The sequence below is a fragment of the Ascidiella aspersa genome, chromosome 2 (assembly GCF_963924565.1).
Source record: "Ascidiella aspersa chromosome 2, kaAscAspe10.2, whole genome shotgun sequence".
NCBI classification, from domain to species: Eukaryota; Metazoa; Chordata; class Ascidiacea; order Phlebobranchia; family Ascidiidae; genus Ascidiella; species Ascidiella aspersa.
Genome location: NC_139448.1, coordinates 37,808,571 through 37,880,659, shown reverse-complemented (window position 1 = coordinate 37,880,659; position 72,089 = coordinate 37,808,571). Strand labels below are relative to the sequence as shown.

Here is a 72,089-nt window from a genome sequence, read left to right as displayed (position 1 = left end):
TGTTAATCAAAAGTTGTTCAATTGTTGGAAATCTTTTATAATTTCAACGCGGTGGTTTTGCTGTTCACAATTGCAAGAAATGCCTGGATTCCTTATTGTCACCAGAATAGATGGGAAGGATAGCTGTCTGGCCCCTGTTTGGGTTAAATTTTAAAGACGCTGTAACCCAAGGATTGGATTGACTGCCCAGATTATGAATGTATTGTTAGGGTAAATTGAATGGGAGTTTAAGGCATGACAGCTCCTATTTGGGTGAGTTCTGTTGCCATAATATTTAGAAGTGTATCAAATTTGTCTGTCGCTTAGCCATGTGTCTTTTGACAACAATTTCATAATCATTTAGATCGATGATAAAACTGGGTTGTTATTTGACACTACAACGACTTCCCCAGCAAATAACAGTATGTGGGAATTACAATTGTGGTCCATTATTGTTTTGTTCCTCGGCAATTGCTAGTAAATAATGCAAAAAATCTAGATAATAAAATTTGTTTTGTGGACTTGCCTTTGAGATTTCAATTCCTGCCTTGCTCTTCCAATGCTGTTGTCAAAACATTTAACAAACGGGTTTGTTGACATGGTGGCCATTTTGTCAAGTTAAAGTTTGCTCTCTTCCGAATCTCCTTTCAGAAAGATGCTGATTTCGCTCAAATTGCACTTTTAGCCATGTCCAGCTTATTTTTACTTGAAAAGTCATTTTTGTGATAAATAAGATAACCGTGGAATATAGAACGTTGTTTATTAAAGATCCCGCGCACATCAATAACCCATCGCATACTTCTTATGACGGATGACGCATAGATATTTCATATGCAGCGATTAGAATGAAAGCGAACCTGCCGTACATGTCGCATCATAAGTTCGTTGCTTTCGGTATAAAAAAAATAAATCCGTTAATGTGAAAGTTGTTTGCAAAAATACTTACCGCAGTGGTGGGAACAACTTTAAGTATTGACATGATAAAAAGCTTTTAGAAAAGCACTTAGTCGCTGGCTTTCTCGCTGCCATGGTTTTTCACTCTCCGCCCTTTCTTTTAACATTTTTCAGTATAACATATTTGCAGAGCTACCTTCATCGCGGGAAAACCAAATTCCAAACATCGACGAAACGGGTGTGCTTCCTCGTAACATACTTGCCGAAAAAACTATCACAGGCGAAGCACCATTTTGTTTGATGTGAACAACACCAACCTCCTTGGTCGCCTTGTGACACACTTTTTCTCAACTAAGCTCCTGGTGACTCTGTCCTCAATAATCTGTAAAATAAATACGGAGAGCACTCAAGGAAATATGTAGTTTGTTGAACCACTTTCCGTTATCATAAGGGACTTCCAACCCGAGGAACTCCGCCCCTTCAAATGTTCAGTTGCACAGCAACCCTTTGATAGTCAACTGGGGCAGAACACTGTGTGCTTTGTTGCCAGGCCATCATCGGAGAGGTGAATTTCGCCATACCAAATTTTTCTCTCCGTTTCTGGCGGAGGAGAACCTCATATCAATAACATTTCTAATTTAAAATGATCCTTATTATTGCAGTAAGCAAAACAAAACGAGATTTACCCTGACACTCGAATACAATTCTTTGATCGTTTTAATTAGTTTTCCAATCTGGAGGTAAATTGTTTTGGCCAGTCGCTTGGGGTCCTTCATTTGGTTACTGTTATTCAAAACGTCGTTGGTTCCTAGACCCAGGACGACCACGTCAACACCGAAAGAGTGTGATGGTCTGTAAGCTCCACAATCGCATGTGAGATGGTTCCACCAGAAACGCTGACGACCGCAAAATCCGGTGGAAAGTTGGAAGGTTGGATTGACAACGGCCGCACAAACCAGATCTCTTCTATTGCTGTCGGGCACGAACAGCACACAACCTTTTTACGGGCTGTGGGAATAATCCCTGACCTGCTTCTTTGAAATACCAGTAGGGTATCTTTCGGCAGATCGTTGGGACCCACAAGGCTTTGGCACTCCGACCTAAATAGTGAAAACACACAAACATTATTTAGCATTCACTTCGTAAATTTTTGAATTTTTTCTTAAGCAATGCACATTCTTTTGCCTTTCGTTTACAAAACAAATGAAAAGTTAATATTTATGATATTTGATATTGTCCAATTAGTTAGCTGTCTTGGGGTTTGTATACGATGTTTTCCAATTTTTTCTGCAGACTTCCCAGAGCAGCCAATTTACTTTTTTCTTTTTCTTTTTTCGATATAACATTGCAGCCATGTCTTCTTTTTGGTCAGCAAGCAAAGTTGAAAAATACGGCCGGCCGAACAAGCAAGCCGTCCCATTGGTTGAACAATACTAAACTTGGAACAGGTCCTGGAATGAAGGTAAAACATTAATACTAAACTTTGGTATCGTTTTCTATTCTGGTGTTTTGGTATACCACATCCATTGGAACTGTCTTCACACACATTTTCTAATCTTCCATTTTGGCAAGTAAATTCGCTCAATCAGGAGTATTAACGAATGAATTTCAATCGCAAAAGATCAGCATCTAAGGTGCTGATCCAGGTTCACCCTGACACCGGCATATCGAGCAAGGCGATGAGCATCATGAACTCGCTCGTAAACACTTTTTTTGATCGCATCAATCATTCAAAACGCCCTCTGGTAATTTTTTATACCTCGATGCACAGCTTCCATAATGCTCGCTTTCAGTTGTGTCAAATATTTGTTTCTTAAAGTTCGCATCTCCTTAAATTGCATTAAGTTAAAAAGCCCCCTCTCCGAGTTTATAATGTATGGTACAATGTACATCAACACAGCTGCAAGGTCCGTTATGTACTGAATATCCATATTGGCATTTCAAGCTCGGAGCAGCTCAGAGTTGTATGCGTTGACTCAACATTCGTCTGGTCAAACCATTCATGACATTAAGAAAATCACAAAATGCGGCGCCTACCTTCTGTAGAAGTATGTAAACAAAAATTAGCTATTTTAATAACCTAAACAAAGTAAATCATTTACGTTACATAACATTTTTGAGTATTCCCACCCTTTCTGCAAGAAGCGGAATGCAGCTTGCTATGCATTTGCAAGGATGCCGCCATTTCGTGCAGCTCTGGGTCCTTCGCTGTGTGGAATAGGCAGGTTACGTAGTTGTCAATAAAGTTGCTGACAACTTCATCATCTAGGCTCAACTTTATGGTTTGGATCAAATTCCACCCTAAGTAAACAATGAGTATGGGGCAGAATAGTTTAGACAAAGCGTTCGCAACATGAAAATGAAATGTTGGGAAACGCCGTATACCTCATTTGAAATTCCGTGAAATAGAAAAAATCCAATTTTTTCGATGAGTTCTGATTGTGATTTTAGAATATTATTAAAAAGTGCGTAAACCGTTGGTCAAACATCCTCGCTGCGGTTACGGGATGCTTGCAACTAGCTTACAAATACGATCGCCAGTTCAAATCTTTAGGGACTTCTTTTCCTGGCTGCTTGCAAATAGCCTCAAACTGGGGCCATCGACGGTCTGCTGCAGAAAAGCTAGCAAACAAAGTCGGTAGTCCTAGTTGTCTAAAAGGTTTTCTCCCAATTGGAAGGGCTTTACGTTTTGGGGTGACCTGTAGGCCTCGTTTCGCAATGCAAGATTTTTTTTTTTTTCATTTTTATAAATTTCTCATTAATCACCAATTCCCTCGTACTTGAGTTATGAGACCCCCATGTTTTCGCATAATGATGGAAACCGATAATGCTACAAAAATTTAGCCAAAATTTCCTTTGCGCATTGAGTCCAGACGACGTATTACGGTGTGGAAGCAAACAAGAGGTTCAGCGGACAGCAGACAGTTAATACCTATCTTTTTAAAATGTGTTGCTACCATCTGGAGAGAGTTGGAAAGCACTCCCTCCTCAGTTTCAACTGTTTTTCTCGGGGGATAACGCCAAACATAAAATTTGGTCGTCCGTGTCAAACAAATGCTGAACATCTGCTTTTTTGAACCTTATCAAGCAAGGCAATGAGCATCATGAACTTGTTCGTGAATAAGTTTGACCGGGTCAATCGATTCTAAATCGCTCCTCTTAAGTCTAGGGGAAATTTGGCCGGATAGTTTGACAACGGATGGACAAACTAGATCTCTTCCATTTCCGTCGGACACGAACAGCACACAACCACATTTTCAGGCTGTAGGAATAAACCGCCTGACCTGTTTGTTTGAAACAACAGTTGGATATTTTTCTGAAGATCTTTGGACCCACAAGGCCTTGCAAACTTTAACCTTAGAACGAAGAAACTGCAACAAATATTCCACTGTTTATACAGCTCTGTGATGCCGTTGTTCTACCGGAAACAAAAGTTTTTTTTGCATATGTTTAGCTTAATCAATATTAAACCTTTTCAACAAATTAAATCTACAAGCATCTATCATCCAATCGTTTTTTCTCCCCAACTAAATGCGATGCATTTTAAAGTTACACACAAAGTTATTTTGTAGATATTAATAGTAGGATAAATGAAACCCATTTGTAAAGTTCGCTACAGTTCCGAAACGGTTGACCCATTGCTGTTCCGAATATCGGTTTGTATGTTTTATAAATTTAAGTTTCAGCTCCATTTTGTGGATGGCAACAGCTATTGCACGAGCACTCTGATCATCAACTTGTTTTATTTTGTTTAATTACAGCAGTTTTTATCCCGGTCATTTGCGAAGACATTTGAAGATATTTGCAAAACTAAAACTCTTGTGCTTAGACAGGTGTAAGGTAATACCACAACCCCTTAATGCCTTTTAACACTACTCTGATCATCAACTTGTTTTATTTTGTTTAATTACAGCAGTTTTTATCCCGGTCATTTGCGAAGACATTTGAAGATATTTGCAAAACTAAAACTCTTGTGCTTAGACAGGTGTAAGGTAATACCACAACCCCTTAATGCCTTTTAACACTAGAGGAATAAGGTTGGCTTACCTCCTATTTGTTTTTAGCCTAGTTTCTTTCTGTGTGGGTATGGAATGAATTCGGGGCGCTTTGCTTGATTCTGCATTACCAAGTTCGCCACATTTACCGAAACCCATTGCCCCGTTGCTGTTTGAAAATATCTTTGGAAAAATTTAAGGTTATGATTTTGTGCTCAACAAAGCACAGTTTTAGCTACTTAATTTTGTGGATGGCAGCAGCCATTGCACGAGCACTCTCATTATCAACTTTGGTATTTCAGTTTTTAGCTGGTAGACGTCTTCTTTTTCAGACCTTTATCGCCCAATTTTTAGGTGGGTTATTCCTACAAACATAACAATATAACAAATGTAGGATTTCGGGTTTATGTATCTTGTTCAAGCAGTAGAGATATATTACCACCACAGCTTTAGGAAGGTTCTATTCGTAATGTTCATCTTATTTTGTTTAGTCATTGTATTGTCACCTCGTTAAATCAACAATCTTGTATTACTATTTAGAAAAGTTCATTTTTTAGTTTTCAAGGAATGTTTTACTCAATTTTGTCGCTCATTTTAATTTTCTTTATGGCAACTTGATTGCTGTTGTTGCGAACCAAGTCCTGGCGTGCTCGCCAATTTGTTACCATACTGCAGGATCTCTACTCGGCCTATGGGGCTGCCGAGCGCCACACAGCGTGTCTTTCAACTGTATTAAAAAGAGCGAAATTTTTTAAAGCCCAAAAGCGTGGCAGAAACGTCAATTACCAAGGTCAAGCTCGCACAAAACACTACTGCCACATTGGTTTTCGTTTTCCCGAATCACCACAACGAAGAGAAAAAATGGTATTTGTGCCAAACATAAATAATTATTAGGTGCCAACAGAAAACGCGATAAGATAAGAAATAAAGTGGCGTACAGACGATTAAGCAAAGAAACAATACTACAAGCAACCAATAATATAATCGTTGCAACATTTGCAAACAGTGATTCAGGGCACAGTGCGAAACTGGGCGCTCCATTGCTCTTCAATATCAACTTTGTATTATTTCGTCTAGAAGAGTTGTTATCCCGGTAGTTCCGTTGGTAAGGACTGCCCATATACAAAGAAGGGGTCCGTTGTCTGAGTGTCAGTTATCTAGTTTAGAATTTGTGTTCAGCTTTTGATTTTCTCTTTTAATCTGTACTTTTTTCATTTTTTTTTGAGGTTTTTGATGGTTGATGCGAAAAACGGGGTCCGTTGTCTGAGTGTCAGTTATCTAGTTTAGAATTTGTGTTCAGCTTTTGATTTTCTCTTTTAATCTGTACTTTTTTCATTTTTTTTTTGAGGTTTTTGATGGTTGATGCGAAAAACTTAAGTCTTTATTTTAAACAAACCACCACAAGGTCCCCCCCAAAAAAAGGTAAAAGCGAGAATCTACAGTTGGATATTCAGCAATCGATAAAAGAGTTTCAATGGTAAATAAACACGTAACATATTCACCCCCTAAACAAATTCGTGTTGTACTTGGCATTTCACGTAAACATGCGGTATCGTTCCTAGCACGAAAGTGTCTCCACAAACAACAACCACACTACAGAACCAGAATGGTTGCTGCCGCGGCTACTGCAAAAAATAGCAAGCACCAGTTTTTTGTACAATTCAAAGACTTTGTGGCAACCTTGAAAAAGCAATTAATCGTTAACCCGTGGCCTTCTTTCAAATAAGTCCTGTTGCATCATCCATGGTGGATGAACTACTGTTTGAAAACTGGGACAGCAATGGGTCCTCGAAACACCAGAGGAATCATCGTGAAGTTCGTTGCAACGCTGATGTTTTCCAGAGCTAAGATGTTGTGATTAAGCCGAAGAACGCTGTACGAGTATTGTAGTCGTCCTCAGGACTTATGTTCATCGATTGAAAGACATGCTCGTATGGTATGTGTTTGTGCAATGGAGGAACACAAGGTAGCGCCGATGGCAGCTTAATGCCCAACTTTTCGCATTTCGAAATGAATTACGGCTTTGGAAAACAAGCTATTAAAGCAACAACAAAAAACGTTTCTGTCGAAAATAAGTGGGAAAAATTGTACAGGGGCTACAGGGATATTACGTTGGTTATTGAAAGGCGCATGGGGTACTTCCCCCCCCCCCCCCTATTACATCGATCAACTTCTAATGAACCTGTTGTGTTGAAGAGGTCCAGACAGAACAGGCGGTATACCTGCAAGATTTAATGAATAGCTTTCATAAAAATTATATATTTGATAAGGACAGATACATAATTATTACAAGAAATTTTCTTTCTTTGAAAATCTATCACTAAATCATGAACAGGTGGGCCATTACCATCAGCGAAAATGGTATCATTAGGAAACCAATTAATTGGATGAGACGCAAATAATATAGAAAATTTGTCGCCGAGCCGATTATATGTTAATTGGACAATCATTGAAAGGTGAGTTACTCTAGGGTTGAAGTAAAATATGTTCATTATGATGACCACGAATGTTTGCATCACAAGCGGATCTTTATCGTAAATTCTAGGATTCCCCACGGTTATAGAAACAGCCATTTATTACCCAAGCAACCCAAACCCGAAGTGTTACCATTTGTCGCTGTCTTTCACATGTGCATTCCTTAGCATTTTCATGCGGCGTGGCATTATACTTTTCTTTTGAATAATGATACTCAGTCCCAACTCTTCGCTGTAGACCCAACATTTGCCAAAAGTGGGTGAGAAAAATGCCCTCGACCCATTGGAGCTGAATTTACCTGCAGCTGGTGAAGCGGTATAGATTTTTGAGGGGCATCGAGCTTTAGATGAACCTTTGCTTTCAATTTAAATGCGTCCAAATTTTACGCATCAGTCACCGCCACATCATTCAAAGTGATGTGGCGGTGAACCAATCCAATTAAAAAAAATCCATTCCATTACTAGACGTGCAACAACGCAAGAAACAATTATTGTTGACCGTAAATTTCCTATTATTTTCTAATTATATTCAAATGAATTTTAGATGTAATACATCATACACAAACGCCAAGCTTTTTTGGGAAGACTAAAAACTTGTGGTTGCCCCAGTAATGTCGGACACTAACATAGAGTTTTTTTTAATATAGGACTTGTGATAGTTCGTTCGGTGAGCCGACTCTTCACGAACGTTGTTTGTATAATGTTCTTTGTTTTCAACGAGAGTTGTTGCGGACTGGAAAGCTGCGTTTACTTTCATCTCTTTTTCATACCTAGTGATACTGCATCTTCCGGAGAGCACTTGTTATTGAAAGGTTCGTGAAGTTGCTAAGCGCCGCGCCAACTCTCCTTCCTCGGCGGCCAACTTCCTGGTGACTCTTGTTTCAATTTGTAAAAAAAAAATGCGGAGAGCACTCAAGGAAATATGGATGTTGTCGGACCACGTCCCGTTTACAAACGGGGCCTCCAACCTGGAACTCCGCCCCATCTTCCGGTTTGGCGATGAGCATCATGAACTTGTTTGTGAACGTCAGCTTTTAAGTTTTTGAACACGCTGGCATTTAACAAACCTAAATATAGTGAGTTTAATTAAATGTGACAAAGTTCCACCTGGGACACTGACGTCCGCAAAGTCCAGTGGAAAGTTTGGAGGATGGTTTGACGCATTAAACTGACTTTTGACAAACTTCTCGATCACTCGAAGCTATCCCACATTTCACCTCCCCTTTTAACCCGTCCGTGATGCGTTGAACCGTAGCACGCTGGTCTCACCAGAACGTAGAGCTCAAGCACTCCCCTTTGGCGGCCACCCCACCCCCTTTACTGGTATGCTTGTCTTGTTGGGGTTGCCGCGCTCACGGTTGGTGGTAGCACGGTTGTATCGAGGCGCGGGGAAGAGTGGGCGTTGATTACGTGTGCGCCAGGCGAGCTCTCAGATCGTTAAAAGTAAGGTCGGGCGTGGCAGGGGCCGTTGCCGTTACGGTTACTCTAGCGTTGGATTTGAAAGTGCGGAATACTGATTTCGGTCAGCGTCAACGATTGTCGCGGGGACCGCCCAGGCACGAGTGGTTCGCCTGAAAATGGAGCCTTGTGATCGAACCGTCACAGTCGACCATTTCGGCAGCTTTCCACTCCACTCGCTTTCGGTAGCTTCAGACCCGGCGAGACCTCCGTGGCGACGATTGCCCTCGAACGATGGTGTTTTAATTGTACATTCGTGCAAAAACATTGCTGCCCTAGCTGCAATGTATCCGCATGCGTTCGCCGATTGTAAGTATTGGTGAATGTTGCATTCCACTTCAAACCCTTGTTTGAGCAGGAAGTTCTTTAATAAGAGGTTGTTTTAGCAGATTCAATGTATGTTGGGTACTGCGTTTAATTAATTATTTAGCATATGGTATTCTATTTGATGAAATATCACATTACAGTTATTCAAAAAGCGTTGATACCTTTCTGCGTACAGTTTTCCTCACGTACTTGATTATGGTAAATGTAGAAAGAAGAAACAGGATACCACACCACTGTGTAACCCTACAATTTTGTAGGTGTAAATGTGGTTCAAGCAAGCTGCAATTGTTGGTGTTGGTCAATTTATGTGTTGCTTGAATCCATAAATCAATAAATAATTTATATAAATCGACGTGAATCTGATTCAGACAGACGATTTTAATTTATGTCGCCCAAAACTAATAGTACAAACGATGTAAGATTTAACCCTAATACAAACCACTTCCATATCTGGATCCATAACTGTAAAAAAATCTTTCACGTACATAGTTACTCCGCCGCCTCTGGTCGGCCTTGATACTGAATGCCGTCGATAGCCTAATAAAAAGTTGTTGCTTTTCGGCATCCCTGTTTCTGCCAAACAGATTACATTCTAAATGCCTCCAGTGTTTTACCAAGTGATTGTGTGTTGTCATGGATCACCTTTAAATGCTTACCCTTATCATCACTGAAAGGGTTTTCAATTCCTTGGCAAGGCATTAGAGATATTCCATCAAGTTTCATTGCTTGTGTAAAAGTCCCGGTAAGTTTACAGTCCAGTCCTTGCCGCAAGTTTACCTTCCAACAATCCACATGGCGTGCGGCATCCACATGAAAAACCTCCTCACTCAGGAAATACTATTCCGGTCGTGGCCTGCTAGGGTTCGAAGAAAAGTCCAATGGCAGTTGCATACAAATGTTTGGGTAAACGCTGAGAGCGATTTCTAATTAAATTACTTTTCTATACGAACATAATTGGTGCACGTCCTGCTTCTTTCAACTTAGCTTCTTTAGGTGTATCTGTTGAATGATTCAGAGCGCATTCGATGTCCTCCATTACCAAGTTCCCCACAGTTACTGAAACCAGTGGTCCCATCGCTGTTGTAATTATCTTTTTAAATTTAATATAGAGTTTGCACTTAAGCTAGGTTTCGGATCCTCAATATTGTGGATCGCAGCTATTGCACGAGCACTCTCATCATTAATTTTGTGATATTTTATCTTATACAGAGGAGTTTTTATCCCGGTCGTTTGCGAAGAGATTTGAAGATATTTGCAAAACTAAAACTAATTTGTACTTTTGACTTGTAGTCACAGTCTGGCGAGATATGTTTAGACACCTAATATAATTTGTTAGTACTTAATGCAGACGTTTATTGTTTATTGGCGTATAGCTATATAGCTAGGTTCCCAGGTTTTTTTTGATTTCGTGTATTTAGAGACTTGTTGTGAAACAGGTGGTGTTCCACAGTAAATTAATTAATAGCCCTAAGCGGGTTTAAGCACGAGAACATTTTTTTTCGTTCGTTGTTCTTCACCTTCTCTTTTCCGCCTTGTAAAACGTTTTTAGAGAATGACATCTGGCTTTGCACGATTGAATACAACCGGCTTCTTACAGAGCACCTTTATTTTGAATATTCCTTGTACTAATTCCGTTTTAGGACTGAAATTGAAAAACCTTCGTACAGATGGTAAAACAATATAGACTAAATTATATTTATCAACTTTTGTTAGCATCTGTGTAGTTGCTGTTTTTAGCAGTAATGTCATGTGAAATAGTTTTTGCATGTTTAGGTTGACCGTCTAATGTTGATTTTTAGTTGAATATAGTAACGGAATATTTGTAACAGCTTTTATGTCTTGAGGCAAAATCTCTGCGATAATAATCTACAAATATATACAATATACATTATGCTAAGCTGCGAAAGCTTGTTGGTTGCTGTACCAATGAGGGCGTTTCAAATAACTGGGGTCGCATGAGTGAAGATATTTTGGGTTTTTTTTAAATGTTGAGGATTGGCCAATAAAGAGAAATTCCATCTTGGTCTTCTTCTAGGATGTCAAACCTTGTTCATTGGATGATAATGTCCTCCTTGTTGATTGGCGCTTTGTTGTAAGTTGCTCTTTGTAGTGCTGCGTAGTTGACCACGTAGAAGAAGCTCGCTTCGCACAAAGAACTGAAGCTTAACTGCTCTTAGCGTTGGAGAATCCCTCTGTTATCGAGCTGGTTCGTTGTTGCTGAACGATCTGTGTAAAAAGTTCTTACACCGCCGATCAACAACATGCGAATGCACATTGTAGCCGACAATGCAGAAATAGAACCGTGAAAAACGAATTTTTGATGTAGGTAGGCAAAGCCCCGTCGGTCGAATTCGTGGAATCTATCGTTCTAAAATACCTAAATCAATGAAATTAAGGTGCCAATCTCTGAAACTCGAACAAACTTAGCACACCTTGTCCATAGTTAAGTAATTCCCTAAAATGATCATTTTAACCTTGGTGTGGAGGTTAAACTGAAATATCAAGTTAATATGGCGTTTGTATTCTTTCTCGAACGAGTAGATCATCGACATATGCAAAACAAAAACCTTCATATTCGCGTATTACCTTATTAATGAATCTTTGGAATGTTTGAGAAGCGTTACATAAACCAAAATTCATGCTACGGTATTAAAAAGCGCCAATAGGAGTAGTAATTGAAGTTTTACCAGTAGAGTCTGGATGAATTGGTACTTAGACGGTACGCAGGATCTTTCTAGATCGTCGCAGCTTGGCCGGCGAACTGCGTCTGCTTTTCTTTTTTTACTTGGTCGTTTGGTGAAACTGCCCTTCTTCCTATGAGTAAAGTAGCTAAGTCTTTGTGGGCAGCCTTTGATTACAAGGAGATGTCCTTTTCTTTTCCTGAAATGATTACCTACCTTAGCAATGGCCGCTTCCTTCTACATCAGTCCCATATCATCTTCAATGCGTTTCCAATTTTCCACGATTTCTTCGTTCGTAACTATTTTTAGAAATGTTTATTTTTTTTTCATATTTTTAAAATCAATAAAGATTTATTGATTTTCAACGAAAAGTATAATGTCCGAGCTACTTCGATAAAAAAAACTTGAGTGGCGCTTAGCTAATCTTGTGGCAAAAAACCTAAATACATTTTGACACTTTAATATTTTCATGAAATATAGGTTTTTCGGTTTAGCCAATCGGGGAAAAATGTTTAATTGTTACTTCATGTGTGTCTTCGACGATAATTTAAAGAAAATTGCAAAATTAGAATTGTTTTTCAACTGTTAATAATCGTTTTTGCTTTCGTTTCTGGATTAGTAAATTTCCTACTGCTCCGGAATTATTAGCTTCTATTTTATTAAGGTTTTTAACTCTGTCTTTATTTTTGGTCCATATTTTTAAAGAAAATATCTTCCCACAGGATTCGGCTAGCAGTTTAGAATTATGGACTAGCCTTAAAATAAAAAGGGGCCGCGGTGTTTATATCAGTTGTGCAGTTACAAGTTACGTCTCAAATGACGGACACGAAGGAGACACATTTCCGCTCGAGGCGAATGTAAAGCTTTTCTAACATGGATAGTTTCAATTTTCTTTGAAAGGGCCTTTGCTGCTTTTCCTCCTGTGAGATGGCGGGTAGTGCAACGTTAAGAGAGCGCACTGAAGTTCTCTTCTCTTTTCAACAAAACCTAACCTCAAGTTTCCAACTAGAATATCCTCTATTTATTTTTGTTATTTCTTTCAAAAACCGAAACTGCGGTTTTTGTATTGCCGTAATTGCCAAACTCCTAATGTTTCGCATCTTGCTACCGGCGACGCAACCTGCATGGATGGTGTCTTGAGGCAAAATCTCGGCGATCTGCAAATATGAATTACTGTTAGGCTTCAAAAAAGCTTGTTAGTTGCTGCAACAAAGAGGCAATTTTCTTAGGGATCAAAACAGTAGTAAACAATACAATACGCCACTTAAATAGATGGTAAAAGATTCATTCTTTTATTTGCATATGTTTCGGCAAGTGTTTATGCCATCTTCAGTGCGGTAAAATAAGATGAGATAAACGCGAATGTTTCCTGATTATGAACAAATCCGTGTTTAGTGTTCTTTCTTGTTTTGGTTTTATAATTTTTTTTATGTTACATATCCACCTGATTTTTATTAACCATAATATGCTCTTAGATCCTAGTTAGTAAATCTATCCGGGTTGTCATATTCAGGTTGTTTTATTAGTCCCGTTTTTATAGACTTTTAAGTTGGTGTAAAATTGTGATTTGGTAATGAACTCCATCGCCAGTGGAATGCATTTCCAGACTGCTTTGTCAACCATCATTTCTGCCGTAATTGGATGTAATTCTGTTCTTGTCAGTAATTATCTTGTTTTCTTAGCGTTCACAGAGCAACGTCATGCATCATGATGGCTGACACATGCACGGATTGTAAATTAAAAGGCTAGATTAAGCACACTTTACAAATATAATTATTAAGTTTATCTAGACCGAAGCATTTCAATATTATTTCTAGTATAGCTAAGCTGTGCTTTAGAAGAAATCCATATCAAATTTATAGGTTTGTAAAGCGAGGTATTTTGGCTTTTTTGCTTTTCAAAAAAACGCTTGAAAGGCAATTTAGGCATCTTGTTTCAACCGCATTATGACATGCCGAAAATATTGAAAAAACATTAAAAATGAATAGTCGCGTTATAAAATACTTTGTTTCATTTTAATGTCATTGTGTGTTAAAGCCCTAAAGTGAATAAATCAGTTGGCACGACAGATCTAACTTTGCACATAAACACGATTACGTTGTTTTGGGGATTGCGTCGCGTTTGCAAAAACTTATACAACCACAGCAGCTTTATCCAGTATTCTGCTATTGGACAGCTCGGTTATTTCGAGTATTACCAACAGGGTTACTCCAATGTCGTTTATTAAAATAGGTAATTTAGGGTTGCAAATCATTCAAGAATTTAGCACCAACACTGAACCATCAACACCAACATCAAAGTTAAAATTTAAATATTTAAAGCTTGCTTGACCATTACCTTCGTATGCCGTCGATAAAGAGCATTTCTTAGATTTCTGCTTAAAATAGCGCCTTTTTGTTGCCTTGTTGCATTTTATTTTACTACTTGGATTGTTGTGAAGGTATTTAAGAACTGAGATTAATAGATCTCCAGTTAAACGTTAAAATCCTATTAATTAAAGTTTATGGGGTGGATATTTTAATCTTTTTATATCTGTTTTGTTTCTCCTAGAAACACTGCAATCCTAAATTATCCCACATCAATTTAGTGTTAATAACTTTTCGAACTTTTGCAGTACGACAAAACTCATTCTGGAAATCAAATACATTGACCCATAGCCTTAAGAGCAACAGCTGGTTTATTTTAACTAAAATGAAACTGCATCACATAGTTGATTTTCTTTGCATGGAACAATAGGAAATGTTGCAACCATAACTTAATTGTTGCCGGAGAACCGTGTCCTATACAAACACAGCAGAGTCTTATATAACTATCAACACCTCCCTGTGCTATATGTAGTATCTTTAAAGCTTAAAAAATGTCGACTCCAACATTGATTTCCGTTGTGGGAAAACTTGTTAAACTAAAACTTACGAGCTTCGCCTTTTCAAACGCCGCATTTTATTTATAATGATCATATTGTTTATTGAATATTTCGCCATATTTTTGCTTTGCTGTTCCGTCAAACACTTTATTTTACATAATTGTAGGTTTACTGTGTGATTTTTCTTTTTGCCATGCGCCGAGTATATATTCGGTTTTTAGGACTGTTGCTGGCAGGATTAAAACAATAGGAAATAACCATCGTGTGTGTTGTAACATTTAGACGTCCTGTTCAGAGATCCCCTTTAACTGTATGACACAAGTTAATTACATAACTTTTTGTATTTCTCCTCTCTCAAACTGCTTGTATTTACCGTTTTTTTTAATGTTTACAATATTTGTTCTCGTTCTTTCGTTTTGTTTCGTTTAAATTAGTTTCATAAGAATATTTGATCATGTCGCCTCTGTCCAATACACACAGTATACTACGCACCTGTCATAGCTGATAATACATTGTTTTTAATGTTGCAGCTTACAGGTGTTCAAAATAGGCGTTACTCTTGTAATATTTTCATGTTCTTTTATCTTCATTCTTTGCGATGGCGATTTAAATAAAAAAACTGCCTCTTTAAGTTTCATGTTGTGCTGAATGGCCGTAAATAATAATCAGCGGAAGAATATGGTTTTATTGCATGCTTAGAACAGCAGAACAGCATTCTAGTGTTATTTTGTCGATGGGTAGGCAGCAGCTATGGTTTAGGGCAGGGGTTTCCAAACTTTGTCTATTCCACTATTCCACTACACTTAACCTTAATGAAATTGACATGCCATTGCAGTTGCCTTTCACATAAACATATTTTGACTTTTGTTTGCAACAATGTTACTTCTGATGACATGGCTCTTTCCACCACCAAACCAACAATTAAGTTTCAAAAGGTTAAACTATAGGACCCTGTGCATTTCACAAAAATTTTAAAAAGGGACCACAGTGTAAAAAAGGTTAGGGAACCCCTGCTTTAGGAGCTTCTATAGATTTCAAATCCCACGGTATGGGCTGTACCGCTCGTAATGAAAAAGCTAGTTGGTTTAACGATATTTTCCTCCACCTGTGTCTGTTTGTCACCCGAATTAACTCCGTAAAATAATAATATTGTTGTTCGCTGCGCTCGAGTGGTTAGGCCTACACCAGTGTATTTTTAAAACTTGTTTGTTAAAAACTGAACTACATTGCGTGTTTCCTAAAACAACATTGTGACTTAAATGCTTTGCTCCCAACGTTTGGGACTCCCACTGTACAGGTTTCGTACGACATGTCAAAGCAAGAATGCAAATTGCAAAAGGGTTTTTTGACTTGCACATATGTCTGCTAGTATCAGTTATAAGTGTTTGCTATCTATATTGTATAGAAACGACGTCAGTGGGAATATATGTGTATGGTCTGATCGAAAATGTTGTGTAGCACCTTCATGAATCCTGCAGTGCACTTCAGCTAGCTTGGTTATTTATCTTTCAGTTTCGATCAGGCTCCTCTGTAGTTTTAGCATAGTTATGAGCCTCCACTATTATTTTGAGTTACACAGTACAAGTGTTTAATATTTTGATATAATGTCAATCTTTTGTCGTGTGTTCTAAACAAAATCAGAATGTAAATTAAAATTACACGGTGTAGGCTACATGACAAATACACAAGTTACTCAAATTTGACCGTTTGTAGTTTTTCGCGAGATTACAAACTTTTAACAAACACGTTAAATAAATGGTGAACAACTGGATATAAAAAAAAATGTGTGAATTTGCATTTTTAAATTACCCAGTTAATAAAACTAGCATAATCATAAGTAGATTGGTATTGGTTGAACTTGACATTTGAAGCGTTATTTCCTTGTGACATAGCATTACGTCACAATCAAATGTAGGCGATCTTTCCTGAATCCTATAGATATACTTTAAAAAAGGTTTAAAAAAACATGTCAATATAAAACAATAGTTGTGTTTTACCCATGTACAAAGTGCCTCATGTAAAAACTATATTCCATTTAAATGTTGAATTTGTGACAGACTTCTGCATTGACTTTTGTATGCGAAGTTATAACTTGAACAGTTCGTACCAGAACTTATTATTTATGTAAATCGTTTTATTGTGACCAATATTTGTGACCAGTGTTCCCTCTAAGGTGCGCAACTGCGCAATTGCGCAGCAAAATCAGACAATTTGCGCAGTGAAATTTGCTTTTGCGCACCTACATCGTTCTCAAATTAAAACTAAATTATCTTCACTTTTTTGCCACAACAGTGTGAGCATTTCGCATTGGCCGTTTTTTCGTTGATGTTTGTAGCTAAAAGCAAGTAAACTAATCATATCCGCATTGACGGTTGTGACGTAATAAATTACTTTGTCTGATCGGTTTTTATCATCCATGCTGTGTATGTTTTTTGTTATCTCGCGTAGAATTCAATGCAGGGCTGCCACTCTTAATTTTCATTTTTCCCTTTTACCCCACATTTTCCCTACGCTATGGCGGGTTGATCTAGGATTCTAGGGGCTCTATAACGACTCTATTGACGTAAGTAGGCTAAAAAACAAATTAGGAAGAGGCAATTTGCCTGGCAACCTGTTGCCGTACTTCAAATTTGAAGTTATTTTTTTTAATTTTCTAATTTTAGAAAAATAAGCCGGTCCCCAAAGTTCGAAATTAAAGTTCGGTAAACGGCTAGTGCCTTGTTCTGCACAATATTATCTCGTTGTGGTAAGATTCAGACCAGTGCCGAAGTTTTCCCATCCGTTTATCGAAATTCAAAATTCGCACTACCGTACTGTAACTGGATCTGCGAAATTACATAAGTTTCATTGCTAAAGCCGTTAACAGTACGTCGTAAACGAACCTCAAAAAATTGGCACTACTGTAAACGACTTTAGCAATAAATCGTGAGGCAACTTTGCAGATCCAGTCACAGTAGTGCGAAGTTCGGTAAACAGGCGAGCCGGGCAAATAGCCTGTTTCAACAAATAGGAAATAGACAAAAACAGTAAAAATGATGCGGAATGACGGATATTTGCTACAACATTTAGATAGGAGTAAATTTATACAAAAAAAACATGAAGCCCAAAAACAATCTCGGCACGCCAAGTTCGCCCAATTTGAAACGGGGTTCCAGTTGTGCTGGATTATATTCTCAAAGGGCTGTTATGGCGCTTATTGTTTGGGTGAGGATGTGTTAAATTTTAATATTTAATAATATTGCTTAACCTAACCGAACCCAAACGCTAACCCGCACCTTAACCCAAATAATATTCCTTGTGGTAGGATTTCAGACGGACGTCACCGTTGCTATTTAAAAAGGGTAAAAACGCATAATATCATTAACCTGTATGATGCAATTTTAAATAAGTCGTCCTAAAAAATGGGAAAATCTTAAATTTACTACAAATAACAAGTTGTATAATTTAATAGTAGGCCTACTTGGTAAATAACTCCATTGCAAGTGTCTGATCCCCATAATTTTATTTTTACCAAAATACCCTACTTTTCCCTACAAAGTACAATTTATCCCGTAGGTATTCCCTACTCCCTACTTTAGGCGAAAATACCCTACCGTAGGGTAATATCCCTACGAGTGGCAGCCTTGATTCAATGTCTATTCAGAAAAATCAAGCTTAAAGAAAAAAATGAGTTTAGAACAGTGTCGAACACATGCAGCAGTGGAGTGTTTAACAATAATTCGGGATCACGAAACCGAAATGCATTATTAAGGACGAAAATTTTTAACACAATTGGAGTTTTTACACGATTTCTGTGCAGATACAGCTGTGGGGTCAATAATGGCGCCTTCACAAATTGACAAAATCATTTTATTAAATGCAAATGAGCGAATAGTTCGTAACTCTTGATTGTGCGCTAAAGGAATCACGCATCTCATTTTATCAAAGTTAAACATTTTGTCAATTTAACCCAAATATTTGGATATTTTTTTCACGTGATCGCTTAGTTGCCATATGTTCGAACATATATAACTCGATTACAGTTGCACATGTAAGTGTATTAATTATAAATATGTGTGACGTCACGCTTTGTACGTCATCTTTAAAATTTTCACGCCTCGCCACAATACAAAAAACATTGATCAGCGGGCCCTGCCAACGCAGCCTTTAAACATTCTTGTGCACTACAAAAAATATTTGCGCAGTAGAAAATTTTCTTAGAGGGAACACTGTTTGTGACCACTAAAGCCAAATGGGTTCGTTTTTAACTCAATGTTGCTGAAGGATAGTAATATAAACGAAATTAGTGACGAGCAAAATTTCTTTAAATTTTACTGAACTGCGAATGCAATATTAATATATACCACTTTTAACTCACATTTGAACTTATTTTACTATTGTCTTCTTTGTGCTTATTCTTGCTTACTTTCTGTTCGCGATACATTAACTGAAGAGAAGTAGGCCGCAAAAGCTTTGCTGGTAAACTTACGCTTGGTATTTGCAAAAATAGATCGAGCAACACTGTTTTGAACAAACCGCCTCGATCAGCTGTTTTTAAGCGCGCTGCCGCGTCTCGCTTGAGTAATTACTAGTCCACTCACGTTTCACGGTTCAGTGAGAACGTCTGGCAAAACTTCAGTTTCATTTCAACCCAGTGAATCTATGGCCTTTGTATAACAACGTTTTATTTTTTTTAGGGTTGATTTGCAAGGCAAGGAGTTTAAAGAAAAACAATTACTGGGCAAGTATACAGGTGTTTAGACTTTTAAGTTAGCAAAGTTATCATCTGTATATTAACAACCCCCCGAAACTCACAGAAAAATGCTTTTATGTTTGATTCTCTACAGTGCTGGTTTAATAATAGTACTAGACGTTGGTTCAAAAGTGAATTGTTACAGGAAAGCGTAGAAAATAGAAGCTGAAATCCAAGTTAACTCTGATACGCATTAGTTACTGCAGAAGTGCGCCTCTACGTTGACTTTAGATAGAACTTTGCTTTAAATAATAATTTTATCCAGTAAACTACACAGCGGCAAGACGCCATTAGTGAATTGTTGAAATGTTGATTGGGATTACTTCCTACGTTAAACTATTAGCGCCTTCATTTTTACCCCGTCAACTATACGTTGATGAACAGCATGGAAAAACATTCCTATGCGAACCCAAGAGAGTACCGTATAGCCTAAAATTTCGCTGGTAAAGTTACAACACCTGGACAAATTGTTGATATTTATGTCACAAAGACAACATGACGTCACGAAATCTCTGCCGTTTGTAATTCAAAAAGTTCTTCCGTTTATATCGGGTTTTGAAAACGATATAATTTATTCGTTTTATCGCAGAAAATTTGGATTAACGCAGAATATCACTGTGGCGAAACCATCACTGCTGCAGCCTTAAATGCAGCCATATATGCGGCGTTAGCGTCTTTTCTGGCGACTGATTACTGGCCGATAACCTTCGCCTAATCATTAGGTGTTCGTCAAATGCAGTTGGGCGAGCAACTAACTTGTAATGCCAGCTACAGATATTTCCTTGAAGAGCGTTAAGTTGCAAAACAAGCATTTCATTGTAAAACGAGAAGTAAAACAAGTGAAAACACATTAAATACAATGCTAGGTATTTTTATGAGCTGAGGGGGTGGGGCACGAGAGTTAAGAGCCTATCAAAGATGGCCACGAATCATAAAAGGTTGAGAACCACTGATCTACATTCTAGAACTAGACAATCTGCATTTTATATTATTTAAAAAGTTTGAGAACGAAAGCCTAAAAATGGAAAGGGACTTTGATTCTGGCCATGTTAGCGACCTAATGAAAAAGCTTAACATGTAAGTAACTTTGCAACTAGTACGAAGTGAAAAATCTTTAGAAATATTCAAGTTTTGCTCTCTTTTCAGACAAAGGCAAAATGGCGACGAAACCTGTGACATTCGATTAAAATGTGATCGAAAGGATTTTTACGTGCACAAACTTATTCTTGCAAATTCGTCCGAATACTTTAACAGGCTATTCTTCGCTGAGGTAAATTCCTAAATATATTATACTGAGGTGTTTTAGAGTTCTTAAGCTGCTTAATTTTGAAATTTAGATGCAAGAAAAGTATCAAGAAGTGATTGAAATTACTGCGGTAAACTCTGATACATTTGAACAAATATTGAATTTCGCCTACACTGGAAAAATCAAAATAAACCGTGAAAATGTGGATGATGTACTGAATGCAGCAAACTATTTTTTACTGAAAGGTTAGTCAATAAAACCGTGATAAACATATGAATTTAAAAAATTCCCTTGTCCGTATTTAGACTATATTTACATTTAATTTAATTAACAAGTAACATCTACATTTAAATGGCTAATTGTTTTTATCAGTAATAAATGCAGTCTATTTAAAAAGTATATATGCGCTTAGATTTATAATATGAAATTATTATTACCAATATTATTGTCTTGTTCCTGGAAAGATTTACTCAATTTTTGTTGCACATTTCTTCTGGAAACATTGGATTGCAACAACGTCATGCAATATTGGAAAACTGGAAAACGATTATGCATAGATTCATTGGAAAAAACAGCCCAACGATTTATCACCGATAACTTTGCCAAGTTGACTGATGTTGAGGCCATTAATGCAATGGATAGAACAAAATTTGAGGAATTTCTAGCATATAAATCGAAGGATGTAATTGTTTTTTAAAGTTAATTTTTAGAAATATTGACATGCCAAATTTTCACTTACTTTATTTAATTTTTAGGCAAAAGGTGAAGAGAGAGCTTTTCAATTCACAGTGGCTTGGGTCAAACACGATTTGGAAGAAAGAAAACATTTATTTCCACAACTTTTTGAATTGATTAATTTAAACTTACTAAGCATTTCATTTTTTTGCTTTGACTTGGCTGGCGAGGTAACTTAACACAAGTTTGTGTCAATAAATCATTAAACACTTTAATATTTCAAAATCGCTCTAATTAATTTACCTTTAACATTTTTAAGAGTTTGGTTCAGTCATTTCAGGAATGTCTACTGCGAATAGCAAAACACTTGAAGCATTTACATGGACCTCGTAAGTAGCTTAGATTACCTTAACATCGCTCATAGATTGACGGTAAATTATTTTGTTGAATATTATTATTATCATTCAATTACTTTTTTGATATTATGAATCAATAATATCCAGAAAAATTTTATACAATAGATTAAACGAAGCTTTTTTAAATAGTTACAAAATGGAGCATTCTGATCATGAATGAAAATTCAACCATCCTAAAAATGTTGGACGTAAATGCAAAATTTGAAAAAGAAATAACTGTAAGTTTTAAAAATGCTTTTTTTGGACTTCTGCTGTATATGTTTTATTGCCTTGTAGATACTAAACGAACCACGACGACAAGCCGGTTTTGCAATGTACAAGAACTACTTGTATATGATCGGTGGTTCTAGCAATGAGGAAAATAGAACTGACTCAGCGTTCAGACTGGATGTAAGATCACCAAATAAGGGTTGGGAGAAACAACCTTCATTAAATGAGAAACAGCGCAATGCTGGAGTGGCTGTTCTTAACGGTAAACAATGATCGTCACTTTTAAACTTCTCATAATAAAACAAATAATTAAAGTAAAATCAATGACTAAATATAATTATAAAAACAGATAAGTGTATTTATTTTCTAAACTATACGATTGCCTTTATCGAACAGTACTAAGACACCACTTCGTTGGTACTTAAGTTAAGCTAAATCGAACACCCCTGTATTAAATACGCAAAAACCTACACACTATACATATTCTCTTAAACTTTCAACATTTCTAATTCCGGTACGAAACCAATTATTTCTTTAACGGGAGCAATACACAAAAAACGTACAGCACAAAAAAATCGAACTCTGTGTAAAGTATAATAAGTTTTATAATACAACCAGAAGCTTAGCACAGAATTATCTGTGCAAACATAATTTGTAAAATATTGAAGGAGGCTTTCATTGATTTACATAAAGAAGCATTTGACAATAAATAAATGTACAAACGTTTCTCTGCAGGGGAGTTGTTTGTCTTCGGTGGTTATGCAGAGGATGATAAAAGTAAAATCTGGTTGACAGCAAGAAAACTTAAACCTGACGAAGAGGGAAGTAAATGGATAAAAATGAAAACTTGTATAAAGGGCCCCCTTGACCTTGTCGCCTGCAAAGGTAAATTATTTGTAATTTATCGAAAACGTGTTATTATTTGCTTTTCTGGTTCACTTACTTTTACTGAGAACTAAAAAAATGTAGAATTCTGCCAACACTTTTACCTGGTTAAACCCAATTCCACTAACTTGGTCGCAACTTCTTTAGTGGGGCTTTGGTGCAAACTCAAATAAGGAAATGGACGGGGGATTTTGATTTTGGGGAGAGGATAAAATTCATTTTGTTAGAGATGACGTCATAAGTTTACGTCATTAAACAAGTAACTTTCAGAAACTTGATTTCATTAAACAAGTAACTTTCAGAAACTTGATTTTTAAGCGTTAGCGATGAAATTACGATTATTAAATGTCATTTTTTACTTACAGAGGCGACGTGCCGTATTTGGCATTATCGAGATTAAATTAACAAATAAGTTTTGAGTCATTTAACAGCAGCTCAATTGTTCCAAAAAACGCAAAAGTTAGACAATGCGTTTATCTTGTTAAACTTCCAGTTTGACAGTTGATAATTACGATTGAACAGTCATATTAGATTCTATGAAAAGCTAAAAATTACAATATATAGATTTGGCAGAACACAGTTTTGAATCCACGAGCCTAGCCTATGATCATATACATAGAATGAGTAATAAACAAACTTTTACGAACGCGATAACTTTTTCGTTTATATGGTTTAATTTAGCCAAATTGTGATTTGAATAGACCTTTACGTTTTGGTAACATCCACTTCATATGAGGTAATTTGCACTTGAATGTACCTCAACATTTGTTTCAATTTTCTGCTGCGTAAATTGTAACAAAGATTCGCGAATTACCTGATATTGTTCTAACTATGGGAATATTGGCGACAATAACAGAGTCTTTTAAACTCTTTTCTTATTACATCCAACTCTTTTCAGACATGTTATATGCTCTGCGTTATGGCAGCCTAACATGTGAGAAATACGACCCTGTTACTAAAACATCAACATTGATGCACAAACTACCAAAGGGTTGTGTCAAGTTGGTAGAAATGGAGGATCAGTTGTACGTCGTTTGTAAGGGTAAGTTAATTTTTTCTACATTTATTACCCTCGAAGATAAGGCTCGGTATGTTTAATACATCACTACTATTAAGTCATACCCCGTTTAGATTTCCTAAGTTCCTAAAATAAGTCGTACAATATTAAAACGTAAATAAATGTTTACAGTATTCATACTACGCAACAAGCAGAAACACAAAAAAATTGTAAACAAAATCCTATTTAAATAAAACTCTATTTTATGCTTACGTATCTTGGTGAAAATTTAAGTTGTTCGTTTTGCAAAACTTATTTAACTTTGTAGAGGTCACCAAGTTGACCTTGAAGAAGTACGAACCACAGATCGGTGATTCGAGTGACGTCACTGAAATAGATGACTTAGATGAATTTCGTGATGCTTGCATAGCTCATGGGGAGTTTGTGGTATCATATGGAAGGTGAGAAACTTCGTGACTATTTGTGATATTCGTGTTGGTTAATTTGTACGGATTCAACCTAAAAAGTTAAACAATGTGATGGATGTTGTTATGTTAAGTGATTTACTCTACTGTATTTTTGCTACTTCGGTCAATAGTAATAGATAAAACTTCAGGTTTATCATAAGCAATTTCTAAATTGTGCAGCGTTTACTTACTATAGTAAAAAATGAGGGGTTTAGCAATTTGCCAAATAACAATAAAAACACTACAACACATGTTTAGTACTAAGGGCCGCATACATTTGCCGCGTGTTACAAATATGGCAAGTTTTGTATGTTCACATGTTTTCAGGGAAGTTAATGTGAATATAATGTAAAACGTAAAATGTTTCATATAAATCGCTATTAATGTCAACTCAAGGTTTGTTCATAAACATTGAACTTTTATATTTGGAAAAACTTAAAACGGATCTCGAACCCTGAGTAACATAATTATATCAAAGGCTCAAAACTCATTAGTATTGTTTATCCTCGAAAAGAACTTTATGGAGTCATACTCGTTTTGAAAATATAACTGAATATTAACTGCAGTCAATAAATAAATTCGTAACACCAAGATGATATAATAATTGGCACAAAATGTCAAAAAAATTAAATAAAGTAAGGCTATTAATTTCGTTGACCATTAATCCCGAAAATATACCTCTCATTTTATTGTCAAAAAACTCCACAAAAACAGGTAACTTACTAGCTGTAATTATCACTGCAATAGATAATCACAACCGCTGCATGTAATTAAACATCACTACCTTTAGTCATAACTCGGAAGTTTATTGAAGTTGTGTATAGACAGGTTGGGCCTCAGAAGAAATCAGGGATAGATTGATTGTTATTATTAGCGCGACAGTGACATCTTGTGTTCGTTCATATTTTTTGACGTTTCTTCTTCTTTTCCTTTTTATCAACATTTTTATCTTTTCGCGCAGTCGTCAGATGGTGAAAGTGTATTCATACAACTTTGAGAAGAAGGAATGGAGGTTTATTGCTGAGAGTAACGACCTTTCAAACTACTGGAATCTAATTCCGCTTCACTCTAATCCGTTTGACTATTAAGTGATTTACAAAGAACAGCTTGGATCTATAAACCATTTGTATGTATAAATCACTTAAATATGTTTTTATTTTGTATTTTGTGTTTTTTATAATATTTATAGCGTCATTGTATTTTGTTGTAAGCGTGCGGCTGAGGAGTCGGTTCAAAATTAACCCGAGTCTGCCTCCGACTGTTTCCTTTATTTCGCTACTTTACGAAACCAAAATAAGGTGGATATTCAGCAATCCACTCGTAAGGGTGTCACCTATCTCACAATATGCCATTCCACCTTTATAATTTACAATTTGCATTTTACTCAAACTAATGTGTTAACCACAAATAACTTTTTGGTCCTTCTTTAAACAATAGCCGAGCCGTTTGAAAACAGGAAACCACTATAAAAAACCTCTTTATTAATATTGTTTGTTGATTTAAAGCAGGATGTAAAAAATGCGACCCGCCGGTCAAATTTAATCTGCAGATCTTCACTTCAAGTTATTCAACACGAATACTCTGACAAGTAGTTTCGTTGCTCTAATTAAATAAAACGCATTAAGTTTGTCAAATTTTTATAGGTAGGCCTAAAACCACAGGTAATTTGAACCACCTCATTGATCAGTATTGACGCTAAACACCTGGGGTAACCACTTAAAGTTAAACTTCAGTTAAGGTAACTCTGTTTGGTTAAAAATTATCTAATGCTCATACACATACCTTCAGTCTAATAGTTGCTCTTCCCTCAATTAAAAGATTGGGTCGAAAACTAACCGTGAGTATATGATTAACGGAGAACCGAGTGGGTTTCCAGGTTATAGGTTGTGAGAAGAAATACAATAGAAGCATTTAGTTTAAGAGTGATTTCAGTAAAGCCTAAAAAGCGTGACTATAATCCACCCTAAATACCTATAATCCACCCTAAATATAAGAATGGAAAAGTTTAATGTGCTATTCAACCTTTGCAACAGTTTGTTTCCCTATTAGTTTAAAAAAATAGTCACGCCTATTATATTCCTCAAAAGCGATAGGCGGGAGAATAGCTTTTTAAAGGCAATTTAAAAACAAGTCATTTTGAAAATAACCTAAGTCCAAGTCAAGCCTTTTGCAGAAAATAACAAGTCCAAGTCCAAGTCTTAATTAGATCTTACAGCCAACTCCCCTTATTTTATATGCAAAATTTCAGGTTAATATTCCAATTTTATCAATAAATATTTAATGAAATCACTTAATTTTAACCTGAGTTATTTGACACATTAACTTATTCCAAGAGGTAAGTCAAGTCATTTTGGTCAAGCTACTTAAGTCAAGTCAAGTCATTTGAAAACAGTGACTTAAGTTCAAGTCATTTAAGTCATTAAAACACTATAAACTACACCAGGGTGGTCCAAACCCAAGCCCGCGGGCCACATGTGGCCGCGACATCATTTTTTGTGGCCCGTGAAGCACTGTTGAATTACTGTAATACGTAAACTTGAGGGTTTAATCAAAGAAATATAACTGACCAACGATCATCGGCAAGCATATTGCAATTGTTTGATTATAGGCCTAGTTACATTATTAAATAAATGAACCCGTGTTTTAATTCAGGGGTTGCAAGAAAGTCTAATTTTTTATCTGTTAGACCGATTTGAAAGTAGCAGTATGTCCTGCATGGAACTTTCCAAAATGGCTGTATTGTGAACTTGTAGGTCACATTTGCCTTTTGTTTTACGTGTTTTTAATGGACCAGTAAATATAACATAAAATGTACGACTCTAGGCCTATATAAATTACGTACTATTTTTGCCACTTCAAGGTAAATGAACGATGACATATATAGCGCTTCGTTGATCGCTCCTAGCACGCATGCCGCATATATAGCCTACTTTATGTGGCCCGCCAAGTATATCAAAGAAATATTGTGGCCCGCGATGCTGTAAACCTTGGACCACCCTGAACTATATAATGCGAATGCATTAATTACTAAAAAGGGTGGAATACAGCTTACGAACGTAAACGATAATTTCAGATAAGTTATTTTTCGATTACTTTCATGTACGGCTCGCTTAATAACACTAGCCGGCAAATTGGGAATATAACACTAGCCTGCAAATTAATGCATATTTTCGCTAAACTTGGTGTTTTAGTTTTTCTGTGTTTGTTTAAAACCAAAGCTTGTAGTTGTATGACATGATTACAAAAAGCGTTTTGATATTATTCACGCTACATTTTAGCTTTTGTGCATTTAAAAACAACTAGGTTTTACATTAAAAAAGTTTTTTCAGGATTTTTGTTTCCTAAAGAATAAACAATTGACCAATTTTGTTTTTTAGGCTCGAATTTCAAGCTAGCCGAATCCAGGCCACAGAGTTAATTTTACCATCCCGCCAATGCCACGACAGTTGGAATGTTGTCCGATGCAATTCAAAACCAAAATTTGAAGTTTGATAATAAACGACAATTTACTTTGCAGCTCACACTTTTTGTTGCATAGAAACAGTTTTGTAACTTAAAGATAACTCAGTTAATAAAGTTTGAAACTATATGTATATTTTGCCCGAAATTACCAATTCATAATGTTATCCAGCCCTTTATATAAAAGATTGCCGACAACCTGATCTAGGATAGCATTTAACACATAAAATACACAAACAAAAAATGCGCTATGTAACACGATGCCAGTGAGACGGTTTGAGGGAATGCTGTTATGGCAAAACAAAATTCAGACGAAATGTTGTAGTATGAGTGGATATTTGATATTGCGAGAAGGAGCCTCACCCTACGGACAACGATCGGCTGTTATTGTGCGGGACAATGGAAAAGCGTTTTCCAAAAAGGAACTAAAGTACCTGCCAGTTGGACTTGGTAGAGCAGCTTTATAAGGCCGTTTAGCAGCGGGAGCCTGAAGGAAGCTATTTATTGTTTGAAATGTAGTTCAAAACGCTTGTAACGTCAAGAAAACTTGATTCTGGTCATGTCAGTGACGTTATGACAAAGCTCAAGAAGTAATTAGCTTTAAACTACTACACTGTAAACCCGTGGTCGCAAACGTTTTGTCATAGATTCGGTAGCCGAGTTTTTGTAATTCGGTAGCCGAGTTTTTGCTAGATCTAGATCAGTGTGGTCCAACTGCAGGCCCTCGGGCCAAAGTTGGCCCGCGAGTTACACTTTTTTGGCCCGCGAACTGAGAGTCAGCTTTGCTGCAATCTAGCAATATCACTTCAATTTTGATTTCTTTTTATTGTAATGGACAAAAAAACTTCGTAAATGATCCGTTGTGATTTCATAACTACCGTGGCTGAACAAGGATGTAGATTTCAAAGTTAGTATATATGCCATAGGCCAGCGGTTCTTAACCTGGTAGGCGCACCTCCCTAGGGGTCGCCAAGCAATTCTTAGGGGGGGGGGGGGGGGGGGCGCGAGCTCCAAGTCAATATTTAACTTTTTGCAATGATTTTAATGCTTTCGTTTGGGTTGTACACCACTCCTACAGCGCTGTAGGATACAAACTCTGTTTTTGCCATGTTTAACATTAAAACTGCAAAACATTTCCTTCTTTTCTTGACTATGTTTTAGTCCAAAGTCTCTTTGAGTGCCATTGCATGTTTTCATATCATCGAATGTATAACGGCCCTGTTTAATTAAAATTTTTCTAACTTATAGATAAATGATAAAAGTCATCCCCCGTTCAAACTATTTTTTATCCATATTTTATATATGATAACAGACTAGCAACAGGAGAACTCAAACTTTTTTGCGCGATTCTATAATGTTTTTGCAATATGGCCGTTGTATTGTGTGTTGTCACATCTTTTGAAACAAGATAACGTACTGTTTAAATCAATGTGTCGAGCACGAGCACTTTGTTGTGTGCCCAATGCGAAAAGCGTCCTAAATTTATAGTTTAGCGCCACTTCAAATAATTAAACTCATTTTTTTTCGCGCTTCGCGCGACCGACAACAACCTTCCCTATTTTCGAGTTGTCTTACTGACATTTAATAAAAAATGCCGAATTGCTTTTCGTAGGGGTTGCGAAAGAAAAATTACCAAAGTGGGGCGCTGCTGAAAAAAGGGCCAAGAACCACTGCCATGGTCTATGTATAATTTGCCAACAATAAGCCTAAAATCGCTATTCAAAAACATTGGCCCGCAAGATAAAAAAAAATTGGTTTTGGCCCGCGATGAAAAACAGTTGGACCAAAAGTAGAAAGTAGATAATCTGCAGATTATATTATTGAAACACTTTGCGAACGAAACAATAAAAATGGAAAGGGACTTTGATTCTGGTCATGCTAGTGACCTAATGAAAAATCTCAACATGTAAGTAACTTTGCAACTAGTACGTCACAAAAATCTTTAGAAATATGGTTTTCTGCTGTCTCTTGCAAGTTTTGATCTTTCTTCAGACAAAGGCAAAATGGCGACGAAACTTGTGACATTCGATTGAAATGTGATGAAATGGATTTTTACGCGCACAAAAGTATTCTCGCAAATTTGTCAGAATACTTCAACAGGCTTTTATTCTATGAGGTGAATTCCTAAATATATTTTTCTGGGAAGTATTCATAACTTTAAATATTTTCAAAGTTTAGATGCAAGAAAAGTTCCAAGATGTGATTGAAATTTCTGCGGTAAACTCCGCTACATTTGAGCTAATATTGAATTTTGCCTAAACTGGAATAATCACAATAAATCGTGAAAACGTGGACGATTTACTGAATGCAGCAAACTATTTTTTGGCTAAAGGTAAGTCAATAAAATCGTGGTTAATATTTCCATTTAAAATCCTAAAAGTTCCACATTAGGCTTCATTTTGCGAACGCGTTAAACGAGCAATGGCTGTAATTTAATATAGGTTAAATTTTTTCCGTATCAACTGGTCAGGTTGTTTACAAAGCTTAGGTTTGCATTATGATATAACTCAGTGCTTCTTAAACTTTTTTAGTTTTGTTCACCCCTAGCATCTATCTTCAGATTTCATTCACCCTTGTCTGATATGATAAAACTATCTCGTCTATATATATCAGCACAAAATGACTTAAGTTGTTTCTACATATAACACCTAAGTTTTACCATTGCAAATATACAATTGCACTCCAGATACAAGGCTACAAAAGCGTAAAACAAAGTCACAAAGTTTAGAAAAACAATGGACTATCATCCATTTCTGACTGTTCACCCTTATTTACCCCTTTTGGTTGGTTCACCCCTGGAAAAATTTTATTCAGCCTGGAGTGAACCATTCACCGGATTAAGAAACACTGATATAACTTACTCATATTGTTTGTTTCCTTTAAAGTTTTACTCGATTTTTGTTGCACATTTCTTCTGGAAACATTGGATTACAACAACGCCGTACATTGTTGGAAAAGTGGAAAAAATTTGCTGATAGATTCATTGGAAAAACCAGCTAAACAATTTATCACCAATAACTTTACAATTTTGACTGATGTTGAGGCTATTAATACAATGGATAGAACAACATTTGGGGAATTTCTACGAGCCAGATCAAAGGATGTAAACATTTTGTATTAATTGATTTCTATATTTGTTTAAATGACACTAAATGGGACTTACATTCTCAATTTGTAGGTAAAGAGTGAAGAGAGAGCTTTTCAATTCACAGTGGCTTGGGTGAAACACGATTTGGAAGAAAGAAAACATTCATTTCCAGAACTTTTTGAGATGATTGATTTTAACATACTAAGCCTTTCGTTTTTTTGCTTTGACTTGGCTGGCGAGGTAACTTAAATACAAGTTTATGCCAATAAATCATTAAACACTTTAATATTTCAAAATCGCTTTAATTAATTTACCTTTAACATTTAAAGAGTCTGGTTCAGTCGTTTCAGGAATGTCTACTGCGAATAGCAAAGCACATGAAGCATTTACATGGACCTCGTAAGTAGCTTAGATTACTTTAATATCCCTCATAGCTTGCGGCTGAATTATTTTGTTGATTATTATCAGTTAATGACTTTTTTGACATTATAAAGCATTATTATTCAAATGAATTAAAAATACAGATGTTAATAATGTCTGACAAATGATACTTTTCAAACAGGTCCAGAATGGAGCATTTTGATCATGAACGAAAATTCAACCATCCTAAAAATGTTGGACGTAAATGCAAAAGTTGAAAAAGAAATGGCGGTAAGTTAATTTTTGCAGTTTTATTTGACTTTTCCTGTCTATGTGTTATTGTTTTGTAGATACTAAACGAGCCACGACGACAAGCCGGCCTTGCAATGTACAAGAACTACTTATATATGATCGGTGGTTCTAGCGATGAGGAAAACAGAACTGACACAGTGTTCAGACTGGATGTAAGATCACCAAATAAGGTTTGGGAGAAACAACCTTCCACTACCGCAAATCGACGAAATGCTGGAGTTGCTGTTCTTAATGGTAACAATGATCATCGCTTTTAAACTTCTCAGATTAAAACAAATAACTAAAGTAAAATCAATGACTCAATATATTGATAAAAATAGAGCAGGCTATTTACTTCGAAACATGCAAAGTAGATATATAAGAGAATGGACACTGTCTATATGTTAAATCAGGGGTGTGCAACCTGCGGTCTGCAGAACGTAAATTTCCTATGTGTCCTACGAGAGTCTATCCAGGGCTGTATGTGTTCGGTGGTTATGCAGTGGACGATGAAAGTAGGACCTGGGTGACACCAAGAAAACTCAAACCTGACGAAGAGGGAAATGAATGGATAAGAATGAAAGATTGCAGAAAGGGCTGCCTTGACCTTGTCGCCTACAAAGGTAAATTTTGTTCTTGGTAATATATAACAAGTGTTATTACTTGCTTAACTGGACGACTTACTTTTATTGAGACCTAGCAAAATCTAGAATCTTGCTACACTTTTACCCGGGTAAACCCGATCCCTATAACTTCCATTCACTTTATTGCAAGTTAGGGTCGTTACTTGGTCAGTCAATATGTAAAGTAAAAATCTTATAGGTAGGGCGATTATTTTTTGACCTCAAAAAGCAGAAATTTTAACCTGAAAAATTAAAATTTTGACAAGTTTTGACCTAAACATATATATATATTTTTAAAAATTTTAACCTATTAAAAATACATTGATTTAAACAACTTATTGTTGTTTGGAGTACTGCATTAGTGTCTTGGCTTCGTCAACCACATGTTTAAGATCTTTCAATGACGATTGCTGGTTCACAAATCAAATATTTTTTGGGGATTATGCAGAACTCTTAAAAGCTTAGTTGTTATATTTAGCATATCACAAAGACAAACAACTACGAAAATGCCAAACGCTGGTTATTTTAGAAAATGTTGCGTAAACAGTTAAAATACACTTACAAATAATTTGCGAAAATTAACAAAAACTTAGTTATCGAAATAGGAAATAGGATAATTGCAAATCACAAGCGAAAATAGACAACAATACTGTTTAAAACATTTGTCCTAATCAGAGATACATAACTATATAAAGCAAAAACGTTCGAGCACAACGTCATCATATATATCTCTAAAAAAAATACAGTTAAAATATCGTCGAATATAACTTAAAACTTTTTTTTAATTTGAACTGAACGACAATTTAAAAAATATGACTAAAAATATTTTTTTTAATTTGTAAACGATTTATGTGAATTTTTAATCGATTTGTACTTAACGTTTTGACTTTTTTGACAAGTCAAAAAATAAACGCCCTACTTTTAACGAAAGTGGTCCAGGATGCTGGTTTGAAGTGGGGATAAAATTCGTTTTTTAAAGATGACGTCATAAAACAAGTAACGTTAAGAAACTTGATTTTCTAGGTGTAGAATAATTTAAATAAGCTCACCGAGGCAATGCGTTCGCGAAATACCTAGGATTATTAGTTTTAAAATTCCTATAATTATTTTACGTAAAAAGGCGACGTGTCTTATTGAGCATTATCGAGATTAATTTAACAAATACGTTGTGAGTCAATTACCGAGCAGCTCTATTGTTTAACAAAAATAACAACAAATTATATAATGCGTTAATGTTGTTAAACTTTCAAGTTGAAGAGGTGATAATTACGATTGAACAGATATATGAGATTCTGGAGAAAACCTAAAAATTGCATAAAATACATATATTTAGCAGGATTTAAAGTTTTGAGTCCACGCGCCTAGCCTATGGATATATAAAAAATTATATAACTATTAAACAAGCTTTTAGGAGCGGTATAACCTTATTGTTTACATTATATAAGTTAGAAAAACTGTAATTTGAATTAGACCTCTAAAATTTTAAATATTATTTTCATGTTTAAACGGTGCAGAATTTTGACGCGTGCTGCAAATACGACAAAATGGAAATAAATGATTAGGTATGCTGCACGAATTTGTGTGTGCTGGAGTCGTACTACTTCTATCTTGATAATATTCACTTTATATTAGTTATTTTGCACTTAAACGTACATTGGATGAATACATTTTAACAGAAATGCACCGAATACCTCATTTTATTCTAACTGTGGATATACAGTAGTTGTAATAACAGAGTCTATTAAAATCTTCCTTATTATACCCAACTCTTTTCAGACATGTTATACGCTCTGAATTATGGCAATCTCACATGTGAGAAGTACAACCCTGTTACTGAAACATCAACATTGATGCATCAATTACCAAAAGGTTGTGAAAAGCTTGTGGCAATGGAGGATCAGTTGTACGAGGTTTGTAAGGGTGAGTTTGTGTTTTCTACATTTATTACTCTCGAAGACAAAGCTCGTTATGTTTAACACATCACTATGATTAAGTTATATTTCGTTTAGATTTCCTAAGTTCCTAAAGTATATCGTACAACATAAAACCGTAAATAAAATACCGGTAACATAGTATTTAAATTACGCAACAAGCAGAAACACAAAAAAATTGTAATCAAAATCCTATTTAAATAAAACTCTATTTTATGCTTACGTATCTTGGTGAAAATTTAATTTGTTCGTTTTGCAAAACTTATTTAACAAAATAAGTTAATAAAATACCGGTAACATAGTATTCATACTACGCAACAAACAGAAACACAAAAAGTTTTTAATCACAATATTATTTAAATGAAACTCTATTTGTTTCCTCTTACGTATCGTGGTAAAAATGTTGTTTTTTTGCAATTTTTAACCTATTTTACTTTGTAGAGGTCACCAAGTTGACCTTGAAGAAGTACGAACCAGAGAGCGGTGATTCGAGTGACGTCACTGCAAAAGATGATGTAGATGAATTCCGTGACGCTTGCATAGCTCATGGGGAGTTTATGATTTCATATGAAAGGTGAAAAACTTGATTTAAAAAAAAAAAAAAAAACGTGATTATTTTGTGATATTTGTGTTGGTTATTTAGAACGAATCCAACATGAAAAGTTAAATAATGTGATGCATGTTTCTCTATTAAGTGATTTACGTCTACTATTCTTTTGGTACTTCGGTCAATACTAATTTATAAAACTACAGATTTATAAAAGAATAATTCCTAAACTGTGCAACGTTCACTTACTATAGGGTCGGAACCTACGGTGATGGAGTTCGACCGTTGTACTTATTTCGTACCGTGTGGTTTGTTGTCGCACTGTAAGCCTTAAAAAGTGCTTTATGAAATCTTACTGTTCTCTTGGAAAATATAACTGAGTATGAACGGTAGTCCATTAATAAATTCGTACGGCAAGATAATAACATAATTTGCAACCAACTATCCCAAAACTTGAATATTGTAAGGCTAATAATATAGTTTGCCATTAAGGCCAAGATTTAAGCGATTATTCCATTGTCGAAAAATACTCCACAAAAACATATAATTTACTTGTTGGTATTGCAGAACCACTGCCATAAATGATCACGACCGCTATATTTAATTAAAAATCACCACATTTAATCATATCTGGAAGTTTATTAGAGTTGTGTTTAGATAAGTTGGGCCTCTGATAAAATCCGGGATAAAGTATTTGTTGGTATTAGCATAGCAGTGACATCTTGTGTTCGTTCATATATTTTGACGTATCTTCTTTACCAAATATTTTTATCTTTTCACGCAGTCTTCAGATGGTGAAAGTCTATTCATACAACTTTGAGAAGAAGGAATGGAGGTTTATTGCTGAGAGTAACGACCTTTCAAACTACTGGAATCTAATTCCACTTCTTTCTAATCCGTTTGACTATTAAGTGATCTATACATAGAACGCCTTCTATGAACCATTTGTATATATAAATCACTTAAATATGTTTTGCTTTTGCATTTTGTATTTTTTATAATGTATATAGCGTTATTGTATCTTTGTTGTAAACAAGGCGGCTGCGGGATCGATGCAAATAACCCGAGTCGGACTCCGACCAAAAAATTAACCCGAGTCCCGAGTCCGGCTCCGACTATATCCTGTATTTAACTACTTTACGTAACCAAAATAATGTGGATATTCAGCAATCCACTCGTAAGGGTGGTACCTATATTCCACCCTAAATATAAGAATGGTAAAGTTTAATGTGCTACTCCACCTTAAAATTTACAGTTTGCGGCCCTAGTAGTTTCGAAATTCTGCACTGCGCATGCGCACTTAGGGACTTGGGTAGTCTTACTCGATTCCCGAGTTGGACTCGAGTGAAACAAACCGACTCTGCCGACTCCCGAGTCTGACTCCGACACTGCATCCCTGTTTGTATATAGCCACACTGTAATGCATACGAAAGTAGATATGCTTTATAAAAGCAAAACTAACAAACGTGTTTACAATTTTGTTCTTAACTATTTCTAAAACCTAGTTCAATAGGATTAATTCGACGTCTAGAATGTTTAAAACAAGGTATTTTTATTTTCAAAAAGGAATGTTAAGGTCATAGTATTGAGTTGTCATATACTTTACTTTAACCTAAATATTGTTTTCAAGAAGCAATCGTGTTATGTAATCTAGTGATATCGTGCGTTTCTACGAATGCGTTTCCATCTAGTTTTTCTCACCTTATTTCGGAATATTTTTTATTTTGATTTCTTAACGAAGTTTTGGGTTATTTGCATTTTCCAATTATTCATCAGTGAGCACTTGTCAAACATTTAGTCTTATTCGCAATTCCTATCAATATGTTTATATAAAAGTGGAATGCCATCACATAAATGCTTTGCAAATGTTAAAACAATTACAACAACTAGGACTAACATCTAATGAAACGATCACCAAGGAAATTTTAATCGAAACTATGTACATTACGTTTAGCTTTAGGATTTATTTGAAACTTACATCAAATTAAATGTTGATAGAATAATCTGTAAATACCACGGACTCACTTATGCATTTCATACTAACATTTCATTTTGGTCGCTATAAACATACAATATATGCGCGTTACAAGTGTTTACAATGCGATAAAATGCACACGAGTGGGTAACGAAGGATTGGAGAAGTGCTGTTCTCCTTACACGCAACCAGCTGACGCTGTTGACTATTTCAAATCTTACACCTCCTGCTGAATTCGAAGTACAATTTTGCAGGCTGTTATTGGAATTTTATTCTGTCGTGAATATTATTATTCAAAAATAACCCGCCGCCCACTAAAAATGACTCTGCATCCCACAATTGCCGACCACTGAAGTACATGAAGAACTAAATTTATAACACTTTCCCAAAGTAGTGTAATTGCACCGTTTCATTGTCAATATGACCACTATTATTTTCACAGTGGCCAGCTATAATATGAAGCCAGCTATAATATGATTATCCCAAGGCCAGCTATAATATGATTATCTGTTTCTCTCAAAACTTGCAGAATTTGTAACACAAAATGACTTCATCGAAATAATCCAAACAACATCAACAAATAAATACATAAAAAAGTCAAACTTTTAACCTACGTGTCGAAACATCTTCCCAGAAGGACAAGTGTTTACAGGGTTAGAGCCATGAGTTATAGTTCCTATTGTGTGTTCCCAGGTCAAACATACAGCAACGCAACTAGAGCGATGCAGCAATGACTCTAACCTACAACACCGTATTACTGATTCAGTCGCATTTTGAACGTTATTATAGGCCCTGGTCAAATAATTAGGCAGATGTTGTTTAAGGGCGTTGAAAGCGTTCACCTGAAATGAGAAACCTGTCAAGTAGTTTATCAGCTTGGGATTCAAGACCAACATCGGGTACTAACTACAAATATTTATTCCAACCAATATATCAATCTATGTGGTCAATAGTTCATGCTTTGCTATTATAGAATTTAAACTAAAGAGCAAAGAATCCGTACAGCGTCCGTAAAAAATATGTGTCACCTTTGATTATTATTACAGAAACCTAATATATATAAAAAGGCATATTAAGTGCGTGGTGATTGATCGGCTTTGCTTTACATGACGATGCTTTGGATACAAATAGTAAAGAGAAGTGATGCACGGAAATGTGGAGGTGCGATTTCGTGACGTCACGCTCTGACAACGCTATTGAGTTTTTAAAAGAGGAACTAAATTAGCTGCCAGTTTGGCTGCTATTAAGCTGGTAAAAAGAACATACAGCAGCAGTAAGTGCGTATTAGCTTTAAAATTTTAGAAATAGTAGTTTTGAAAACTAAAGCATAATATAAAGGGATTTTGATTCTGGTCATGTGAGCGACCTAATGAAAAAGCTCAACATGTAAGTAGCCCTACAACCAATACATTGTAACAGTTTGTATAAAATAAGCAAGTTTTCTGCTGTCTTTCCAGACAAAGGCAAAATGGCGACGAAACTTGTGACATTCGATTGAAATGTGATGGAATGGATTTTTACGCGCACAAAAGTATTCTTGCAAATTTGTCAGAATACTTCAACAGGCTATTCTTCGCTAAGGTAAATTCCTCCATATATTTTGCAGGGATTTGAGAGATATTGAACTCATTGTTTTTCCAAACTTAGATGCAGGAAAAGTTCCAAGATGTTATTGAAGTGTCTGCGGTAAACTCCGCTACATTTGAGCAAATATTGAATTTCGCCTACACTGGAAAAATTACGATAAACCGTGAAAATGTTGAAGATGTACTGAATGCAGCAAACTATTTTTTACTTCAAGGTTGGTCAATAAAATTCTATTAAATGCATTGCTTTTTCTTTTAAAGACACTCGTTTGAAACCTAATTTAGTTCCTCAGAGATAATGTTTTATAAATGACGCTGTAGGGCAATAGATGTTAGCTTGTTTGGTTTATTCCAGAGTTCGGCAACCCACCACCCGCCACCTGTTTTACAAACTGTAGGCACGTGCCCATTCCTCAATTTGTTTGGCTGTTTAATTACGTAAATGCATTCGGGCTAATAATTATGCTTCTGTGTGCGTTTTTAGGGTCACTTTTTAGCGTAAAAGCGCAATGCGCACGATGAAGCTATCAACAGTAACATTTCCCAACTTGGTAGTTTCAATGCATTTTATTCCGCTTCGCACGATTTGTTGCGTATTTTAAATTTTAAAATGTTTTAACGGCGCTATTCTTCAAATCATAAAGTGCATTAACGAATAAATTCAACAATTTTCTTATAAGATTTATATCACACGCTTTTATCATGATTATGGATGACGCGTGTGGGCTCAAATTTTTAACAAAACAAGGCAGCACACGAACGCTTTACAGCTACTTTCTTCAATGTAATTTGACTGATTGTCAATTGCCAAACAATCAACAGCATAATTGACAGTTAAATTTATTTATGGCCCGCCGAGACCTTTCTGCGTTTGATATTTCGATCCCTGGTTTACTCCATAACAGAAGGTGGCAGAGTTGCGGTGACGGAAAATACCAGATAAGCCTATTTTGGTGACCAGGGATTTCGTAGAAAGTAAATGCAAAGTGTAGAAGCGAACACAAGAAGGCGATTAGTAAGATAGAATACTGTTCGGTTTGTCACAATAAGACACAGCAAAGGCAGTGTTAGAAACGTAAGTGTTACAACCCTTTTTTCAGGAAGTTTGTTTATGATATATGCACCTAAACCAGATCTATCTGGTCGAAATGGCTATTCCAATGGTTTGAATTGTTTTTTAAATGCCATAGATAACATTCACTAATATGTATTATTTTTGAAAAGGCATACTTGATTTTTGTTGCGCATTTCTTTTGGAAACATTGGATTGTAGCAACGCCGTACAATGTTGGAAAAGTGGAAAACAACTCGACATTAAAGTTTTAAAAGAAACTGCTCAAAAATTCATCACACATAACTTTGCGTTGTTAACTGATGTTGAGGCTATTAATGCAATGGATAGAAGGACATTTGAGGAATTTTTAGGATCAAAATCAAAGGATGTAAATATTTTGGAGAAATTTGTTTCAAGATTTATCCAACAAAATTAACTAACGCCCACTATTTACATTTATTTTAGGCAAGAGGTGAAGAAACAGCATTTAGATTCACAGTGGCTTGGGTCAAACATAATTTGGAAGAAAGGAAGCATTTGTTTCCACAACTCTTTGAACTGATTGATTTGAAATTGCTTCGTCCAGAATTTATTGTATGTTTTGCCGCAAAAGAGGTAAACAATGTGTTGAGGGTATTTTTATTTGTTAAACATTATAATCATTCTCGTTCAAAACATTGTTTAATGGAATTGTATTACAAATTAAAATTTCATTTTCACATTGAACCATGATTAGGCGTAAATACAACATTATTATTATATTCTAAAGGAACTTTTAAGTGATTTTATTGACTGTCTACGACAAATCGTACAGCTTCAATCGGAACTGATCAAAGATTTCATTCTTCCAAGTAAGTGTTTAGAAAAGAATCAGTGGTTTTAACTTAGTATATGTTTTAGTCATTTGCTAACCGGGGTAATTAAAAAAAAATTCTTTACTTCAAAGGACCTACACAAAGCATTCTAACCACGAACCGAAACGCAACAACTTTTTAAATTTTAGATTTGATTTCGACAAACCAAAAAGTCATATTGGTAAAACGACAACACTTTACTATCTCTTGCTTTTCCTAATGATATTATTTCTACTGTTTGAAGCAACGCAAGGAACCGATACTTACAAGAACTTCTTGTACATGATTTGTGGTTATGTCGGAGAGAAAGACAACATACTCGAAACTTTTCTCAGATTCGATTTGCGCTTTCTGAGCGACGAATGGGAGAAATTACCTGATTTGGGATCGAAGCGTCGGAATGCTGGAGTTGCCGTGTTACATGGTAAACTGTAGAAACTACTTTAATTTTAAACTCACTGGAGTTGTTTATAAAACACGTAAGTCAGCCACTGTTAGAAATATCATTTGAAATGATATATAAAATGTTAAACCTATAACAAGGTCTGTATGTAATGCTAACGATTGATCAGTACATACTTTTAAACAACAATATTTGTTATTTCATGAAAAGTCATTCAAAATTAATTTTATTTGATTATTTGTATATAACTTAAATCGTTATCCCATTCGCTTGTAAAATAGGACAGATGATTACAGATGTAAAATGAAAGATACACACATAAGTGTTCAACAACAGTGATCTAGCCCTTCTGAAGCTGATTTTTGACTAACGATTACGGCTAACGCATCATCAGTACACCGAATGCCATCGCAGACTTAGCGAATCTGGGACATAGTGGTTTCTTGACTTGCTCTCCTCTGAACCTGTTTAACTCAGTAGGTAGAGCGACGGGCCCGGTATGACCGGAGGTCGTGAGTTCGAACCTCACTACAAACTAGTTTTTTTTCTAGCCTGCCTTGCTTGCATCATTAATCGTGAGATTTGTTGATTCTGCGATGGCTTCCGGAGATGTGTTTAATTTGATTTAGACGATCTTTTCGTGTTTGGAGGAGATGCAGAGCTTGAAAAATATTGGCTCCTACCTCAAAGAATCAAGCTTGATAGTCCAAGTGCTAAATGGGAAGGGATGACATATTGTACGAAAATTTCCTACGATCTTGTTACTTGTGCAGGTATTTATGCACGACTGCTACACACATGTGTTACAATGCAGCAATTGATGGTAATTTTGTGAGAAAAATCAATAAGAAGTTGTCTGTTGAAAATTTCTGAATACACTCACGAGGTTTGTTAACCCGTTACCGCACTTACTAAACAGCAATCCATATCATTTGTTCACCTGGTTAAAACGGTGTTTATATTCTATTAATTAATTGCTTGTAATTTTCTACAATTGGAGAACAACCATATGATATTGCATGTTGTAAAGGCAGTGCCTCACCTGCCAACATCTGGCAAAGAAAAACGTATATTAAAGAGATGGTTATCACTGAATATATATTAGAAGTATAGTACACATTGCATGTTTTTGGGTGCTTTAATTTGTATGAATTCCTGTAGTCCATACTCCCTCTCCCGCAAATTTTACGTTTCTATACCTAGAGCGTACTTTATTTTTTCAAATTTCTGTTGCGTTATTCATATCAGGCGTTCAGGCGGTCAAAATTATTGAATACGCGAAGAGAGGCAGCGCCAAGTCGTGCCTCTCTTCAGATCACAAAACTTACATACACTGCATTATGCGTGCCTTTTTCTTTCCCAATTCTCTCGGAAAACATGATGAACGGTTTAGCTATGATTTGAGGCATGCCTCAATTGTGACGTCCCAGCTATGAAACCTTTCGTCATCCAGCTTGAATGCCCATACATTGACTTCTTGCAGTGTAAAGGATTGTTTTTTTTTTATAAAATTTAACTAAAATGGAGGAACATTTACACTTTCAATCTAAAGTTAAAGTCAAAAAAAAATAAAGGCAAATCTGTTTCCCATTTAACAGGTTTGCATCAGACGACTGGACAAAAAAATAACACGCAACTTTCAAAGAGATTGGTAAAAAAGATGTGGTCGTGTGACTGTCATAGGCTTAGCCAAGGGGCCACAGAGGCCATAACCCCTAAAAATTTATAAATATTTTACTCTTGATAATTTGTTTTGTAGCATTTATGAGCAGTACCACAAAAGTTGATTAGAGGCATGCCACACCTTCAATTGTCATTCACTGTTACGTCATAAACGATTTAGTTATTATTAAATTCACTATACTTATTGACGTAGTTTTACTACTTTTTAGTCATTTTGTTTTTGCTCTCTGAATGATTTTTAAGTATTGCGCTAAAACTTAGTAAGTTGCTGCTCGAAACGGTTTGCTAGCATATTTATTTGTGTTCGATACGGCAGTTCATACAATGGCAAAAGCTATACAAAAAAAGTTTAAACATTTTGCCCAGACCCCACCTCCCTAAATTTTGAGCTGTCTACGCTACCGGTGGCTGTGCTTTAAAAAATCGCCTTTTCTATTTTTCTTGTTTCTTGTTTTCATTTTTCTAATAAACGTGAAAGCATGCCGCTATTTTTTTTATTTTTATTAGTACGATACAGTTTTTGTAATTGTTAAAGAAAAGCGTGGCTTGAAAAAAATAATGCCTCACCATCTAGGAACCTCACCGCACGTCACTGATGCTAGTGCATAATGTAAAAATATGGACAAATATATTGTGGTTTGGTAACTGGTCACTATAATTACTAATCAGCAATCCACATCATTTGTTCACTTGGTTTAAACAGTGTTTATATAAAACAGTGTTTTTTTACAGACCAAATATATGCAGTTGCATGTTGTAACCACACTATGGAAAAGTACGATCTCGCTACAAACATAACTAAAGTGCTTGAACACTTGCCGGTGGAGTGTGTAAAAGTGGTGGCAATGGACGATCAGATGTACATTGTTTGCAAAAGTAAGTTTTTTTGTAATATCTTAAAGCAGTGTTTCTTAAACTTTTTTAGTTTTGTTCACCCCTAGCATCTATCTCCACATTTCATTCACCCTTGTCTCATTATATGATAAAACTATCTCGTCTATATATACTGAAACAGGTTAAACACCCGGAATATCCGCACTGCTTGCAAACGGTTCACCCTTATTTACCCCTTTTGATTGGTTCACCCCTGCAAAAAATTTATTCACCCTGAGGTGAACTATTCACCTGATTAAGAAACACCGATTTAAAGTAGTTTAAGTTATAAACAATTACCTTTGTAAGCACTCTACTGTTTAAATGCTGAAATATTTACGTATTTGCGTTGAAAATACTATAGTTCGGTTTGCTTTACGTTTTACCCTTTTTTTTTGTAGATGTCACCAAGTTGACCTTGAAGAAGTACGAACCAGAGAGCGGTTATTCGAGTGACGTCACTAAAAAAGATGACGTATTGGAATTCCGTGACGCTTGCATAGCTCATGGGGAGTTTGTGGTTTCATTTAAAAAGTGAGAAACTTGTTATTATTTTTTTCTGCGATGTTTAGGTTGTTTTGAGAAACTTTATTATTTGGAAGGTAATATTGATGCTTATTTAGTGAAATACTATGTGGTGCGATTCGGTCATTAGGTTGCTAATTGCACATAAATATAGAAAATTATGAAGGATAATTTCAAGTTTGGCAAGTTACGGTTTATTATTGTTATTCCTGCAAATGATTGGATCCTCTCATTTTCAGGAAATACTCATTTGTAAGTAAATAGCTATATCTTCATTAATTAATAATTTAGCTCACTACTGCAAAACTAATAAATAAATACAAATTTATATTATACATTAACAAATACCAGACTGTTGCATCTTTTTTGTTATTTACGCTTCAATTTAGCATCTCTTACAATATTAATCCCCTAAAAGTCAAATTAATATCAAACAGCTGAATAACCGCTGTATTAAATTGTCATCACCGCTTCATTTTCTTCACACCACAACCATAAGTAAATATACCGGGTACAAATGCAACTATAGATAAGCTAAGATTACATTAAATCAGGGAAAGAGTTAGGGTTTTTATTATCTCAACAGTGCCATCGATCGTAGAACTGTGACGTTTTTGTTGTTGAGTTTTTTATTTTCACAAAATATTTTCATTTTTTTCGCAGTCACCAGATGGTGAAAGTGTATTCATACAACTTTAGGAAGAAGAAATGGAGGTTTATTGCTGAGAGTGACGACCTTTCAAACTACTGGAATCTAATTCCGTTTTAATCGAATCCATTCGATTATTAAGTGACATACATTGAACACCTTGTATTTATAAACCATTTGTACATACATTGGCCATCAATGAAAATTCAACCATCCTAAAAATGTTGGACGTAAATGCAAAAGTTGAAAAAGAAATTGCTATAAGTTAAAACTTGCAGGTTTATTTTACTTTTCCAGATTATGTTTCAATGCTTTGTAGATATTAAACGAACCACGAAGACAAGCCGGCTTTGCAATGTACAAGAACTACTTATATATGATCGGTGGTTCTAGCGATGAGGAAAACAGAACTGACTCAGTGTTCAGACTGGATGTAAGATCACCAAATAAGGGTTGGGAGAAACAACTTTCCATTTATGATAAACGACGAAATGCTGGAGTGGCTGTTCTTAACGGTAACAATGACCATCACTTTTCTTAGATTAAAACAAGGAAATTAAAGTAAAATTATGAATCAATATAATTATAAAAACAGATTAGTGTGTTTACTTCGAAACTTATATACTAGATATGTAAGCGAATGAGCACTGTGTATATGTTAAACACAGAGGTGTGCAACCAGCGGTCCGCAAAGCGTAAATTGCCTATGTGACTTATGAGAGACTTTAGTTTAATCTGCCGACTACAGTTATATTGCATATTTAAATTACTTCTGTTTATTGCTCAGTTATTTTGTCAGGCTTATATTTGCAATACTAACGAGCATGTTCAATTAAATTTCTAACATTTCTGATTCCACTACGAAACCAGTATTCACTTAATGGGAGCGATACACAAAAACGCACAGCACAAAAAAATGTCGCACCCTGTGGAAAGTTCTTCAAATCCAGGTTCTATAATGCAACCAGAGGCTTAATACACAAACTGCAAATATTTATTTTTAACGTATAGCAAGAGACAATGATTTATCTAGATATTCGCACTTTACATAAATGTATTGACTAAATGTTTTCCCTGCAGAAGCAGAGTTATTTGTGTTCGGTGGTTATGCAGAAGATGATGGGAGTAGGACCTGGGCGACACCCATAAAACTCAAACTTGACGAAGAGGGAAGTGAATGGACAATAATGAAAGATTGTAGAAATACCTCCCTTGACCTTGTCGCCTGTAAAGGTAGATTATTTGAAGTTGTTTTTGGTATTTATCGGACAAGTGTTAGTAGCCTATTTGCTTTTCTCGATCAACGACTTCTACTGAAAACTAGCAAAATCTAGAATCCTCGTTTTCCCCGATTTCAATTATTTTAACCGACTAAACGCAAATTTAATCGATTTGCACGATACAAGCAAAGCTTGTCAAAGGTTTATTGTGTGAGTTCGTTTTCCCTCAATGAAAATTAACCATTTTGCATGTTTGTACCTTTAAGCAACCTTAAAATGTGGAACGGCAGAGTAACAAGGTATACCAATCGAAACAAGGTCTGCCAATGGCCAGAGTTTGTTTGGGAAAAGTGGCGATACTATTGGAGTCTTTTAAATTCTGCCCTTATCATATTCAACTCATTTTCAGACATGTTATACGCTCTGGATTATGACAACCTAACATGAAAAATACGGCCCAGTTACTGAAACATCAACATTGATACGCAAACTGCCAAAAGGTTGTATTAAGCTTGTGGCAATGGAGGATCAGTTGTACGTGGTTTGTAAGGGTGAGTTTAATTTTTCTGTATTTATTACCCTCGACGGCAAAACTCGTTATGTTTAATACATCATTAGTATTAGGTCATACTCCGTTTAGATTTCCTAATTTCTTAAACAAGTTGTACAACATTAAAGCGTAAAAAAATGCTTATAGTATTTCAATTACACAACAAGCAGAAACACAAAACGTTTGTAATCACAATATTATTTGAATAATACTCTATTTCTTTCCGCTTATACGTATCTTTTTAAAAATGTAAATTGTTTTGTAAAACATATTTTACTTTCCAGAGGTCTTATGAACTTGTTTATGCCTATCATCATGACTGGCTTTGTCTTGGGGTTGGGCTTATTACCCCTTGCGCGCCAACAATTACAATATTATTAAAATAAACTCCATTGTTTGCTTGCCTATCTTTGTAAAAAATTAGTTTGCTTGTTTTCCAATATTTACCTTTTTTACTTTGCAGAGGTCACCAGGTTGACCTTGAGAAAGTACGAACCGAAGAGCGGTAATTCGATTTACGTCACTACAAAAGATGACGTAGATGAATTCCGTGACGCTTGCATAGCTCATGGGGAGTTTGTGGTTTCATATGAAAGGTCAGAAACTTCGTGATTATTTTGTAATATTTCTGTTTTTTAATTTAATCTAATCTAGCGTAAAAAGTGAAACAAAGTGATGCATGTTGTCAGGTTTTTTTTAAGGTTTGGTTTGGGTTACCGCTAAGTAGTTTTAAGAGACCGCAAGTGTTTCATTTAAATACCAAAAAGTTGCAAGTCCAAAATTTTGGAAACCGCTGGAGAAATTTGGGGGACCGTTTCGGTCAAGTCTAGTGACGCAAATCTTCTTTACATCTAGCTTTATAACATTGGTCTGTGACCCACTCAAAATGTTCCCATGGCCCACTAGTGAGCCATGGCCCACTGGTTGAGAACCGCTGAATTAGTGTAACCTATACGCACAATTTCAAGTGGTAAAACATATTACGAAGCAGTGTGAAAGACAAGGCGTTGTTGTATTTATTGCCATATATGTTTTTCCAAGGAGGGTCAACTATATTTTTTGTGACATTTCAAGTTGTTATATTGAGTGGTTTACTCTAGTGATATTTTAGTACTTCAGGCAATATTAATACGTAAACTACTTATTTATAAAGAGTAATTGCTAAACGGTGCGTTTCAATTACTATAGGGTCGGAAAAATTTGTTATGTACTAATTTCTTACTCTGTGTTTTGTTTTTGCACTCTAAGCTTTCAAATGAGCTTTATGGAGTCTTATTGTTCTCTTTGAAAATATAACTGAATATTAACTGCAGTCAATCAATAATTAAGACCCAGATGATAACTTAATTCGCACAAAATGTCCGAAAAATTAATTTAAGTAAGGCTATTAATTTCGTTGACCATTAATCCCGAAAATATACCTCTCATTTTATTGTCAAAAATATTCGACATAACAGATAATTTACGAGCTTGAATTATCACTGCAATAGTTGACCATAACCGCTACATTTAATTAAAAAGTCACTACCTTTAGACATAACTCGGAAGTTTATTGGAGTTGTGTATAGACAGGTTGGGCCTCAGAATAAATCAGGGATAGAGTGATTGTTATTATTAGCGCGACAGTGACATCTTGTGTTCGTTCATATTTTTTGACGTTTCTTCTTCTTTTCCCTTTTTATCAACATTTTTATCTTTTCGCGCAGTCGTCAGATGGTGAAAGTGTATTCATACAACTTTGAGAAGAAGGAATGGAGGTTTATTGCTGAGAGTAGCGACCTTTCAAACTACTGGAATCTAATTCTACTTCTTTCTAATTCGTTTGACTATTAAGTGATCTACAAAGAACAACTTGTATCCATAAACGATTTGTACAAACAAAAATCATTTAAACATGTTTTTGGTATTTTGTGTTTGTAACGTTGTTGTATCATTGTTGTTAGCCGCTGCGAAGTCGGTTAAAACTAACCCCAATCGAACTCCGACCCAAAAATTAACCGACTCCAACTCCGGTCAAACTAATTTACCAAAGCCCCGATTCCTACTCAGGCCAAATATGCGATCGTCGAGTCCCGAGTCCGGCTCCGACTATATCCTGTATTTCAACCCTTTAAGTAACCAAAATCGTTATAATTTACATTTTGCGGCCTTATTAGTTTCGAAATTTCCGTCGGACTTGGGACTCGGGTAGTTTTATGTAGTCTTACTCGAGTCCCGAGTACAACGAAATTAACCGACTCTGTCGAGTCCCGAGTCCGTCTCCAACTATATCCTGTATTTCACCGCTTTACGAAACCAAAATAAGGTGGATATTCAGCAATCCACTCATAAGGGTGTCAACTATCTCACCGACCCTAATATAAGAATGGAAAGGTTTAATGACCTATTCCACCTTTGCAACAGTTTGTTACCCAATTAGTTTGGAGAAAATAGTAGACACGCCTGTTATATTCCTCAAAAGCGACCGGCGGGAGAATAGCTTTTTAAAGGCAATTTAAAAACAAGTCGTTTTGAAAATAACTGAAGTCCGAGTCAAGCCTCTTGCAGAAAATAACAAGTCCCAGTCCAAGTCATAATTAGAGCTTACAAGTCAACTCCCCTTATTTTATGCGCAAAATTTCAGGTTAATATTCCAATTTTATCAATAAATATTCAATGAAATCACTTAATTTTAACCCAAGTTATTTGACACAATGACTTGATCCAAGAGGTAAGTCAAGTCATTTTGGTCAAACTACTTAAGTCCAGTCCAGTCATTTAAAAACAGTAACTTAAGTTCAAGTCATTTAAGTCATACATAATGCGAATGCATTAATTACTATAACACTAGACAACAAATTTTTGTTTATCTGAATTTTCTAGTTTATTTGGATGTATTTTGGGCCCCTGATATCAAATCTGAGGTTATTTTTGGTCTAGCGTCAATAGTTACTATAATAAGTTGACCACAGCTTACAAACGAAAACGTTGCCAATATTTTGCATTAAACGGTTGTTGTCAAGCATAAGGAGCATTTACCTTGTTTAAAACGTCGAAACGTTTGAGAATAATATAATTTCAGATGAGCTATTTTCGTTTAATTTCATGTACGGTTCTCTTAGAAACATAACACTAGCAGCAAATTGAGAAACATAACACTAGCAGCAAATTGAGAAACATAACACTAGTCGGAAAATTAATGCATATTTTCGCCAACCTTGACGTTTTAGTTTTTCTGTGTTTGTTCAAAACCAAATCTTGTGGTTGTATGATATGATTACAAAAAGCGTTTTGAGATTATTCGCGCTACATTTAAGCTTTTGTGTATTATAAAAACTAGGTTTTACATTTGAAAAGGATATTCAGGAATTTCTTTCCTAAGAGGATAAACATTTGACTTATTTTTAGGCTCGACTTCCAATTTAAACAAGTTAAGCTATTAGTGATAAAAGTTGAATGTAGGTCAGGGTTCACCAAATCTGGCCCACAGAGTTAGTTTTTGCCGGTGCGCCAATATTATGACAGTTGGAATATTGTCCGATGCAATTCTTAATTAAATTTTTCAATGAACGACAATTTACTTTGAAGCTCACATATTTTTTTGTTGCATAGAAACAGTTTTGTAACTTAAAGATAATCCAGTTAATAAAGTTTGAAACAAAATGTATTTTCGGCACGAAGTTACCAATCCATAATGTTATCCGGCCCATTATATAAAAGGTGGCCGACAACCTGATCTAGGATAGCTTTTAACAATTAAAAAAATACACAACAAAAAATGCGCGGCGTAACACGATGCCAGCGAGACGGTTTGAGGGAATGCTGTAATGGCAAAACAAAATCCAGACGAAATGTTGTAGTATGAGCGGATATTTGATATTGAGAGAAAGGAGACTCACCCTACGGACAACGATCGGCTGTTATTGTACGCGACAATGGAAAAGCGTTTTCCAAAGAGGAACTAAAGTACCTGTCAGTTGGACTTGGTAGAGCAGCTTTGTAAGGAGCCTGAAGGAAGCTATTTAGTGTTTGAATGGTAGTTCAAAACGCTTGTAACGTCAAGAAAACTTGATTCTGGTCATGTCAGTGACGTTATGACAAAGCTCAAGAAGTAATTAGCTTTAAACTACTACACTGTAAACCCGTGGTCGCAAACGTTTTGTCATAGATTCGGTAGCCGAGTTTTTGTAATTCGGTAGCCGAGTTTTTGCTAGATCTAGATCAGTGTGGTCCAACTGCAGGCCCTCGGGCCAAAGTTGGCCCGCGAGTTACACTTTTTTGGCCCGCGAACTGAGAGTCAGCTTTGCTGCAATCTAGCAATATCACTTCAATTTTGATTTATTTTTATTGTAATGGACAAAAAAACTTCGTAAATGATCCGTTGTGATTTCATAACTACCCTAGCTGAACAAAGATGTAGATTTCAAAGTTAGTATATATGCCATAGGCCAGCGGTTCTTAACCTGGTAGGCGCACCTCCCTAGGGGTCGCCAAGCAATTCTTAGGGGGGGGGCGAGCTCCAAGTCAATATTTAACTTTTTGCAATGATTTTAATGCTTTCGTTTGGGTTGTACACCACTCCTACAGCGCTGTAGGATACAAACTCTGTTTTTGCCATGTTTAACATTAAAACTGCAAAAAATTTCCTTCTTTTCTTGACTATGTTTTAGTCCAAAGTCTCTTTGAGTGCCATTGCATGTTTTCATATCATCGAATGTATAACGGCCCTGTTTAATTAAAATTTTTCTAACTTATAGATAAACGATAAAAGTCATCCCCCGTTCAAACTATTTTTTATCCATATTTTATATATGATAACAGACTAGCAACAGGAGAACTCAAACTTTTTTGCGCGATTCTATAATGTTTTTGCAATATGGCCGTTGTATTGTGTGTTGTCACATCTTTTGAAACAAGATAACGTACTGTTTAAATCAATGTGTCGAGCACGAGCACTTTGTTGTGTGCCCAATGCGAAAAGCGTCCTAAATTTATAGTTTAGCGCCACTTCAAATAATTAAACTCATTTTTTTTCGCGCTTCGCGCGACCGACAACAACCTTCCCTATTTTCGAGTTGTCTTACTGACATTTAATAAAAAATGCCGAATTGCTTTTCGTAGGGGTTGCGAAAGAAAAATTACCAAAGTGGGGCGCTGCTGAAAAAAGGGCCAAGAACCACTGCCATGGTCTATGTATAATTTGCCAAGAATAAGCCTAAAATCGCTATTTAAAAACATTGGCCCGCAAGATAAAAAAAAATTGGTTTTGGCCCGCGATGAAAAACAGTTGGACCAAAAGTAGAAAGTAGATAATCTGCAGATTATATTATTGAAACACTTTGCGAACGAAACAATAAAAATGGAAAGGGACTTTGATTCTGGTCATGCTAGCGACCTAATGAAAAAGCTTAACATGTAAGTAAATTTGCAACTAGTACGTCACAAAAATCTTTAGAAATATGGTTTTCTGCTGTCTCTTGCAAGTTTTGATCTTTCTTCAGACAAAGGCAAAATGGCGACAAAACTTGTGACATTCGATTGAAATGTGATGGAAAGGATTTTTACGCGCACAAAAATATTCTTGCAAATTTATCAGAATACTTCAACAGGCTTTTATTCTATGAGGTGAATTCCTAAATATATTTTTCTGGGAAGTATTCATAACTTTAAATATTGTCAAAGTTTAGATGCAAGAAAAGTTCCAAGATGTGATTGAAATTTCTGCGGTAAACTCCGCTACATTTGAGCTAATATTGAATTTTGCCTACACTGGAAAAATCACAACAAATCGTGAAAACGTGGACGATTTACTGAATGCAGCAAACTATTTTTTGGCTAAAGGTAAGTCAATAAAATCGTGGTTAATATTTCCATTTAAAATCCTAAAAGTTCCACATTAGGCTTCATTTTGCGAACGCGTTAAACGAGCAATGGCTGTAATTTAATATAGGTTAAATTTTTTCCGTATCAACTTGTCAGGTTGTTTACAAAGCTTAGGTTTGCATTATGATATAACTTAGTGCTTCTTAAACTTTTTTAGTTTTGTTCACCCCTAGCATCTATCTTCAGATTTCATTCACCCTTGTCTGATATGATAAAACTATCTCGTCTATATATATCAGCACAAAATGACTTAAGTTGTTTCTACATATAACACCTAAGTTTTACCATTGCAAATATACAATTGCACTCCAGATACAAGGCTACAAAAGCGTAAAACACAGTCACAAAGTTTAGAAAAACAATGGACTATCATCCATTTCTGACTGTTCACCCTTATTTACCCCTTTTGGTTGGTTCACCCCTGGAAAAATTTTATTCAGCCTGGAGTGAACCATTCACCGGATTAAGAAACACTGATATAACTTACTCATATTGTTTGTTTCCTTTAAAGATTTACTCGATTTTTGTTGCACATTTCTTCTGGAAACATTGGATTACAACAACGCCGTACATTGTTGGAAAAGTGGAAAAAATTTGCTGATAGATTCATTGGAAAAACCAGCTAAACAATTTATCACCAATAACTTTACAATTTTGACTGATGTTGAGGCTATTAATACAATGGATAGAACAACATTTGGGGAATTTCTACGAGCCAGATCAAAGGATGTAAACATTTTGTATTAATTGATTTCTATATTTGTTTAAATGACACTAAATGGGACTTACATTCTCAATTTGTAGGTAAAGAGTGAAGAGAGAGCTTTTCAATTCACAGTGGCTTGGGTGAAACACGATTTGGAAGAAAGAAAACATTCATTTCCAGAACTTTTTGAGATGATTGATTTTAACATACTAAGCCTTTCGTTTTTTTGCTTTGACTTGGCTGGCGAGGTAACTTAAATACAAGTTTGTGCCAATAAATCATTAAACACTTTAATATTTCAAAATCGCTTTAATTAATTTACCTTTAACATTTAAAGAGTCTGGTTCAGTCGTTTCAGGAATGTCTACTGCGAATAGCAAAGCACATGAAGCATTTACATGGACCTCGTAAGTAGCTTAGATTACTTTAATATCCCTCATAGCTTGCGGCTGAATTATTTTGTTAATTATTATCAGTTAATGACTTTTTTGACATTATAAAGCATTATTATTCAAATGAATTAAAAATACAGATGTTAATAATGTCTGACAAATGATACTTTTCAAACAGGTCCAGAATGGAGCATTTTGATCATGAACGAAAATTCAACCATCCTAAAAATGTTCGACGTAAATGCAAAAGTTGAAAAACAAATGGCGGTAAGTTAATTTTTGCAGTTTTATTTGACTTTTCCTGTCTATGTGTTATTGTTTTGTAGATACTAAACGAGCCACGACGACAAGCCGGCTTCGCAATGTACAAGAACTACTTATATATGATCGGTGGTTCTAGCGATGAGGAAAACAGAACTGACACAGTGTTCAGACTGGATGTAAGATCACCAAATAAGGTTTGGGAGAAACAACCTTCCACTACCGCAAATCGACGAAATGCTGGAGTTGCTGTTCTTAATGGTAACAATGATCATCGCTTTTAAACTTCTCAGATTAAAATAAATAACTAAAGTAAAATCAATGACTCAATGTATTGATAAAAATAGAGCAGGCTATTTACTTCGAAACATGCAAAGTAGATATATAAGAGAATGGACACTGTCTATATGTTAAATCAGGGGTGTGCAACCTGCGGTCTGCAGAGCGTAAATTTCCTATGTGTCCTACGAGAGTCTATCCAGGGCTGTATGTGTTCGGTGGTTATGCAGTGGACGATGAAAGTAGGACCTGGGTGACACCAAGAAAACTCAAACCTGACGAAGAGGGAAATGAATGGATAAGAATGAAAGATTGCAGAAAGGGCTCCCTTGACCTTGTCGCCTACAAAGGTAAATTTTGTTCTTGGTAATATATAACAAGTGTTATTACTTGCTTAACTGGACGACTTACTTTTATTGAGACCTAGCAAAATCTAGAATCTTGCTACACTTTTACCCGGGTAAACCCGATCCCTATAACTTCCATTCACTTTATTGCAAGTTAGGGTCGTTACTTGGTCAGTCAATATGTAAAGTAAAAATCTTATAGGTAGGGCGATTATTTTTTGACCTCAAAAAGCACAAATTTTAACCTGAAAAATTAAAATTTTGACAAATTTTGACCTAAACATATATATATCTTTTTAAAAATTTTAACCTATTAAAAATACATTGATTTAAACAACATATTGTTGTTTGGAGTACTGCATTAGTGTCGTGGCTTCGTCAACCACATGTTTAAGATCTTTCAATGACGATTGCTGGTTCACAAATCAAATATTTTTTGGGGATTATGCAGAACTCTTAAAAGCTTAGTTGTTATATTTAGCATATCACAAAGACAAACAACTACGAAAATGCCAAACGCTGGTTATTTTAGAAAATGTTGCGTAAACAGTTAAAATACACTTACAAATAATTTGCGAAAATTAACAAAAACCTAGTTATCGAAATAGGAAATAGGATAATTGCAAATCACAAGCGAAAATAGACAGCAATACTGTTTAAAACATTTGTCCTAATCAGAGATACATAACTATATAAAGCAAAAACGTTCGAGCACAACGTCATCATATATATCTCTAAAAAAATACAGTTAAAATATCGTCGAATATAACTTAAAACTTTTTTTTAATTTGAACTGAACGACAATTTAAAAAATATGACTAAAAATATTTTTTTTAATTTGTAAACGATTTATGTGAATTTTTAATCGATTTGTACTTAACGTTTTGACTTTTTTGACAAGTCAAAAAATAAACGCCCTACTTTTAACGAAAGTGGTCCAGGATGCTGGTTTGAAGTGGGGATAAAATTCATTTTTTAAAGATGACGTCATAAAGCAAGTAACGTTAAAAAACTTGATTTTCTAGGTGTAGAATAGTTTAAATAAGCTCACCGAGGCAATGCGTTCGCAAAAACCTAGGATTATTAGTTTTAAAATTCCTATAATTATTTTACGTAAAAAGGAAGTGTCTTATTGAGCATTATCGAGATTAATTTAACAAATAAGTTGTGAGCCAATTACCGAGCAGCTCTATTGTTTAACAAAAATAACAACAAATTATATAATGCGTTAATGTTGTTAAACTTTCAAGTTGAAGAGGTGATAATTAGGATTAAACAGACATATGAGATTCTGGAGAAAACCTAAAAATTGCATAAAATACATGTATTTAGCAGGATTTAAAGTTTTGAGTCCACGTGCCTAGCCTATGGATATATAAAAAAATATATAACTGTTAAACAAGCTTTTAGGAGCGGTATAACCTTATCGTTTACATTGTATAAGTTAGAAAAACTGTAATTTGAATTAGACCTCTAAAATTTTAAATATTATTTTCATGTTTAAACGGTGCAGAATTTTTACGCGTGCTGCAAATTCGACAAAATGGAAATAAATGATTAGGTATGCTGCACGAATTTGTGTGTGCTGCAGTCGTACTACTTCTATCTTGATAATATTCACTTTATATTAGTTATTTTGCACTTAAACGTACATTGGATGAATACATTTTAACAGAAATGCACCGTATACCTCATTTTATTCTAACTGTGGATATACAGTAGTTGTAATAACAGAGTCTATTAAAATCTTCCTTATTATACCCAACTCTTTTCAGACATGTTATACGCTCTGAATTATGGCAATCTCACATGTGAGAAGTACAACCCTGTTACTGAAACATCAACATTGATGCATCAATTACCAAAAGGTTGTGTAAAGCTTGTGGCAATGGAGGATCAGTTGTACGTGGTTTGTAAGAGTGAGTTTGTGTTTTCTACATATATTACACTCGAAACAAAGCTCGGTATGTTTAATACATCATAATGATTAAGTTATATTCCGTTTAGATTTCCTAAGTTCCTAAAGTATGTCGTACAACATAATACCGTAAATAAAATACCGGTAACATAGTATTTAAATTACGCAACAAACAGAAACACAAAAATTTTGTAATCACAATATTATTTAAATGAAACTCTATTTGTTTCCTCTTACGTATCGTGGTAAAAATGTTGTTTTTTTTGCAATTTTTAACCTATTTTACTTTGTAGAGGTCACCAAGTTGACCTTGAAGAAGTACGAACCAGAGAGCGGTGATTCGAGTGACGTCACTGCAAAAGATGACGTTGATGAATTCCGTGACGCTTGCATAGCTCATGGGGAGTTTGTGATTTCATATGAAAGGTGATAAACTTGATTATTTGATTATTTTGTGATATTTCTGTTGGTTATTTAGAACGAATCCAACATGAAAATTTAAACAATGTGATGCATGTTGTTATACTAAATGTTTACTTCTAGTGTTTATTTATTGTAATATTAAGTGATTTACTCTACAGTTCTTTTGGTACTTGGATCACTAATAATAGATAAAACTACAAATTTATAAAAGAGTAATTCCCAAACTGTGCAACGTTCACTTACTATAGGGTCGGAACCTACGGTTATGGAGTTCGACCGTTGTACTTATTTCAAACCCTGTGTTTTGTTTTTGCACTCTAAGCATTAAAAAGGGCTGTATTCAGTCTTACTGCTCTCTTTGAAAATATAACCGAGTATAAACTGCATCAATTAAAAAATTCGTAACACCAAGATGATAACATAATTTGAATACAAATGTCCGAAACTTAAACATTGTAAGGCTGATAGTATCGTTTGCCATTAATGCCAAAAGTTACACCGTTTTTTCCAGTGTCAAAAATACTTCACAAAAACGTATACGTTACTAGTTGGGATTGCAGAACCACTGCCATGAATGATCACGACCGCAACGTTTAATTTAAAATCACCACCTTTAAGCATAACTGGGAAGTTTAACAGAGTTGTGTATAGATAAGTTGGACTTCAGATGAAATCAGGGTGTTTATTGTTATTAGCACGACAGTGCCATCTTGTGTTTGTTCATATGTTTTTGACGTTTCTTCTCTTGTCTTTTTTACCAAATATTTTTTATCTTTTCACGCAGTCGTCAGATGGTGAAAGTGTATTCATACAACTTTGAGAAGGAGGAATGGAGGTTTATTGCTGAGAGTAACGACCTTTCAAACTACTGGAATCTAATTCCGCTTTACTCTAATCCATTTGACTATTAAGTGATCTACAAAGAACAACTTGTATCCATAATCCATTTGTATATATATAGTTCACTTAACTCTGTTTTTCTTTTGTATTTTCTGTTTTGTGTAATATTTGTAGCGTTATTGTATCTTTGTTGTAAACAGGGCGGCTGCGGAGTTGGTTAAAACTTAACCCGAGTACCGAGTCCGGCTCCGACTATATCCTTTATTTCAACCCTTTTAGTAAGCAAAATAAGTTGGATATTCAGCAATCCACTCATAAGGGTGTCACCTATCTCACAATATGCTATTCCACCTTCATAATTTACAGTTTGCATCTTATTAGTTTGGAAATTCCGTACTGCGCATGCGCGCGTTGGACCGGGACTCCACAGTCCTGATTGTAAATAGCTTCACTTTAATAAATTAAAAGTCGATATACTTTATAAATACAAAACTAACAAACGTGTTTACAATTCTGCCCTTAAATATTTTTAAAATCTATTTCGATAGGTTTTGGTTTTTCGCCTAGAATATTAAAAACTAATAAGGTATTTTTATTGATAAAAAAGGCATGTCAAGGACATAGCATTGAGTTGTTATATCCTTACTTTAAACTAAATATTGATTTCAAGAAGCAATAGTGTTATGTAATCTAGCGCTATCTTATGTTTTTTCGAATGCTTTTCTTTCTAGTTGTTCTCGCCTTATATTGGAATATTCATTTGTTTGCTTTCTTGACATGTTTTTTTGTTATATGCATTTACCAATTATACATCAGTCAGCACTTCAAACATTTAGTGATGTTCGCGATTCCTGGGATATGTTTATATAAAAGTGGAATCCTATAACGTAAATGCTTTGCAAATGTTAAAACAATTGCAACGATCACAAAGAAAATTTTAATCGGAAAACTATGTATATTGCGTTTAGGACTTATTTGAAACTTACACCAAAATAAATGTTGATAGAATCATCCGTAAATACCATAGACACACTAATGCGTAACACACTAAAACTTCATTTTGGTCGCTATAAACATGCAATATATGCGCGTTACAAGTGTTTACAATGCGATGAAAGGCACACGAATGGGTAATGAAGGATTGGAGAAGTGCTTTTCTCCTTACACGCGACCAGCCCACTGAAGTAGATGAAGAATTAAATATATAACACTTTCCCAAGTACTTTAATTGCACCGTTTCATTGTCTATATGACCATGACTGCTTTCACAGTGGCCCAAGGCCAGCTATAATATGCTGTCTGTTTCTCTCAAAACCTGCAGAATTTATAACACAAAATGACTTAATCGACGAAAATAATCCAAACCACATCAACAAATAAATACATAAAAAAGTCAAACTTTTAACCTACGTGTCGAAACATCTTCCCAGAGGACAAGTGTTTACAGGGTTAGAGCCTTGAGTTATAGGTCCTATTGTGTGTTCCCAGGTCAAACATACAGCAACACAAGTAGAGCGATGCAGCAATAACTCTAACATACAGCACTGTATTACTGATTCAGTCGCATTTTCCACGTTATTATAGGCCCCGTCGAATAATTAGACAGATGTTGCAGATGCTGAAATGAGATAAACCTGTCAAGTAGTTTATCAGCTGGTTATTCAAGACCAACAGCGGGTACTAACTACAAACATTTATCCCAACCAATATAACAATCTATGAGGCTAATACTAATAGTTCATGCTTTGCTATTATGGAATTTGCAATAAGAGTAAAGAATCCGTATAACGTCCGTAAAAAATATGTGTCACCTTTAATTATTATTACAGAAACCTAATATATATAAAAGACATATTAAGTGCATGGTGATTGATCAGCTTGCTTTATATGACGATGCTTTGGATACAAATAGTAAAGAGAAGTGATGAACGGAAATGAGGAGGTGCTTTTTTTCGTGACGTCACGCTCTGGGACTAAATTAGCTGCCAGAGGAACTAAATTAGCTGCCAGTTTAGTTAAGCCAGTAAAAAGAACATACAGCAGCAGTAAGTGCGTATTAGCTTTAAAATTATTGAAATAGTAGTTTTGAAAACTAAAGCATAATGGAAAGGGATTTTGATTCTGGTCATGTGAGCGACCTAATGAAAAAGCTCAACATGTAAGTAGCCCTACAACCAATATATTGTGATAGTTTGTATAAAATAAGCAAGTTTTCTGCTGTCTTTCCAGACAAAGGCAAAATGGCAACGAAACTTGTGACATTCGATTGAAATGTGATGAAATGGATTTTTACGCGCACAAAAGTATTCTTGCCAATTTGTCAGACTACTTCAACAGGCTTTTATTCTCTGAGGTAAATTCCTCTATATATTTTGCAGAGGTTTTAAAGATTTTCAACTCATTGTTTTTCCAAACTTAGATGCAGGAAAAGTTCCAAGATGTTATTGAAGTGTCTGCGGTAAACTCTGCTACATTTGAGCTAATATTGAATTTCGCCTACACTGGAAAAATTACGATAAACCGTGAAAATGTTGAAGATGTACTGAATGCAGCAAACTATTTTTTACTTCAAGGTTGGTCAATAAAATTCGATTAAATGCATTGCTTTTTCTTTTAAAGACACTTGTTTGAAACCTACTTTAGTTCTTTAGAGATAATGTTTTATAAATGGCGCTGTAGGGCAATAGGTGTTAGCTTGTTTGGTTTATTCCAGGGGTCGGCAACCTACCACCCGCCACCTGTTTTACAAATTGTAGGCACGAGGCCATTCCTCATTTTTTGTGTGTTTAATTACGTAAATGCATTCGAGCTAATCTTGTATATACCTCTATTGGCGGTTTTAAGGTGGCTTTTTAGCGTAAAGGCGCCATGCGTACGATAGATCTATCAATAACATTTTCACCAACTTGGTACATTTTAATGCATTTTATTCCGTTTCGCACGATCCGTTGCGTATTTTAAATGTGAACATTACATCGAGAGTTTTAACCGCGCTATTCTTTAAATCATGAAATGCATTAACGAATAAATTTATCGAGTTTTTTATAAGATTTTATCACATTTTTTCATCATGGTCATGGACGACGCCGTCTGAATTCAAAATTTAACATAGCAAACGCAGCATTTTGCGCCTCACGTGAACCCTTTATTGCTTTTTTCGTAAATGTAATTAGACCTATGGTCAATTGCCAAAAATCCTAGGCCCTTGATTAACAGTATTTACAGTTGTTAAGATGAACTGCTCAAAAAGTATGCGTTTAAACTCCATAATTGACTGTTGAATTTATTTAGGTTTTTTTCGATCCCTGGTTTATTCCATAACAGAAGGTGAAAAAGTTGCCGTGACGGAAAGAACCAGATAAGCCTATTTTGGTGACTAGGGGTTTTGTAGAAAGTAAATACAAAGTGTAGAAGCGGACACAAGAAGAAGGCGATTAATAAGATAAAAAAAATGTTCGGTTTGGCACATTAAGACATCACTAGACAGTAATTGCTTCCTTCAGGAAACTGTATTTGATATATGCACTTAAATAAGCTCTATCAGGTCAAAATCGGCTTTTGAAATGGCAATAAAATATTATTAAAATACCAAACATAAAACTCACTAATATTCATTATTTATTGAAAAGGTATACTTGATTTTTGTTGCACATTTCTTCTGGAAACATTGGATTGTAGCAACGCCGTACAATGTTGGAAAAGTGGAAAACGACTCGACATTGAAGTTTTAAAAGAAACTGCTCAACAATTTATAACTGATAACTTTGCCATGTTAACTGATATTGAGGCTATTAATACAATGGATAGAACAACATTTGAGGAATTTCTACAAGCAAAATCAAAGAAGGTAAACATTTTTTAATAATTGATTTATATATTTGTTTAAATGACACTAACTGTGACTTACATTGTAAAATTTTCAGGCAAAAAGTGAAGAGAGAGCTTTTCAATTTACAGTGGCTTGGGTCAAATACGATTTGGAAGAAAGAAGACATTTATTTCCACAACTTTTTGAATTGATTAATTTTAACTTACTAAGCCTTTCGTTTTTTTGCTTTGACTTGGCTGGCGAGGTAACTTAATACAAAGTTTGTGCCAATAAATCATTAAAAACTTTATGTATTTGAAAATGAATTTACCTTTAACATTTCAAGAGTTTTGGTTCAGTCATTTCAGGAATGTCTACTTCAATTGGCAAATCACATGAAGTATTTACATGGACCTCGTAAGTAACTTAGGTTATTTTAATATCCCTCATAGATTGTGGATAAATTATTTATTATTTTATTTTGTTGATTATTATCAGTCAATGACGTTTTTGACATTATGAATCAATAATATCCAGATGAATTTTATATAGTAGATTAATTGATACTTTTTTTAATAGTTACAAAATGGAGCATTTTGATCTTGAATGAAAATTCAACCATCCTAAAAATGTTGGACGTAAATACAAAAGTTGAAAAAGAAATAACTGTAAGTTACAAAAATGCAGTCTTTTTTGCACATTTGTTTTCTGTTTTGTGTTGTAATACTTTGCAGATATTAAACGAACCACGACGACAAGCCAGCTTTGCTAATTACAAGAACTACTTATATATGATCGGTGGTTCTAGCGATGAGGAAAACAGAACTAACTCAGTGTTCAGACTGGATGTAAGATCACCAAATAAGGGTTGGGAGAAACAACCTTCTAATATAGATAAACGGCGAAATGCTGGAGTGGCTGTTTTTAACGGTAAACAATGATCATAACGTTTACTTCTCAGATTACAACAAATCCCTAAAGTAAAATCAATGCCTCAATATAATTATGAAACAGAGTAGGGCATATATTTCGATATACGTACAGTAGATATACATGTGAATGGGCACTGTCTAGTATTTATATCTTAAATCAGTGGACAGTGGTGTGTAACCAGCGGCCCGCACAGGGCAAATGGACTATGTTGCCTGTGAAAGGCTGGAGTTTAATCTGGCAACTACATTTGTATTGTATATTTAAATAAGTTAGGTGTATCGCTTAGTCATTTGGTCAAGTTTACATTTGTATTTCTACCGACAATATCAGGACTAAATTATGTTTTGTGTGTTGTTGTATACTTAGAATTGTACTTAGTAATTACCGTGGTTGTAAAGGTAATATTTGTTTAACGGACGTGTGTGGGCATTTTTCTAAACTATAAGTGTACCGGTATACGAATCTCCTCATCGAACTAAAACACCTGTAGAATGCACTTTAGATCGTTTGCACTTCAGCTGAAGCTGAATCAAATAGATAATAACTGCGTTTGGCTCGCGGTCTAATCCGGATACACACATTTGACACGTCGGTTTAAAAGCTTACGCACCCCCGCGGGTTGTTACCTTTGGAATTTAAATCTTAAAAACTAAATTTTGCTACTGTACCTTCAGCCGCAAATTAATACATTATTATAAACTTTAGTTTGGTGTTCCACAGAGTTACGTCGGTTTAAAAGCTTACGCACTCCTGTGTTAAATACACAAAAACCTACAATTATACATATTCTCTTTAATTTTCAAATTTTTTGATTACACTACGAAACCGTTATTTATAAATGGAAGCGATACACAAAAAACGTACAGCACAAAAAAATCGCATCCTGTGGAAAGTTGTTCAATGGCAGGTTTTATAATACAACCAGAAGCTTAGCACAGATTTATCTGAAAAACATAATTTGTAACATGTTGGAAGAGGCTTTTCATTGATTTACATAAAGAAGCATTTGACAATAAATGAGTGTACAACGTTTCTCTGCAGGGGAGTTGTTTGTCTTCGGTGGTTATGCACGGGATGATGAAAGTAAGTATTGGTTGACACCCTATAAACTCAAACCTGACGAAGAGGGAAGTAAATGGATAAGAATGAAAAACTGTACAAAGATCTCCGTTGACCTTGTCGTCTGCAAAGGTAAATAATTTGTATTTTTGTTTCTTGATATTTATATAACAAGTGTTATTACTTGCTTTTCTTGATGGCTAACTTTTACTGAAACTAGCAAAATCTAAAATCCTACCAACACTTTCACCGATTAAACTCAATTGCAATAACTTCCAAGTTACTGTTAATCAGGGTCGTGACTTTATCAATCGAACCCTGATGCAAACTCCAACAAGAATGGAACGGGTCCAAGGATTGTGGTTTGGGGAAGGGGATAAAGTTCACTTTTTAGAGATGACGTCATAAGTTTACGTCATTAACCAAGTAACGTTAAGAAACTTGATTTTGTAGTGCGCAAATATTGTGAAATTTTCTAAATACATTCACTGAGACAAAGCGTTCGCGAAAAATTTACGATTATTTTAAAAATTCCAATATTTTACGTATAGAGGCGACGTGACGTATTAAGCATTATCGAGATTAATTTAACAAATAAGTTGTGAGCCATTTATACAAACAGCTCTATTTTCCACAGAATGGAAATAAATGATTAGGTATGCTAAACAATTTTGTGTGTGCTCGTACTACTTCTATCTTGAAAATATTTACTTTAAGTTAGTTATTTTGCACTTGAATGTACATTTGCTGCATACATTTTAACAGGAATGCACCGAATGTAGCGACTTTTTAGTTATGTTGAGAAACTTATGGTAATATCCTATATTCGTTTAATAAGTAACAAAACCTAAAGTCGCTAAGTGAGTTCTATCCGGGTAATTATAAATTCTATTCTGTCCTTAGGAATAATCAAACAACACAAATGTATCTCTTTAGTATATATTGGGTTAAGTGTAAAAGATGAGCGTTAATAACTATCACAAACAAGAGTTAGCATTAATATCGGCATTACACAAATCTACTTACAATATTATTGTCAAATCATAACATGTTACTGCAATAACCACGAATCAAAACTGGCATATTAGAACCGAATCGTTCTCAAATATATAGCACAAAATGCAATACAATTTAGCAAAGTCATCATGCTAACAATTCTATTTCTGGCCAAGTTGGAAATTTAGAAACACAAAAAAGTCCATCAGTCGTTCAAAGACCTGCAGACTAGGCCAGCAGGTATTTGCTAAGATAAACAGTACACTGGACTTGGCGCCCACTTATCTCGCCCGAGTGGCCATCGCTTCGGGCAGCGAATGTCGCTCGCACGCACAGGCTACATTAACATTGTATGCTCTAAATGACCGAAATAAAGTCGTGGTAATGTACACCTGAAAAAGATAGAAAGAAACAGACAATAACTACATTAATTTCGAAATACAAAAACACTTAAGAATTATCGCCGTCTTAAAACCTATTTAACAATTCGTAATAACTCCTAATGATAGTGGAACTTTGAGATTATATGCTTGTGACAATTAACAAGTTTAGGTGTTTACTGTGTTGATACACACGTAACACCGAATACCTCATTTTATTTTAACTGGCGATATAGTTGTATTAATAACAGAATCTATTAAAATCTTCCTTATTATATCCAACTCTTTTCACTTTTCAGACATGTTATACGCTCTGCTTTATGGCAACCTAACATGTGAGAAGTACAACCCTGTTACTGAAACATCAACAGTGATGCATCAATTACCAAAGGGTTGTGTCAAGCTTGTGGCAATGGAGGATCAGTTGTACGTGGTTTGTAAGGGTGAGTTTCTTTCTACATCTATTCCCCTCGAAGACAAAGCTCGTTTGTTAATTACATCACTACGATTAAGTCAAATCCCGTTTGGCTTTTTTCAAGTTTCTTAAACAATTCGTACAACATTAAAGCATAAATAAATTATCTATGAATTTAAACTACGCAACAAGCAGAAACACAAAAGTTTTAATCACAATTTTTACTTAAATAATACTTTATTTGTTTCCTCTTACGTATCTTGGTGAAAATTTAGATTGTTTTGCAATTTTTAATTATTTTAATTTGTAGAGGTCACCAAGTTGACCTTGAAGAAGTACGAACCAGAGAGCGGTGATTCGATTGACGTCACTACAAAAGATGACGTAGATGAATTCCGTGACGCTTGCATAGCTCATGGGGAGTTTGTGGTTTCCTATGAAAGGTGAGAAACTTCGTGATTATCTTGTGATATTTTTGTTTGTTAATTAGAACGGATCCAGCGTGAAAAGTTAAACAATGTGATGCATGTTTCTTTATTAAATATTTATTCTACTATTCTTTTGCTACTTCGGTCAATACTAATTCATAAAACTACATATTTATAAAAAATAATTCGTAAACTGTGCAACGTTCACTTACTATAGGGGTTGGAAAACCTACTTAGTACTAAGGGGGTGGGGTGGGAAAAGGGGAGTGAAACCTACAGTCATGGAGTTCGATCATTGTACTAATTTCGTATTCTGTGTTTTGTTGTCGCACTCGAAGCCTTAAAAATAACTTTATGGAATCTTACTGTACTCTTTGAAAATATAACTGAGTATAAACTTCAGTTAATTAATACCATTCCTAACACCAAGATAACAACATAATTTACATACAAATGTTCAAAACTTACACATTGTAAGGCAGAACCACTGTAATGATGATTCATCTTGTATTCGGTCATATGTTTTTGACGTATCTTCTTTACCAAATATTTTGATCTTTTCACGCAGTCATCAGATGGTGAAAGTGTATTCATACAACTTTGAGAAGAAGGAATGGAGGTTTATTGCTGAGAGTAACGACCTTTCAAACTACTGGAATCTAATTCCGCTTCACTCTAATCCGTTTGACTATTAAGTGATCTACAAAGAACAACTTGTATCCATAAACGATTTGTACAAACAAAAATCATTTAAACATGTTTTTTGTATTTTGTGTTTGTAACGTTGTTGTATCATTGTTGTTAGCCGCTGCGAAGCCGGTTAAAACTAACCCGACTCCAACTCCGGCCAAACTAATTTACCAAAGTCCCGATTCCTATTCTGGCCAAATATGCGATCGTCGAGTCCCGAGTCTGGCTCCGACTATATCCTGTATTTCAACCCTTTAAGTAACCAAAATATGGTGTATATTCAGCAATCCACTCGTAAGGGATTCACTTATCTCATCTACCAAATATAAAAATGGAAATGTTTTCACAATGTGCTATTCCATCGTTATAATTTACATTTTGCGGCCTTATTAGTTTCGAAATTTCCGTCGGACTTGGGACTCGGGTAGTTTTATGTAGTCTTACTCGAGTCCCAAGTCTAACGAATTTACAACAGTTTGTGCCCCATTAGTTTAAAAAAAATAGTCACGCCTATTATATTCCTTAAAAGCGACAGGTGGTGGAATAACTTTTTAAAGGCAATTTAAAAACAAGTCATTTTGAAAATAACTTAAATCCAAGTCAAGCCTCTTGCAGAAAATAACAAGTCCCAGTCCAAGTCATAATTAGAGCTTACAAGTCCACTTCCCTTATTTTATATGCGCAAAATTTCAGGTTAATATTCCAATTTTATCAATAAATATTTAATGAAATTACCTATTTTTAACCCAAGTTATTTGACACATTGACTTATTCCAAGAGGTAAGTCAAGTCATTTTGCCCAAAATACTTAAGTCAAATCAAGTTATTTGAAAAGAATAACTTAAGTTCATGTCATTTAAGTCATTAAAACACTGTAAACTAAGTGATGCGAATGAATTAATTATTATAATAAGTTGACTACAGCTTACAAACGAAACCGTTATAAATATTTTACATTAAACGGTTGTTGTCAAGCATAAGGTGGATTTACCCAAAGAGACTTGTTTGAAACTTCGAAACGTTTGGGAATAATATAATTTAAATTTCATGTACGGCTGAGTTAAAAACTAGCCGCAAATTGACAAACATAACACTAGCCGGAAAATTAATGCATATTTTCGCCAACCTTGACGTTTTAGTTTTTCTGTGTTTGTTTAAAACCAAAGCTTGTTGTAACACTATATACGGATCTGTTCATAAGTTTAATGGTGAAAATAACGGCCCAAATAGACGTTAAAAGCGAAATGCTTTTATTTCAAACGTTTCGGCAAATTGATCACTGATGATGGCATTAGAAATTGCCAAAACGTTTAAAAATAAAGCATGTCGCTTTTAACGTCTATTTGGGCCGTTATTTTAACCATGAAAGCTTGTTGTTGTATGATATGATTACAAAAAGAAGTTTGATGTTATTCAGGCTACATTTGAGCTTTTGTGTATTTAAAAACAACTAGGTTTTACATTTGAAAAGTTTGTTCAGGATTTCTGTTTTCTAAAGAATAAACAATTGACAAATTTAACTTTTTAGGCTCGAATTTCAATTAGAACAAATCACGCTATAAATGATATAACTTAAATGTGGGAAAGGGTTCACTAAACCAAGGCCTGCTGGCTGAATCCGGTCCACAGAGTTCATTTTACCATCCCACCAATACCACGACATTTGGAATGTTGTCCGATGCAATTCAAAACCAAAATTTGAAGTTTTATAATAAACGACAATTTACTTTGAAGCTCACAATTTTTGTTGCATAGAAACAGTTTTGTAACTTAAAGATAATCCAGTTAATAAAGTTTGAAACTATATGTATATTTTGCCCGAAATGACCAATCTATAAAGTTATCCAGCCCTTTATATAAAAGATTGCCGACACCTAATCGAGGATAGCATTTAACACAGAAAATATACCACCAAATAATGCGCTATGTAACACGATGCCAGCTAGACGGTTTGAGGGAATGCTACAATGGCAAAACAAAAGCCAGACCAAATGTTGTAGTATGAGCGGATATTTGATATTGAGAGAAAGGAGCCTCACCCTATGAACAACGATCGGCTGTTATTGTATTCGGACAAAGTAATAGCGTTTTCGAAAGAGGAACTACAGTAGCCTACCTGACAGTTTGACTTCGTATAGCAGCTTTATGAGGCCATTTAGCAGCGGAAGCCTAAAGAAAGATTTAAACTAGTACATTGTAAACCTCGATTTGTGAAAGTTTTAGTCTAAATCAGGGCCTGCGGGCCGCGGCCCTTTTCCATTTTTTTTTACTTTTTCCAGCTTATTTTTCTAAATAAGGCTATGGGTGTGCACCAGGTTGGGACTTTTGCTCTATCAGTTTCCTGTTTGAAGTGCGATGTAACCCAAGGGCTACACCGCTACACTAATGTAATTGAACTCCAATGGGAAGCATCTATTACAAAACAATCTTCATTCAAAAAGTTTTACTTGTATCACTTTATTATGATAAAGAATGGTTTTGCAAGAATTACACTTGTCTAGTACGGTGAAGGTGTAGACTTTTGCCACGCATATTGCCTGAGATGTTATGATTAACAGCTGGTTTTAAATTAAGGCTGTCAATTAAATTGTACTGAGCAGATCCGTACGAGAAAGGTGTCATTTGAATTGTTGAAAAAGTTATTTCCAAATCTGAAAGTAGACAGCACTGACAAAACGCCGTAGTTACATTACTACCTAGTAGCTTATTAGTTTTCTAGTAAAAGCTTGAAATATGAATCAGTGTTTATTTGATTTGCGGCCTTTCTGTAAGCATTATATTTCCTAACTGGCCCTTGCGATAAAAAGTTTGCCCCCCTGGCCTAAATAATCTGCTGATTGTATTATTCAAAAACTTCGAGAACGAAGCATAAAAATGGAAAGGAACTTTAATTCTGGTCATGTTACTGACCTAATGGAAAAGCTCAACATGTAAGTAACTTTATAACTAGAAGACCTACATTGTGAAAATGTTTAGAAACAAGTGTTTTTTTGCTGTCTACACAGACAAAGGCAAAATGGCGACGAAACTTGTGACATTCGATTGAAATGTGATGTAAAGGATTTTTACGCGCACAAAAGTATTCTCGCAAATTTGTCCGAATACTTCAACAGGCTTTTATTCGCTGAGGTGAATTCCTAAATATATTTTGCAGGGGTTTGAGAGATCTTTAACTTATTGTTTTTCCAAATTTAGATGCAAGAAAATTATCAAGATGTGATTGAAATTACTGCGGTAAACTCCGCTACATTTGAGCAAATATTGAATTTTGCCTACACTGGAAAAATCACAATAAATTGTGACAATGTGGATGATGTATTGAATGCAGCAAACTATTTTTTGCTGAAAGGTTAGTCAATAAAACTATGATAAAAAATTAATTAAAAACATTTAGTTATTATTACCAATATTGCCTTCTTCTTGGAAAGATTTGCTCAAATTTTGTTGCACATCTCTTCTGGAAACATTGGATTACAACAACGCCGTGCAATATTGGAAAACTGGAAAACGATTATGCATAGAGACATTAAAAGAAACAGCTCAACAATTTATCACCGATAACTTTACAATGTTAACGGATGTTGAGGCTATTAATGCAATGGATAGAACAACATTTGAGGAATTTCTGGGAGCTAAACCAAAAGATGTAAATATGTTTGTAAACATAATTGTAAAAATTAAAGATAACCACTCCTAAATTTTAGGGTGAAGGAGAAAAAAAAGCTTTTGAAATGATCGTAAACTGGGTCGAACATGATTTGGAAGAGAGAAAGTTATTATTTCCACAACTTTTTAATATGATCAACTTGAGCCTCATAGATTTCGAGTTTTTTTGCTTTAACTTGGCTTGCGAGGTAATTTGATCCAAATTATGTAAAGTATATGGTTTGAAAACAAAACTCCATTTAACTTAATAATTGAAAGTTGTATAAAAAACTTATGTTTTTGCAGAGTCTGGTTCAGTCGTTTCAGGAATGTTTACTTCGATTGGCAAATCATATGAAGCATTTACATGGACCTCGTAAGTAGTCTATTAATATCGTTCATAGATTGCGACTGAATTATTTTGATGATTATTTATCCTTCAATGAGTTTTTTGATATTTTGTATGAAGCATATCCAGACAAATTTTATACATTTTAATGGTACTAAAATCTGATGAAATGAAACCTTTCAAATAGGTCCAGAATGGAGCATTTTGATCATAAATGAAAATTCAACCATCCTACAAATGTTGGACGTAAACGCAAAAGTTGAAAAAGAAATGGCTGTAAGTTAAAACTTTGCACTTTCGCAGCACCTTCTTGTTTATGATATATGATGATTTTTAGTTACTGAACAAACCACGAAGACAAGCCAGCTTTGCAATGTACAAGAACTACTTATATATGATCGGTGGTTCTAGCGATGAGGAAAACAGAACTGACTCATCGTTCAGATTGGATGTAAAATCACCAAATAAGGGTTGGGAGAAACAACCTTCCACTACCGCAAAACGACGAAATGCTGGAGTGGCTGTTCTTAACGGTAACAATGATCATAACTTTTATTTCTCGGATTAAAACAAAGAATTAAAGTGAAATCAATGAAACAATTTAATTGTGAAAACAAATTAGTGTGTTTACTTCGAAACATGTATAGTAGATATGTAAGCGAATTGGCACTGTCTATATGTTAAACTAGGCGTGTACAACCTGCGGTAACTTTCGTGGCCTGTGAAAGGCTTGAGTTTATTCTAACGACTACAGTTATATTGCCTATTTAAATAACATGTTTATCGCTTAGTCATTTGGTCAAGCTTATATCTGCATTTCTACCGAGAATATCAGAACTAAATTATGTTTTGTATGTTGTTGCACAATTAGGATTGTACTTAGTAATTACCGTGGTTGTAAAGGTAATATTTGAATAACGGACGTGTGCGGATATTTTTCTAAACTATAAGTGTACCGGTATGCGAATCTCCTCATCGAATTAAAACACCTGTAGAATGCACTTTAGATCGTTTGCACTTATGTTGAATCGAATAGATAAGAACTGCGTTTTGCGTGCGGTCTAATCCGAATACACATATTTGACACGTCGGTTTAAAAGTTTACATACCCCTGTATTAAATACACAATACCTACACATTATACATATTCTCTTTGATTTCCAACATTTCTAATTCCAGTACGAAACCAAATATTGCCTTAGCGGGAGCGATACAAAAAAAAACATACAGCACAGAAAAATGCCACACTGTGGAAAGTTCTTCAATAACAGGTTTTATAATGCAATCAGAAGCTTAGCACAGAATTATCTGCAAAACATAATTTGTAACATGTTGGAAGAGGCTTTTCAATGATTTACCTAAAGAAGCATTTGACAATAAATGAGTGTACAACGTTTCTCTGCAGGGGAGTTGTTTGTGTTCGGTGGTTATTCACAGGATGATGAAAGTAGGACCTGGGTGACACCCAGAAAACTTAAACCTGACGAAGAGGGAAGTGAATGGATAAGAATAAAAGATTGTACAAAGGGCTCCCTTGACCTTGTCGTCTGCAAAGGTAAATAATTTGAAGTATTTTTGTTTCTTGATATTTATATAACAAGTGTCATTACTTGCTTTTCTTGATGGCTAACTTTTACTGAAACTACCAAAATCTAAAATCCTACTAACACTTTTACCGATTAAACTCAATTGCAATAACTTCCCAGTTACTGTTAATCAGGGTCGTGACTTTATCAATCGAACCCTGATGCAAACTCCAACAAGAATGGAACGGGTCCAAGGATTGTGGTTTGGGGAAGGGGATAAAGTTCACTTTTTAGAGATGACGTCATAAGTTTACGTCATTAACCAAGTAACGTTAAGAAACTTGATTTTGTAGTGCGCAAATATTGTGAAATTTTCTAAATACATTCACTGAAACAAAGGGTTCGCGAAAAATTTACGATTATTAGTTTTAAAATTCCAATATTTTACGTATAGAGGCGACGTGACGTATTAAGCATTATCGAGATTAATTTAACAAATAAGTTGTGAGCCATTTATACAAACAGCTCTATTTTCCACAGAATGGAAATGAATGATTAGGTATGCTGAACAATTTTGTGCTGGAGTCGTACTACTTCTATCTTGAAAATATTTACTTTAAGTTAGTTATTTAGCACTTGAATGTACATTTGCTGCATACATTTTAACAGAAATGCACCGAATATCTCATTTTATTCTAACTGTGGATATTCAGTAGTTGTAATAACAGAATCTATTAAAATCTTCCTTATTATATCCAACTCTTTTCACGTTTCAGACATGTTATACGCTCTGCATTATGGCCACCTAACATGTGAGAAATACGACCCTGTTACTGAAACATCAACATTAATGCCCAAACTA

At 35.2% G+C, this 72,089-nt stretch overlaps 4 protein-coding genes across 4 annotated transcripts; all 4 read left to right on the top strand.

Moving 5' to 3' along the window:
• The first annotated feature begins 20,372 nt into the window (after positions 1-20,372).
• LOC146165618 (kelch-like protein 28) lies at positions 20,373-27,809 on the top strand. Its single transcript, XM_083382835.1, has 13 exons — positions 20,373-20,480; positions 20,550-20,673; positions 20,741-20,894; positions 21,114-21,331; positions 21,405-21,554; positions 21,644-21,713; positions 21,870-21,958; positions 22,017-22,212; positions 22,686-22,835; positions 23,734-23,877; positions 24,161-24,293; positions 25,261-25,425; positions 27,677-27,809. The coding sequence occupies exons 1-12, from the start codon at positions 20,425-20,427 to the stop codon at positions 25,385-25,387; spliced, it is 1,611 nt and encodes a 536-aa protein (XP_083238961.1). The 5' UTR covers positions 20,373-20,424; the 3' UTR covers positions 25,388-25,425; positions 27,677-27,809.
• A 23,499-nt stretch (positions 27,810-51,308) lies between these two features.
• LOC146165617 (kelch-like protein 12) lies at positions 51,309-57,069 on the top strand. Its single transcript, XM_083380987.1, has 12 exons — positions 51,309-51,364; positions 51,451-51,574; positions 51,637-51,790; positions 52,344-52,561; positions 52,637-52,786; positions 52,876-52,945; positions 53,109-53,197; positions 53,257-53,452; positions 53,611-53,820; positions 55,593-55,736; positions 56,029-56,161; positions 56,943-57,069. Exons 1-12 carry the CDS (start codon positions 51,309-51,311, stop codon positions 57,067-57,069), a joined length of 1,671 nt encoding a protein of 556 aa, XP_083237113.1.
• Positions 57,070-59,100: 2,031 nt separating this feature from the next.
• Positions 59,101-65,712, top strand: LOC146165616 (kelch-like protein 36). Its single transcript, XM_083380986.1, has 9 exons — positions 59,101-59,156; positions 59,228-59,351; positions 59,418-59,571; positions 60,628-60,845; positions 61,541-61,736; positions 62,781-62,930; positions 64,474-64,617; positions 64,900-65,032; positions 65,586-65,712. Exons 1-9 carry the CDS (start codon positions 59,101-59,103, stop codon positions 65,710-65,712), a joined length of 1,302 nt encoding a protein of 433 aa, XP_083237112.1.
• A 2,642-nt stretch (positions 65,713-68,354) lies between these two features.
• LOC146165615 (kelch-like protein 28) lies at positions 68,355-71,535 on the top strand. The gene is made up of 10 exons (XM_083380985.1): positions 68,355-68,637; positions 68,713-68,836; positions 68,903-69,056; positions 69,136-69,353; positions 69,412-69,561; positions 69,659-69,728; positions 69,889-69,977; positions 70,039-70,234; positions 71,107-71,256; positions 71,408-71,535. The coding sequence occupies exons 1-10, from the start codon at positions 68,582-68,584 to the stop codon at positions 71,533-71,535; spliced, it is 1,335 nt and encodes a 444-aa protein (XP_083237111.1). The 5' UTR covers positions 68,355-68,581.
• Positions 71,536-72,089: the final 554 nt, after the last annotated feature.

Excerpts from the sequence above, each read along its gene's own strand:
- LOC146165618 (XM_083382835.1), top strand. The coding sequence starts at position 20,425 with ATGGAAAGGGACTTTGATTCTGGCCATGTTAGCGACCTAATGAAAAAG. Across the intron at positions 20,481-20,549 it reads CTAATGAAAAAGCTTAACAT|ACAAAGGCAAAATGGCGACG; the intron begins GTAAGTAACTTT and ends CTCTCTTTTCAG. Across the intron at positions 21,959-22,016 it reads AATTTGAAAAAGAAATAACT|ATACTAAACGAACCACGACG; the intron begins GTAAGTTTTAAA and ends ATTGCCTTGTAG.
- LOC146165617 (XM_083380987.1), top strand. The coding sequence starts at position 51,309 with ATGGAAAGGGACTTTGATTCTGGTCATGCTAGCGACCTAATGAAAAAG. Across the intron at positions 53,198-53,256 it reads AAGTTGAAAAACAAATGGCG|ATACTAAACGAGCCACGACG; the intron begins GTAAGTTAATTT and ends ATTGTTTTGTAG. Across the intron at positions 56,162-56,942 it reads TTTGTGATTTCATATGAAAG|TCGTCAGATGGTGAAAGTGT; the intron begins GTGATAAACTTG and ends CTTTTCACGCAG.
- LOC146165616 (XM_083380986.1), top strand. The coding sequence starts at position 59,101 with ATGGAAAGGGATTTTGATTCTGGTCATGTGAGCGACCTAATGAAAAAG. Across the intron at positions 61,737-62,780 it reads TGGAGTGGCTGTTTTTAACG|GGGAGTTGTTTGTCTTCGGT; the intron begins GTAAACAATGAT and ends GTTTCTCTGCAG. Across the intron at positions 65,033-65,585 it reads TTTGTGGTTTCCTATGAAAG|TCATCAGATGGTGAAAGTGT; the intron begins GTGAGAAACTTC and ends CTTTTCACGCAG.
- LOC146165615 (XM_083380985.1), top strand. The coding sequence starts at position 68,582 with ATGGAAAGGAACTTTAATTCTGGTCATGTTACTGACCTAATGGAAAAG. Across the intron at positions 69,354-69,411 it reads TGGGAGCTAAACCAAAAGAT|GGTGAAGGAGAAAAAAAAGC; the intron begins GTAAATATGTTT and ends CCTAAATTTTAG. Across the intron at positions 69,978-70,038 it reads AAGTTGAAAAAGAAATGGCT|TTACTGAACAAACCACGAAG; the intron begins GTAAGTTAAAAC and ends GATGATTTTTAG.